The following is a 72089-nucleotide window of genomic DNA, read 5'->3' on the forward strand; positions in this document are numbered from 1 at the left end:
TTGCACTATTTGTCTTCTTTTCTTAGTACCTATTAATTTTCACTCGGCTTCTACTAATTTCTTCTTGGCTTGCACTAACTTCTTGGCAAGGCTTGGCAAACACTTTTCTTACTTGATATTCTTTCTATCTTAACTTGAGTAATCTTTCATTTCAGACTTTTAGTAGATAAACAATACACTATAGTATCAATGTCTTAATTGGTCTTAGTGCTCCTTTTATATACCAAATAACTTGACCTTTCTCTAGGTGCTTTTGTTATTTTATATTTTCAAATACTCTTCATCAATCAACTAAATGATAGCTTTTAGACTAAAAAGAAATTATCTCACTAGCAAGTAGTAGGTTTGACATCATTGACAAAATAATGATTGTACCATTACAGGTTCTTCACTTCAAAACAATCTCTTTTCAACAATCTCCCTCTTTGGCATTGATGGAAAACCAATACCAATAATAATACCAAAAAGAAAATAATATCTTTAAAATTTCTCCCTCTATCAATATATATTGTTCCTCTATATAGAATAATGTAAGCTTTTTCAATCTCCTTAAATGTAGCTCACTTATATCTTCCTCTTTCTTATATCTCCCTCATTAGAGTATCTCTCCCTCTTTAATAACAATACCAAAGACTTGTCATCTTTTTATGCAAATATAATCAATTCAGGTTCTCCCTCTGTAGCCTTGCATGTGACTGTAAGTCTTCTAATTCAGCTCCTTCATTATTTTAGGCCACTCCTAAAGTAAGATCCACTGCATCAAGTTGTAAGATACAACATTCATCTCAGTTGATGTAGAGTACTACTCATGCTTCTTAAGTAGCTTTGGATAGGGGTATCAAGGGTATCACCCCTAGTTTACCTCTAAGATATGCATGTGCATCCTTAGGTGAAGCTTTTGTGAATATATTAGTTATCTGATCTTTTGTATTCACATATTCCATCCTCACTTCTTTTTCTTGAACCTACTCTCTCAAGTAATGATACTTAATTGCAATGTGCTTAGTCTTGGTGTGCATCACACAGTTCTTTGATATGTTTATAGAACTTCTATTATCATAATAAAGTACCATAGGTTCAGTGATTTACTCCTTCATACCTCTGAGTTGTTTTTTGTTCCATACCACATTTGTACAATTTACTGTAGCAACCACATATTCAGCTTCAATAGTAGATTAAGATATACAATTTTGTTTCTTACTAGTCTAGGTGACTAATCTCTTTCCCAAGAAAAATACTCCACTGCTTGTGCTCTTTTAGTCATCAATGTTTCTAGCCCAATCAGCATTTGTATAAGCTCTTAACTCAAATTTGTCATTTTTCTTGTAGTATAGACCATAGTCATATGTTCCTTTCGGATATCTCATAATTCTCTTAATAGACATCAAATGATTCTCCTTAGGATTTTCACAAAATCTTGCAACAATCCCAATAGCTAATGCAATGTCAGGTCTACTATGTACAACATATTGCAATTTTTCAATCATAGAACTATACAATGTTTGATTCACATCAGTAGAATAATCATTCTTTAAAATTTTATGTCATGTTACCATAGGAATGCTAACTAGTTTTGAATCTTCTAAACTAAAAGTTTTCAATATTTCCTTCACCTACTTAGACTGAGTGATGTATATACCATATTCCATCTAATATACTTACAAACCAACAAAGAACTTGATCTCTCCAAACATAGACATCTCAAATTCTTTCTTCATTTCATTTCCAAATGCCTTAAATAATGCATTTTGATCTCCAAATATGATATCATCAACAAAAATTTCAGCTAGAAAAATACCTTTACCTCCTTCTATCTTCAAGTGTAGATTGTTTTTATCATCATTATTCTCAAAACCAATCTTTGCAAGATAATTGTGAAGTCTTTCATACCATGCTCTTGGGGCTTTCTTTAAACCATATAAATCTTTGTGTACTCTACATACCATGTTCTTGTTGTTTGGATCAAAAAATCCTTTAGGTTGTTCTATGTAAACCTCTTCTTCTAGTATACCATTCAGAAATGATGACTTCACATCCATTTGATCAACTTTGAAAGCTTTTGTACGCAGACTAAGAAAGAAGAGTTCTTACTCCTTCCAATCTTGCAACTGGGGAAAATGTTTCTCCATAGTCAATTCCTTCTTCTTGTGCATACCCCTTACAAACTAATTTTTCCTTATTCCTTGTGACTTCACCATTCTCATCTAACTTATTTCTGTACACCCACTTGATTCCAATCACATTCTTGTTCTCTAGTCTAGGTACTAGAGTTCATGTTTTGTTCTTCTCAATCTGATCAATATCTTCTTTCATGGATTTACTCCAGTCATAATTCTCTAAGGCATCTTTTAGTATCTTAGGCTCATGCATGCTCAACAAAAATGTACCACTTCTCAATCTATTCCTTATCATTGGTCTAGCTTCTTTATCTCCAATAATTTGTTTAGCAGGGTGATGTCTTCTGACATACTTTAACAATCTTGGTTTTGTTTATCTTTCTTCAATGGGTCTATCAACTTCAGAATCACTATGTACTTCTCTATTATGTAGATCAACATTCCTTTCATGCACAATTATCTCAGAATTAGAATGTACCTCAATTTATGTCTACAACTCAGCTCCTAAATGTAACTTGGTTCTTAAATGTAACTTGACATTCATTGTATGTGACTTGGCAGTCACTAATACTTGCTATTGATTTAAAATTTGGTTTATAGAAACTTCATTAGCAAGCATACCTTCATAAAAGTATATAAAATATGTGTACTTTACATGTTCCTTCATAGGTTTAGCTTCATGTAGCTTTGTATATTCATCAAACTTCACATTTGCACTTTCCACAACTTTGTTAGTATTAGTACTCAAACACTTATAAGCTTTACTTCTTGTGGAATAGCTAAGGAATATACCTTCTTCACTTTTAGCATCTAATTTACCATTCCTAAAATCTTTAAGAATATAGCACTTGCTTCCAAATAACTTAAAATACTTTACCTTGGGTTAGTATCCATACCATAGTTCAAAAAGTGTTGAATGGGTACCTTTCTTGACTTGTACGCAGTTCAAGGTATAGACAGTTGTACTTATAGCTTCTCTCCAATATTTCAAAGTAACATTCTTCTCCATTATAAGTGTTCTAGCATAGTCTATTATAGATTTGTTCCTCCTTTCAGCAATCCCATTTTGTGGAGGCATCCTAGGTCCACAATTTTGTCTATTGATTCATCTATCATTACAGAATATCTCAAACTCATTTGATGTAAATTCTCCACCTCTGTCAGACCTTAGACATTTCCTATCTCCTTTTCAACTCTGGCTAAGTGCCACTTAAACATTTGGAAAGCATCAAATTTATGTTTCAAAAACATAATTGTCAACTTCCTAGAATAATCATCAACAAATAGGATAATGTACTTGTCACCTTTGTAGCTTTGCATATTAATTGGTCCACACAAATCAATATGAACTAATTCCATAATTTCTTTAGAGGTGTGACTCTTACTTTTAAAACTAGAATTTTTCATCTTTCCTAACTGACAGTGTTTGCAAATCATATTGTCAAGTTTCTTCAGTTTAGGAAAACCTCTAACTCTTTTCGTGTTACTGATACCGACTAAGTTATCAAAGTTAACATGACATAACCTCTTGTTCCATAGCCACACATCATCCATTCTACAAAAAGACAAGTAGCATTATTTATGTTAAGATAAAATAGACTACCTCTAGCCTGATCACCTTTTCATAATAGTTTCCCATCAATGTCATAGATATTTTCTCTCTTGTTCTCAAACTCAACTTTGCAACCTAAACTAATCAGTTGTGACACACTCAACAATTTATAGTTAAGTCCTTCTACATAATAAGCATTGTCACACATGAAATTTTATGTCAATTTGATTGATCCTTTACCTTTATCAGACAGGGTGCATCATTACCAAATCTCACACTATTTCCATTGTAATAATCAAGGGTAATGAACTTATTTTTATCTCCAGCCATGTGATGTGAACACCCACTATCAATGATATATCTATCACTCTTTGTTCACATAGGATACTAGTGCACTTGCCTCATCCTTCATTAAAACATACACCACTTCATCATCATGGTCATCAGATCCATCTTTGGTTTCCTCTTCAACAATATCACAAGACTTCTTTCCTTTATCTTTATAATTTTTTTTGTCCTCATATCTTTTACTTCTATATTTTTTCTGAACATCTAGCAGTAATATGATCAATCTCATTACAATTAAACCACATGATAGGTAGCTTACCTTTAAATAGCCTCTGTGAAATCTCCTTGCCAGCAATGCTTCCTGTACATCCTCCTCATTTGTATCACTATCACTAGAAACATTTTTGACCTTTTTCTTTTTCTCTTTAGGTTCCTGTTAGCCAATTTTGCAACCCCCCCCCCCTCCCCCCCCCTTTTTATTTTCTTGACACTATCATCAAAATCTGATTAGAGATACCTTTCATGGCATCAAAATTTCTCAGATGGTCAAAGCCTACTAAACCTTAGCTTTTCATACTATATTTTGGTCATATGTTGATATTCATATTTTCATCTTGAGTTGAGATCTTACGATCAAGGGTTTAGCCTCCCGATCTCATGATCTTCTCTTATTGTGGTATCGCCAATTTATGTTTCTAAGGTTACACTCTTATGATTTCCTCATCTCTTAGCATCATAAGCATGTATTTTAAATAGTGTGATCTTATGATGGTCTCTTGTCATATGATCATAAGTATTGAACAGATTATTGCGGTGATGATGGAGTCACGATGTTACGACAAGTTGTCTATCACAAAATCAAAAAAGTTCAAGGGATGTCCTACAAAAATATGAAAAGATAGGTGTTGTCCTAGCATTGTGAGGTAATAGGGTCATAAGGGTAGGAAAGTGTTGAGTTATAAAGGGGCTACGATCTTACAACAAAGGATAGATTGCATGATCAAGAAGGTGATTTTTGGGGATTCCAAAGCTACGATAGTCAACAATTGTAAGATCATAGGGTCAGATGAGGGAGACTTTCAAAGCCATGACAGGAAGTGATCATAGCATCATAAGTGGGAAAATATGCCAAAAGAGCTTTAGTCTTCACGACCGTCAGATCTTGATCAGATCAACTCTTGGCGTATTTCTACATTTTTAAAATGCCTGAACTTTAGCCATTGTGGGAATATGAGCTATGGATAGTGGAATGGTGGGACCATCATAGGAATTAGCATCAATGAGAGGTCATATGATCTTATAATAAATTATGTTTGTGAGATCATGAGGCAAGAAAGAGACATGCCCGATGCTATGAAATATTGATGATTGTAAGACTAGCAGGGTTGCTATAGTTATAATGAGGACCCTTGATACTATGACAAGGGTTGACCATGCAGCCACTATGACCAAGAAGATAATTGTAATCATAGGATCGTAGAGAAAATTGTTAAGGTATCTAAAGCTACAATAAAAGGTTAACTAAAAGCCCATGATTTTCATGATTGTCAGATCTTATCAGATTAATGATAGGCATATGTGTGCTTTTCAAAGATGCACAAGCTTTAACCAAAGTGAGAATGTGAGTGCTCACCACATGGATTTGTGGGACCAGATTTAGTATATGGGGTTGAATGATGTGTTAGAAAAGGTGATAGATTGGCATGTTCTAATTGGCTAGAGGTGTTGACTCCACCAGGGGTTTTCAATTTTATAGTGACCGTCGATTAGATGAGGATCTAGGGTTGTCACTTTCCTAGAATTTGAAGATGCTCAGGGTTTAACTGAAGTGGGGAAATAACAATCTGCTACGTGTCATGGTGAGCCAGGTTCATGAAGAGTTCTTTTTTGCATCATCGCAAGTGTCAAGGATAATTCCATTGAATGAGGGTTAATTCTTCAATCAATGTACCCATTTCATCATAGCATCACAAGTGGAAATTTCAAGTTTGCAATCTCACAACATCCCTGTTGTCATGACATCATAGGGATCCAATGATAAATGGCAGGTTGAGGTTGCAATCTTTCAACAAAGAAGGGTCTCTAATGCTATGACAAGGCAGTTGTTTGTAGGATCAAGAAGGGGATGCAGAAAGGGTTGTGATGTCATGATAAAGGAAATGGATAGTCAATGATCATAAGATCGTAAAGGTCAAGATGATTGTGCTCGTGATATTATAAAGAAGTTTAAAGGGTTCCCTAACCATACAATAAGGTGATGATCATAACATCATAAGACTTAAGTCAAAATAAGAAAGGACTATCCACTTTATGAGCTAGAGAATATAAGAGGTGTCCTTGGCCAATTAAATTTCAAGAAAGGTACAGGGCGAAGGTTGAATAAAGTTAACCTAGTAATATATCTGATTTGGCATGTTAAGAACAAAGCAAGAAGCTCTTTAATGGTGAAAAGGTCCTAAACTATTTGTAGTCATTTTTTTGAGTGTTCTCCATGCCTATTCAATATAGTTTTCATTCTTCTACTGCCATATCGATCTATCTACCCAATCATGCAGTTATGGCCACTGTTTTTGTCTTCTTAGGGCACAGGTTAGTATGAAAGATATGATTTCCTACATTTGGATGTGTACCACGATCAGATCTTCCCTAGATTTGTAGTGATTTTTCTCTAAAATCATTGTTAGTAGTTAGATTTGGCTTTCAGTTGAAGTTATCTCATTTATGATTGAACTATAAAAGCAAGTTTTGTAAGCCTTCCAAGGATCGGTCTTTTCTCTAATTCTATAGCAGTAGTATTCTATACTCTACTACTATAATTTCTTTTTTCCTATGAATGAATATCTTTCTCTGATGTGCCTCATTCCCTCATTAATATAAGTGTAAAACCTTCTTGTCTTTGTTAGTGTATTGCATCCATTCTTCAATGTGCATGACAGTATCTATTTGGCCTTGAATGATATAGAGTGAAGTTCCTTTCTTTAACATCTCATTTGGTTTCTGATCGACATGTGATTGTTGAATTAAAGAAAAAGTTGAATCAGTGTATTTTGAGATTATATTGGTGAATAGTGCATTGTTAGGAAGAGATAAGACTAAATAGACTATTTTGGTGTATCATCTCTTTAGATTAGATTAGGTAGTTTAATTTCTATACATCTCCTTCTCCCTTTTCCTCTCAAGAGTAGTTAGGTACACCCTGATAGTAAGGAAGACAGCCTTCTCTAAATACTCAATCTCATTGTTCAAGTCCCAGAACTTGGAGATTGTTTTCATGTTTCACAAGGTTGCCTTTAGGTGAAAACTTTAGGCAAGGGTGCAAGCTTTAGTGACAACAGTTCCTTTAACGACAGTTTAGCTTGGAAAGAAAATTCAATATTTTTAGTTTTGAAATTATCAAAATTTGAGAGTTTAAAGGTAGTAAGCCTACCTGTCAAACCTTCAAGGGACAGATTGCTACCAGATATACATCTTAGTTCCTTTATGGCAGAAACTCTAATAACATAGATACGAAGTAGTGTTCTCAATACTTTGCTAATTACGGTCTCGTCATCAATGATACCTTTAGCTCCTCTAATAGCATTCAAAACATTTTTTATTCTAGTGCAATATTGAGCAATGTTTTCACCTTCTTACATTCTCATGTCATTGAACTTCCCTCTTAGACTTTCATATTTGGCTCTCAAAACATTTGTATCTCCTCCATAAATTGTTTGTATAGAATCCCTCATCTTTGCAATATCACAATCCTTGATGTCCTCAAAATTTGAGTCACCTAGGGCAAAGGAAATCTCCAACATTTCTTGATTGTGTTCTTTCTTCTTTTTCAGATCATCAGTAGTTAGGGCTCCAACAGGATCAACATGCATAGTGGTGATAGTAGATTGTGCATAGTCTCCAAGACCTCCTAGGTGTAGCTTCATCAAACTTTACCATGCAAGAATTTTTTCCTTGTTTAGTTTGGGCACCTTCTTTTTATACATCTTGATCTTTAGCTCTTAGTACCTTCAAACTATTTCCCCTCAAGCACTATTGCTCTGATACCAATTGTTGGAATTCTTTAGAATAACTAAGAGGGGGGTGAATCAGTTATCCGAGGTCCAAATGCATTAAAAAAACTTTTTAGTACTAATCATATCCATATCCATAAAATCTCAATGTGCATGCATCCATTAGATCATACAATACTTTAACTTTGTAGGTTATTGTCTTAGGTCAAAATAACTTTGTAGAAATGTAAACATGAAATACTATAAGAAAATTCACACAATTTAACAAAAGAATTTTACGTGGAAACCCAATTTGGAAAAAACCACCAATAACATGCTACTAATTCTCACTCTTCTAAAGTGATGCCCTATGAAAGGCCAACCTTGTTAAAGGTTACAATACACACTTTTAAATGTGACCTGGTTAAAGGATTCTAATCACTTTGTTTGGAATGAGCCTTGTTAGAGGACGTTAGAACTTTCCATTGGAATGTCACCCAGTTAAAGGATTTACAAATGACTATTAGGTCAACCTTAATTCAAAGGATTTTATCCACACTAGTACAGTTATTAGAAAGTAATAGTAGGACTTGATCTAAAAAAAACTTACAACCCACTTGCAAATTACAGATCTTTGTTTTAGTACTCCATTTTTCTTTGCTTTCAGACTCTTCATCTCTGATAGCTTGTTCACCCTTCAAGCATTCATCTCCTTAAACCTTCTTACTTTGTATGCCAACTTCAGTCTCTTCTATTCCACCACTAGATGAACCAATACCCTAGACTCCTTGTCTTCCTTAGGTTCTCACACATGACAAACTCTTCTTCTGATCAGCTAGCTCTATAAATAGATAATTTAGATCTTTTGCCTCTTAACACAATCATCCATTTTAGGGTTCGGTAGGATTAGGTAGGATTCAATGGATCAACCCACTTTTCCATTTTGTTTCTCTAGAAGCTTCCTCTACAATCTTCCTTGAGTTTGCCTCAAAATGGTTTATGTTTAATTCTATGCCACTAGCTCATCATAGTCATCTTCCACATGCTTCACATAATTCAAGAAATCAAATTAGTCAGCTTAGATTTGTCAAATCTTTGATTTAACATTGTTTGTTGTCACTTGGCATCTATATTGTTCTGTCACTCGGCCAACACTAGTTCACTCAAAAAACACTAAAGTTTACTGATGCTCAGCACTAACTAAACTTTACTCGACATATACTAGCATTCACTCAGCTTGCATTGTTTCTATTCTTTTCTCGGCGCCTATTGATTTTCACTTGACTTCTACTCATTTCTACTTGGCTTGCACTGACTACTTGGCAAGGCTTGGCAAACACTTTGCTTACTTGATATTCTTTCAGTCTTAACTTGAGTAATCTTTCATTTTAGACTTTTAGTAGATAAACAATACACTATAGTGTCAATGTCTTACTTGGTCTTAGTGTTCCTTTTATATACCAAATAACTCAACCTTTCTCTAGGTGCTTTTGTTATCTCCTCTTTTTAAATTCTCTTCATCAATCAACTAAATGATAACTTTCAAACCAAAAAGAAATTGTCTCACCAACAAGTAGTAGGTTTGACATCATTGACAAAATAATGATTGTTCCATTATAGGTTCTTCACTTCAAAACAATCTCTTTTCAACATCCTGGTAATCCGTGGCCTTTACAGATTGAAAGGAGATGGAAATGGTTTTTTTTTTGGAATAATTATAGCTGATTTCTCTCATCAAGTAGTTAGCTAGTCTAGGTAGCCATCAGTTAAATTTCTTTTAAGGGGTATTGTTTTTTCAGGCTTCCTTTCAATTGTAAAGCTTCAGAAGGAATTCCAGATTATTATGTTTTGCCCAATCATGTATTATTTTTTCTTCTGTGCTCTATCTCATTGATATTAACATAATCCCTTTAAACTGAATGATAAATATCCAGCAAGAAAGGGGCTATTATTTTAATGAAGTATCTTCAAGAATTTAGTAGTCTCTTTCCAATTTGGGGATGTTTCTGGTTAGATTTTTCAGAGGATCTTTATGGGTATACAATTTTTGATGCTTTATCATTACCCAGAGGGGCCTTAATGGATCAATAGTCTCTCTATCTTAGATTGGGGTGAAGGGCCTTGGAATTTTTCGATGAAAATCCTTCTAATATTTTTTCATATGATTTTAGTATGTTGGAATTCAACACTACCATATCTATCCTTTTTTTAATGATCTTCTAAACGCTTTTTAATTCTATGCTAACGGTCTGATGTAATAATTAATCTGTCTGTTGGAGTGTTTGATTATTGCAGATGGATACTTTTTCATATTATGATCTCGGACTATCCTTCTCCAGGCTTCATGAATTATCTCCACTTCTTGTTCTCAATCCTTTTTGGATAGTTATCAATTTAATTATTTTTTTAAACTCATGTAATAGGGGGTACCCCCCCTAACTTTCTTTGTAAAAGAGGGAGTTCCCTCTTCAAGTCCCAAGTTGGACAACTGCACAGAATCTGGACTTTGATCCCAATCTATACTAGGGGATTTCTTCACCCATTCTTTTTCCCTTGGTTCCTGCACTTGAATGGGGTCTTGTAAAATTGTACATATTTGTGATATAAATATAATAGGCATTTTCCTTTTATTGATCAAAAAAATATATGGCTCCTCCATCTTCTTTATTTAAATAAATTTTATTTATTTAATCCCTCTACATGGTTAATGTTCTTCTCAACCTATTTGGATTAAATTTATTTTAATTTAAATTTAATCATATTCACTAATTCTTGTCTCCGCCTTGATCCTCTTATTAATCTTGATTAAAGTACATTTTATCTTATCTTATCCTTAACCATTTACACAATCACATTTTCCAAGGTAACCACCTCTCCATTTGTTTTCTCCTCCATACATTTCAAATTCTTTTATTTACTCTGTGAAAGTGAAATCTTTGAATTTTTCATATATTTTACTCTTAATCATAGCCACGCATTATTTTTTTCCTCTTAATCTTAGCTTAATCTTCTTTTTTCTCCATCCTTGCCACTTTTTTTTTGCCTCTTAATCTTAGCCCTTCATTATTTTGTCCCTTAATCTCAACCACTCATTTCTTTAAAAAAATTTATAAAAATAATTATCCCCTTCATTTGTAGGCTAATCAATAATAGTTGGCATTTCCCATACTCTGAGCACTTAGTACACAAGAATTCAAGCAATAGCATCTTTGTACTTATTGAGCAATCATTTGGCATGATGCTAACTGCAAAAATTCTCATGAATCTCTCTCTTGAAAAGATGATTAATGACCAACCCCATGGTTTTGGATGATTGTTTTTCAACCCACTAGGTAGCTCAATCGAAGATAAATGTGAATGTCTACAAGGAAGCCTTTGCTGGTATCTGTCAATTCTATACAACTTTGAAGAAACAAAACCACAAAATTAACTTATTTTTGGATTTTTCTATTTTATGATGAATGCAACTTCTAATCAATGCAACTATATGAATTCCTATTTAACCACATGTTTGAAAAGAAAATAATGAAGATATAGTAATGAGAGATTAAAGAAAATTACTAAAAGGGAAATTCCTAATGGACATAATTCAAAGCAACAACACGTCTACAAGTTAAATTATCAAAAGGAATTGATAGGAAACCAATAAAATTAGGAGCAATGCTTCCTCATCTCCACTGATGCAATCATTAATGGGAACTTTAATGAAAATAAAAGATGTTTCACAACTCATTAAATCATGGAGCCAAGGAAAGTGCATGCACAAGAGACAAAACGCTATGCAAGAACAATAGTGATCGTTTCTCCAATTCATTAGAACATAAGGAAAACACTAGAACTAAAAGATCACAAAATTATCATAACACAATAAAACCACTGGCTCCATTACTATTCATGATCACAAATTCATAATAACATAACACACTCTAGCAAGATTTACTACACTCAGAACGAGAGCACCAATAGCATTTATTATTGCATCAAAATATCAGCCTGGAGTACATATTACGTCCATGTATTTATAAGTAACCCTCTCCTTATTTTGTGTTAAGAGTGAGAGCTCTTCTAATGCAAATAGTATGCTAAAAACTAATAAAATAAAGATAATTATATACAAATTGACTCTCTAAATGGTGTTAAGTAGGTCTCCACCCTTGTTTATATCAATAAATGGGTGCATGAGCCTTTACATGACTTAAAATAATTAAAGAAGAAGAAGATAAGAAGAGAGAAGTCATAAGATGGTCTGGGAGTCATTGGAGCTTCAAAAAATGCAAGCTTGGCCTTCTCTAGGTATTTCTAGGAGTTAAATTGTTGTCAAAATGCACTTTTGGTGCATGAAATGCTCAATAATAGCAAACCGCAGTTAACTATCAATGCCATTGCAACTAATAAAAACTATTGGCTCACCTTAATGTTTGGTGCACCTTATAAAAAGTGCACCTATGTGTTTTTTGCACCTTCATAGTAATGCACATTTAGGTGGCAGGGCCAAAATTGACAAAAAATTTCTAAGAGTCAAATTTTTAATTTCCAGCATTTGGGTTTTGTGACCCTTCCACTAAAACGATGTCTAGATGTTTCATTTTGAAATTTTGAATTGTGGTGGTGATATCCTCAATGCTTTGAAAATCCAAAGACTCATAATTAGTGTGTACTTAGCGATAGTTATTGATTTTCTACCAGATTTCAACAAAATCTTCTAGCTTGGAATATGACTCCTTATGTGCCTCCTCAATCCTGAATACATGTCAAACATCTTTAGAAGATACTATTTTAAAAAATACATAGAGTTTTTGTACGACTATTTCAACTGAGGCTAGTTGAATTCTCGAGTCATCTCCAAAAAATTTCAATTTGGTAGCACTATAATACTTATTTGTCTCTAAAAACTGTTCCAAAGCCTTGGCTTTCATTTCATGAAAATCTTTGTAGATTCCCATCATAACATTATTTCCAACGGCTATCTTCTCAATCCAATCATCTATCTTATCTAACTCTTCTACCAAATAGACATCTAGTAGCATCTAATATATTTGACCCTTAATGGTCCTTAGTGCTCTTAAATCATCAGTCAAAGTGGCCACCTCGTCCATCAATCCAAAATCTTGTTCCACTACTATAAGTAGTCTATCAGCATTCTTTTGAATATTGTGCAATAGGTTCATAGTGCCTTCAATTATTTGTACACCTCTATCCTCAAAAGTGTGGCATCATCTCTAACACGCATCCAAAAATGATCTTTTGGGTGTCAAGTCCAGAGCTCATTTTTTGAGAACAAATGCTAGGGTGACCTCAGGATGGTTGGGGTTTTATGGACCACTACCTCCTTTACATACTACCAAAGTAGATCATTTTGCTTTCTCAATTCCAAAATCTTAGCTGCATTTTCATCCAAGTGGCGAAACACTTGTTTAAGGCCCATTGTAGTCAAAACTTTGGTGGTGTCTCGGGTAGCCTTCCCCAACACTACTTCTTGCATATGGTAGTCCTTGGGGGAAATGTCTTAAATATGTGCATGGGGAGGAGGAATAGCTATGTGTTCTATCAAGTCACTACTATGATTCTCATCATGAAAGCTAGCTACTTTGGATCACCCTAAATAAGTGTTGGTGTCTTCACTACCTTTGCCAATGCCTGCAACCCCTCAACATTTGTATACTCCACATACCTTTGTTGATGAGTCAATACCTCTCACTTAAGCCATGTTGGAGTAGTACCCATGGGAGACATGCAATGGCCTAAAGATGAGGCCATTTTAGAGACTAGCCTTTTGCCCCTATCACTTCTTCCTATGATCTTTTCTTCCCTTGATGGCTCAACTAACAAAGTGGTTGTTATTTTCCTCAAAGGAGCAATTACTAATCCTTCTATGAGTGCTCTCTCTCTCTCTCTCTCTCTCTCTCTCTCTCTCTCTCTCTCTCTCTCTCTCTCTCTCTCTCTCTCTCTCTCTCTCTCTCTCTCTCTCTCTCGCTAGTAATTTCCCCTCCTCTGAAACCCCATTAGTGTCTAACTATTGAAACTTATCTCCGACAGTTGTTTGATTGTCTAATCTAGTGATTAGTGGTGGCATAGGGGTAGTTTCCTCCTCTAGTGGAGGAGGAGATGAAGATGCATTTCCTAATGGGAAAAGTGGTATACCCACTGGTCCTTGCGACAATGGAGGAAATTGATTCCAATCTTCACCTAGAGATTCTCTCTGTGGCATTTCCCTTATCACTCTACCCTCCAAATGCATCCCATTTGGCATAAAATTAAATTCTAAGAGGTCAAAGACATTAGATCCATATCCTTATGTAGACTTTGTCCATTGCTCTTGGTCGATGGACTCTTCTAGGTGGATCAGTTATTCTAGAATGGAAGAAGGCGTCTAGGTTGTACTCCTCTATCTTTCCTCTTCTGCAAGCGCTAGCCGACCAGGTTCTATTAAATGGGAGATATTTGATCTTGTCCCCTTGCTCTTCCTCTTGTACCTTAGGTATGGTCTCCTAGATTCAAGGAGATGAGGTTCTCTTCTTCTTCTTTAGCTTCCTCCTCTCCCCTATTATCATTGCCTTGGTTCTAGCCCTCTTGGGTACTAATGCAGAGGCTTTTATTTGGCTTAGGGTTTCTGTAGGTGGAACTTGAGATTCTCCCCCTAAACCAATGCTTCTTCCCTCTAAGCCTCTTCTAGTTTGGCTCCCTCTTCTTGTACTTCTTTCTTTTCTTCCCCTTAAACTTATCACTATGGAAGTAGTCCACTTCCTGCTCATGCTTGTAAATTGTCTTTGGTCATATTGGGAACTTTTCTTGGTAAGTCACAACAGTGAATTTGGTACCTTTTCCTTTCTTGGACCTAGTCCTAACCTGTAGTGTGGGTGCATTAAGAACTAGCTCCAAGTGAAAATGATTCCTTACCCAATCTCTAGTCAGTTGAATGACATGCCTAGCCTTATGTTGTATATCCTTGTTCTCTTCTCAACCAATCTCAGCATTCATTATAGGCATTTCAAAGATCTTGTCCCTATTGTATAATGGGTCTAGCACATTAGGACTATCTTTATTTCAAATCTTCAAAGGAGTATGCATATTGAGGGCTCTTTTTGCGAGTTTTAGACCCATCCTACAATACTTCCTAATCTAAACATCATAGTCATCTACACAGTTCATCCATTGATCTTCAATAGGGACATTAAGTATGAACCGCTTCCCTACAAGATGTTGGATCATCCCAATGTTGTCAATGTAGGGGTGAGCTACTAGGTATCATCCAAGGGATATTGATCTCATCCTAGCTCATATGTGGCTATATCTTGCTTCTATTTGACATCAAAAGCTCTAATGATAATGGACCATACCCATGTCTTCTTGTGTTTCTTTCTGACCCTATCACAAGTTGAGGCTAATTGCCTAGCTATCTCCAGTAATATCAATCTATCTGACAAATAGCGTGGAAGCTTCTTTGGACACATGAGGGTCCCTTCCACCCAAATATATGTGACTATGTTAAACTAAATGAAGTAAGCACCCACTTGTACTACTCGGGCAACAACCTCTACAGATAATCTCTTTGCAGTCCCCTTTAATGAATCAAATTATAGCAAATATGAAGCCATCATTCACAAGATTGTACTCTGGGATCTTAAATGGAAGCTTCTTTTGTACCAACTAAGGGTACACTATATATGGTCAGGGATTGGCTTCCTATATGCTTCCTATTTTTACCAGCCCTAGATAATCAGTTAGCCTAGCTACTAGAAGGTAGAACACATAGGAAGTCATGTAGTTCAATGAGGGTCAGACTTTACTGAAATGAGTTATTCATCTAGGTTATTGTTGATGATGGTGGCCTAGTCAATTGGTAGCCCCCTCCTCTTGATGGTTTCAATGAAATTAACCATCCAAGTTTCAAGATGGCTGGCCCCAAGGAGTCACATGACTCTACTCAGGAGTACTATACTATAGCCAATATCATCTATCATATACCTCCGGGTCATTACAACATTTCTAGCTCTTATGTTAGTAGGGGTTGGTCAATAAGGTACTTTTCTTGCACTATGCATTTTGCCTCTTATTCGTGATCCATGTACCACCTATCTGCTATGTCATGTGTTTTTTTTTTGGAATTGGTCTATAGGTGGTAGGAGGAAAACCTTCTCTATACTATTAAATTGAATGTCCAAAACCACCTCCCTTGTGACATTTCTTACAACCTTCTCTTCTAGCATGTAATGATAGTTGAGTGTCATGATCAACTCTAAAGATTGGATAGACACATATGGGAAGTCACATTCATTCACTCGCTTAAGATTAGTGCTAAGATCATCTCTGACCTCTCCCTATGTTTGTTGCACAAAACTGGGAATGTATTCCAATCAATATGTCTCATTTTTGTATCCCAAACTTATGAATGCTTATCCACAAATTATGATTTCCTTGGTGCACCTTGGAACTTGAAGGTGACTGGTTTGGGTGCTATCTTTGCCACCATAGATGATGATGTCATTTAACTTGCATGAAAGATACATGTTAGTATACCCATGTTGGAAGATTAAAAGAAACTAATCAATGACCTGGCCAGCAAAAACTGGCAAAAGAATAGCGAAAACTGACAAACTTGACCAAAAGGGCTAGAAAGCACACGTGCACATTGTGCACCAAGAACACCTACGCATGTGTGCATGGTATCACAACCATTTGGTTCCTTCACAAGTGCAAATTGTGCATTAGAGCATGTATGGTGCCTCAATGAGTACTTATTTATGCACATGGTGTGCACACATCACATAATGCGCACCATTATGGGGTGTACGTGTGTGCATGTGCGCAACAAGAGTTACTTTAAGTACTTGGTGGAAACTAAGGATGAGTTGCGATGATGCAGATGTTTGAAGGTGCGAAGGTGCAACATTAGGGTCTTCAAGATGCGGAATGAGCATAATGTGAGGGGGTGATCCTATATTTATATATGCCTGGGGGAGCGACAGTGTGCATAGCACACCTCAAAGGGTGTGCATGTGCACATATGTGCCTCTCTAGAGTTATGCATCACGGAGAACATAGCCTACCCCTCATGGGTGAGCATGTGCGCACCATTTCTTCGCATTTTCAATATTTAATTCTATGGTTCCTCGGCTTCTTTCGGTGTCGACCAACTAGACATCCTAGAGTAACCTAGACCAAGAGGGAAACCCATCCACCGAGGTGCCTGACAAGGTTCCTTGTTCTAGAGAATGGTATCCCTTTCCCTAAAAACGAAGAGGGGGTTCCCCATTTTGACTCAAAATGGGGTGTGTTGTAAAGCCACAACGGTACTTCAATTCCATAACATAGTTATTACATACTTATTCTTAAGATTACATTTCAATTCTTGCATGATAGCTTAGATTTGGTTCATATCTTAGTTTTCATCTTGCTTTTCCATTCTTAGTTATCTTACATGTATATTTAATCTAAAAAATTTGCATCATCTCACTTGTGCGTTATCTTTTCCATAGACCTTGCAGTTGCATTCATCATTGTGAGATTGAAGGCATGTTCCTCATACTTGTTTCCAAAGCCCTCACTTTGCATATTGGAGTCTTTACATTTGTTTGTATATCATTTTGTTGGGAGAGCATATCCAAAATAATTTTGAAGAGCATATCAAACAAGGTTACTAGGTACCCTTATTTTAGCTCATAGAGGTTGTAGTAAAAATTGCTTTTTTCTTGCAATTGAAATGGATAACATCTAATACGGTTTCCTTTGTTATTTTTGTATTTTCATTTGTATAAATTTGGTCCATGTTTTTACTACATACAATAAGGCATCATCGAATGCCATATACCCATGTTGATATCCTTCACTAAAACCCTTTTTTTTTTCCAAATCCAAATCAACTCAACCAAAGGCTTATAGGATCTCAAAATAACTTGATGAACTTGACTCAACTACAATCCAACACCCAAACAACTAGTTTTCTCTCAAAACCCAAACTAGATACTCAACAAGCCTAATCCCTCATCTAGGTCTCCCAAACTAAATTTTTCCATTGTATTCAAACTTTTCCCAAAAAAACCCACAAGAAAATTGATTGTTTTAGATACCCTTTCAAATGTTGCACAATATATCAAAAAATTGGCTATGACTCATGGATTGACCAGACCAAACATACAAATTTATTATTGTCTAAGGCCTAATTAAGCCACTTTCGCAAATAAAGTACTCTCCAAACTTATAATATAGACTTATCACTTTGCAAACTATTGTATTTTGATCCCAAACAACATATTTGGCACTTATTTGGTTAGACACAACCTTTTAATTGGTTGACCCGCAAACCCTCCTATTTAGACCCTCAAAACTAGGGCTCTCTTAGATCCACCTTCCCAATAACGATACAAAAGGAATAGTTCTTCAAACTTTTGCTCTGCTTCACTTGCGATGTGAGAGTGGCCTTCCCACTAGAAGGCCTAGCCTTCCTACTAAGTGAATTGTCTTCTATTGTATTGTCAACCCCTATTGTGTTGCTTTTATGTTGTTGATGGCATATAAGTTTTGCACTTTGATATCTTTGGGTTTGATCAATTAGGCCAATTTAATTTATAAAAACAACAATGAAGTTTCTTTTGTTTTATTTTATGTAATTATTTTTTTAATTTTTCACAACCTGTCTTTAAACTCAATATAAGAAATACATTCTTACCTAATTTTTCACTTACAAAATCCTTACCTAGGGAATCATTTCCTTACAATTTTCAATTATAAATTAGAAGTAATTTAGTGTATAAAAGAAGTTTGTCTCAACATTTTACATTGTTAATGAGAACCTACATGTGCTAAGATTTCTTTAATTCTAGACCAAATATTTGACACATTTATCATTCCAAAATATTTTGAGAATAACTATTTCATTAAATTTGTATACAAGTTTGCATACATAAATTTAAATGTTGAATGCGTCTATTTTAATCTCTACATATTAAAATGGAACCTGGTTTAGTGACTAGCAAAAACAATGTAACCAATATAAAGTTCAACACCTATATTTCACTCCATGAATCCAAATTCCATCTCTTCGTTGTTGTACTCTACTTCTTTGCTTGCCCTTCCACAAGCCTCGTTTACCTTTGTCCAAATTCAATCCGAAGACATGCAACTAACAAAAATGAAAAGTTAGTTTATAGGTATGGATGCGGCATTTAACATATGAAAATATAATTAGGTAATAACTCAAAAACTTAAATGTGCTGATGGTTCATAAAACAAGTCAGAATTTAGCAAATTTCATTGCTAAATTGAAATCAACCCATCAATCCCTCTCACAACTAACCTAAAAAAGAAAAAAATGTGGCATTGATATCATCTCACTTCTAAAATTACATGGGACAAGAACTAGACTAACTTAATAGTTCTATATAAAACATTATGTTACAAGCTAGGACTGCAATAGTGCCAAAACATTGACCTATGAATGCCTGACACAAGCACTAGACTTATAGAACACAAGAGGTAATCAAGCCATGTCACAAAGCCTAAAGGGGAATGTTGGCAATTAGTACTACAATCTCCCCCTTGGTATTACCCGAGGAGATTTGAACTTGTGTTCAAGCTTTGATACAACTTGTTACAAGTTAGGGTCCCAAAAATACTTGAGCAAAGCAAATCGAAATACTCAAAGCAAAGAAAATTGCAACACAAACCAAATTGAAATACTTGAGAAAGCAAATTGCAACACGAACCAGAACCATTGAACACTCAACATAATAACATAGTACATATCCAATAGTAAAGTTAAAAAATTGGAATTCAAATAGAAATTCAAGCATCAATCCCACCAGCAACATGGTTGTGAAATGGCCAAGGAGATGGTACTTGAGTACTCCAAGTACCTATTACAGGGATGTTTCAGGGAGTGCGAGTCCCTGAGTTCCACTAGTGTAGACTAATGCCAAGCCTAGAGAAAAAGCCAATGCTTGACCATCCCAAGAATAGAGCTCAACCTCCTAAAGTGTATCCTTGCATTGTATCTTTCAAAAATAAAATTCTCATCAATACTACAATTAATCAGTACTACAATTAATCACAAGTAATCACATTGACATAGATACAAGAAAAGAAAAATTAAAAAGCAGGATGAACTAAGAATTCACATTGTTGGGTTTCAGTCCTGCACTAAGTTTCTTTAAATGTTTGCTCCCCAAATGCCTTTTCCTTGGTGGAGTCTGCAGCTTGAATGTTCCACAAAGTTTCTTGACGGGGGAAATAGGAACTTGCGGAAGGTTTTTGGAGTTGGGGACCAAGGACCTAATTTCACGGAAGGCAAGGGGATGGCAGCGGAGTGTTGGTGGAGGTGGTAGTAGTACTAATATGCAAATTGAGTGAATTGAAATCATCTAGGCGAAAAATGCAAGTGCCCAATGAATGAAAAATTGATTTTCGAATGAAAATTTGATATTTTGATTTTCGAATGAAATTTTGATTTTTGAAGCTAAAGATTGCAATTAGTATGTAATGGCATACGTCATATGGCAAGCGACTAGGGAATCCCTTGCAGAGGTGGCCAAGGTGGTGGTTCTTTGGGGGGACGTGTCCTTCAAGTCCTAGAGTCTCTAAACATCCTTTACGACAGACAAATCTTACTAGGAGGACGTGTCCCTGAGAAATACAAGTTGGGACCACTTGCTCCACTGGAAATCAAAAGAACTCAACCCATTATTGTAACCACTATTTATGCAGTACTGTTACGTGTAGGCACATATAAAGGGAGATTATTTAATGGTGTCCCATCTCATGGTATGGGCACAAGATTGTCCTCGGATTGGCTCCAATCAAAAAGAAAATTCTCACTTGGAGGCATTGGATCTATGGAAATCCCACATAAAAAAAATAAAAGTGTTTAGGATGTGCAATTGATCCAGGGTGAGGGCAAATGAATGTTCGAGTCATCAGGGACAATCCTTTTGTTGAGCTGATCTGGTATTGATACTTTTCTATCAACATAGTGATGAAACAATACGATTTACCCCCACCAATACAAAGACTAAAACTCTTCAGTACTGATTGCGTAAGAGAAAAGAAGAAAATACTTCGCGATTGTTCCAGATGACCACAGTCAGATGCTGAGACTCGCATAAATAGTTGATTGTAAATGGGTATCTAAGCACGTCTTGTACAATCATATTGTAGAAAATAGAGTGCACCCAGTAGCAAGCACCATTAACTAATGTATTCGGCAATTGTAGATTGATTATCCATGGAATGGCTATAATAGGAACATGCAGATAGTTAAGTCGATTGTCATAATACATAAAGTGGCACACAAATACAATAATCGGATTAGGTTTAAGAATACATTAATTTTGGGTCGCTCTCAACATTCATAAATACTTTCAGTTAGCTTATATGAAAAAGCTAACATTCATAAATACTTTCAATTAACTGACACGAAAAACCTACAGTGTGAAAAATGTGAACTGTAAAATCTGTTTAATCAGGCTCCCCAGCCATGTATTCTCTGTACGTCTTCCTACTTTTAATTTTTCAGTCTAATTCCATGAATGTGTCTTTTTAAGTTATGTGTCATTTTTATGATTGATGCCTGAATTATAAAAAAAATTAGGTATCGAAAACAGCAGACTTTGTTGGCCAAAAGGCCATATTCCAATTCTGTAGAGGTGGAGTTGTCAAGAACAAGTTATCTGTCCAGTCCAATATCTGCTCATCTGAGGCTACAATTGTCTGGCTGTGGCCTTCAAGCTCTTCTATTTTGCAGTTGAACTTTTCACTCAACAGTAATTGAAGGAATTCCCTTCATTCTTTGCATCAGACTGAGGAATTCCATGATTGGTACCTTGTCATAATGACAGGCATATTTTCTTAGCAAGGGAATCAATTATGCAAAATGTATGCACGCACAAACCACGTGATTTGTTTTTAAATTGCCACATACAAATGCAGCAAACACATATAGACAAGTAACATGAAATATTTACAGAATGCCACATAACCACCAAAAATCTGAGAAACAAAACATTAAAGAACGTCTTAAATTCACGCTTTAAACCCCGGAGTAATTAAGACAGATCAATATGCAAAAAAGAAAGTGGGTAGAAATTAGATTTCAAAAATTACAAACTTTTAACATTACTCTCCACCTATGTATGGTAGAGACTCGTAATCATTATAAATCTAGAACATAAAAGTAAGGAGCACAAATATACACTTATCAACAGAAGAATTTATTTTTGCATAGGTAACCACAAATAAATAGAGGTATAAGTGTAACACCTATCCATGATAGAATTCCCATCTTAAAGAATAATGACTTTTTATGACTACTCAAAGCTGCCAATGATCATATTTACCTGAATGTCAGTGGACACATCATTTTCCGTTAATATTTTTTAATCTACTAATAGGCATTTCCTAGTCTCCATGAAATCTTGTTTTACATACTCTTCCTGATTTGAGTAAATTTAGTTGGGTGCTTGAAACCAGGATTTTTTAACCTTCGCATTTTCACGAAAGCCCGGGAAGTGGATGTTGAAAAAAATATTGGAAAGCAATTGGCAGCAGCACGTGAGTCACAAAAAACATTTTGTTGGCTACCTCAAAAGAATTCTCACCACTAAGCAGCTTTCTACAAATTCCCATTGTCCACTTTCGTAACTTCATTGTCATTAATCAACTAAATCATCATATCCCACAGGTATGCGGATTCTATCTTTGACAGGTAATTTCACTTTCTCTGAAAGTATGGTCTGTGGACGACACTCATCCCTGCAACGTTTTCCATAGGTTTTGTTGCTGGCTCTTATGCCATTGATCCATGCCTTAACCATAGGATCTTGAAATGAATCTTCTTGCCGACCATTCTCAGATTGCAGGACCCTGCATGGTTCAGAGAAATGTCTTTGGATACTCTCAGTGACTTGATTCTTACTATTTCTGCCCAGATTATCTGTATCTATTCTGTGTCGCTTGCTATCTTGCCCACCCACTTCTCGGCCGTACCGTTTACTATTTTCTTTTCTAAGTTCCTTCTGCAGCATAAGAAAAGTAGCTCGTAAATGATTGTAAATTGGCAAATAGGTATTTATCTAGTAAAAAACACCCAAATCTTTTTATCTTTTAAACAAGTCGGAAAAATAAACTTCAACATATATTTTCAATGTAAAAATGTTTCTCGTAAATCAGATAACTCGAGAGCCCTGAAAAAGTAATCAAGCCTACTTTCCATTTTGCAATTTACAAATACAATGTGACTTCAAACACACAAATACTACTTGTACAATGAAAAATATTCGATTTCAAGCCTATTTCCCATTTTCAATTTACAGATACAGCTTGCCTTTAAGAAGAAAAAGGCTCTCCAGAAGCCCTTTGTAAGAGGAGGGACTGAACAAAGTTTCAGAATGGTTGTTCTTATAATTTGTCTTTGTTATAGAAAAGTGGACTAGCATTGAGAGTAACTTTGTATGGTTTAAAAGGTGAGACATCTTGCAGGCAGTTGATCTCACCCATGGGGACTAGTCTCGTCCTAGCTTGCATTGGCCACTGGTCATCGTTGGACTAGTTGGGCTAGGTCGCAGGGACACCCCATGTTTAAAAAAACCTTTGTATGGTTTAAATCAAAAGCACATTTTCTATTGCAATTTTCTCCTTTTCAAGTCTATTAACATACCTCGAAGTCCTTGCCTTTCAGCATTATTTCCTTATATGCTTCTGGCTCTTGCAATTTCAAGATATTCCAGAGGATGCCTCCAGGTGTACGGCGACGCTTACCGTCGGCTGTCATTTGTCCTCCATGACACTCGACAGTAAATGCCTGCAAAAAACACACATTCAACTCAAGGATATCAGGTACAAAAACAAAAGGTTTTATGTCAAGAACTGTACTCTTTCTTAAATTAATGTAACGACCCTGTTATTTCTTCTTCAATTACTCGCACAAGCTCGTGGATCATGATCCTGTGGGAAAATGTTTGTGGGAGGTCAATAAATAGAGAATGATTAACCATGTCACCATCTAAAAGAATATATTTTCAAGAGAACTGAATCAGAACTATGCTTATCAAAATCAATCAATCCTATTGCAAAACATATCCACTCTTTCCCATATTCTTTGTATCTTACAATAAGGCAGGTAGAAAATCATAGTTCAAATAAAGAAGAACAAGTTGAACTGGTGTCATAGTTTCATCTTTTACAATTCCCTAGCTAATAGATATATTACATTTCTACTATTACTATTAAATTATGGTTTTTACTATCATGTTTTTCATCTATTTAAGTTCCTCTTCTAATAGAATTTTATATTTCTACTATTACTGTTAAAGAACAGTAATTTCTATATTATAGAAGTCAAAAGAATAAATGGCACTTAATATTATTAGAAGCTGCTATCATGGTTAATAGATTTAGTACATGTCATGCTCAATTTTTTAATATTTTCAGCAATCACCTACCATTCTGTTTGCCATATTTTACAGAGATAGCGCAAGGTTTCAATATCTGAGGTCCACTGTATGGAACAATCTGTACAAAAGCTGATGCCTTGGCAAAAAGTTCAGGGTGTAAAAATTGAGTTTTCGTGCATTTCTGAATTGTTAGAATAGAGATGTTTATCTGGAAGAGTCCTTTTGGTGGAACAAAAGTTTCAAATAAGCATTTCAAGACAGATTTTAAAAGGTACATGATAGTACGCCATAGATTTAACAAATTCCATTACCTTTAAAAACTGTGGCAATTAGTGAAAAAATAAAATAAAAACGGATTGTTTTTCCATTGAACTGTCATATCTTAAAAAACGGAGAAACCTTGCAATGTATGTTGTTGTGTTTCAAGTTCACACAATAGGATAGGATATTTTATATTGTGCAGATTAAAAATGTTGTAAAGTGTGGATAGGGTACTTTATTCACGAGTTAGGATAGGGTACTTTATATATTGAGCAACATCAAAATGCTCTAAAGCTGTAGCAATCATGTTATCACTAACCTTCAGTTTCCCAATCAAATGATAAGGTGCCTGTAATCACTAACTCCTACACATGTTATTTGACTCAAACTCAGGATTATGATAGGAGACTATATTTGTATCACTCACCTCATGACACATAACATCATGTGTGCTATCATCATCGCACACATTGACAACCAAGATGCTGTTATTAGGTACCTCGACGAATGTCTCATCTGAATAAGAAGAAGCTGCTGCTATATCACTCTTCTCACATTCTTCTACTCTTGTGTAACTGCAAGTCCATGTAAGTCATGATCCTAGGACCTATCATCAACAAATGACATCTCTGAAGTATTTGCTAAGGTCTGATGTGACAAATCAGATTCGTTGTAGCATAAGTTGTCCTCATAAATAACATCAGTAGTACCCAAATCACGAGTACCAACCTCATACACCTGTATCTCATGTTGTTGCAAGCATGACTAACTATTGTCATGAAAATCACAATCATTATGGAATATACATCATATAACTTACTTCTAACACTTAAAACCTGAGTGTCAATACTACAGAGCTTCATGCAACCATCTCCTACACATGGATAGGTCGCTATTTCCCACATAGGCTCACCATTATGACTATTGTCATTAAAAGCATACTCTGTATAAGTAATATTTTCATTACTACTTGTTGGTTCCCAAAACCATAGATTGGAAATCCAAGAGCTTTGCCAATTCTCTAATAGGATTACTCAATCAGTTTTGGCCAACGAACGAGAATAAACTCAATGATTTAATTCCCCCGCACTTCAGGCTTCGCTACACCTAGGCGGGTAAGCCTTCCTTAAACCCTTAGGACTTGGTTCAAAGGTTTTTTTATAGCGAATTTAAACTTTATGAATTCTTAAATTGGCAATATTTTTAAAACTAGTTCAAAATAAAATTATATGAATGCTTTAATATGATTGAATATTTATGTAATAACTGAGTTGATGCTTGTAAGAAGAAGATACAAAAAAGAAATGTTGACTTCAACCATAAATCTAATAATTGTATTTCAATGATTCCAAAGACCAATGCCTTGTTTAGTCGGGCAATAGAGTTAACACAATGAAAGTTCTTATGTACAACTTTATGAGACAATATACTTTTAACATATCATTAATTATTCTTGTGCTCTAGAAGGTAAATCACCTTATGCAATTCGATGGTAGTCCAAAAGGACTCTAACTTCTTTGGTGGGAAGCCCAATCAGACACTAATGAGGAAACACATATATTTGACACTATCCCGGATTATCAAGCAAAGAATGCTATGACAAATCTAATAGAGGAGCATTGCGGAAATAATCCAATAATAGTCTTATTGATTAAAAAGGACAAATCCAAATTATAATTTATTTCTTTGCCTTAAATAAATACAAGCAAGCAACTCTTTTTCATCATTAAATATAATATTTATTAACTCACAATAAAATATAATTATCCATATATCTCCTTACAAAAAATCTGAATATCTCTTTTATACACTTGACGACTTCAAAATAGTTCTTAGTTGTGTTTTCTGGGTAGATTGTGTTACAATTTTTGCATCAACGTTTCGGATCACACTCTATGATCCATCATCAGGATGAGAGAGCTGAAGGAAAAAAAGTGGAAAGATTGCAGACCCAATGAGGATAAAAAAGTGGGGAAAGGAAGGGGGGTAGGTGCACCACAATCGAGAATAGTTTGAGGTTCAACAATAAGGTAAAAGAGGGAAGGAGAACCCAAAGAGAATAGACAAAAATATCCAACCACATGAGAGAAAACAACAAGAAGAAATAATGATAGATTTACTAATAAAAACCAACGTGAAAGATATAAATATATCAAATGAGGGTAACCCGAAAGGTGAATAGGAAGGCTGGAAACAAAATAATAACACAATAATAAATGAATATATACAAATATGCATGATATTTATTATTACATAAAATAATACTAGTGATATATATATATATATATATATATATATATATATATATATATATATATATATATGATACTAACCAATGAAATGGTAAAGAAATTATAAATAAAATAATAACCAAATAATATAATTAAAATTATTATTATATAATAATGGTCATTATTATATAATAATAATCAATATTATATAATAATGATGAAAATAATAGTAATAGAATAAAAAAGACACGAGAATGGGACCACAAGACAATAACGACATGGATAAAACGGTAAACCTAAAAGCGCTTTAGTGTGCTTTTGTGTGTCTAACAAGGACACATGTGAAATTTTGACATATATATATATAATGAAATAAAATGAAAATAAATTAGTAAATGAATAAATAACTAAAGAAAATTGAAGATGAAAATATGAAAAACAAAAGATAAAATAAAAACTATATATATAAGACTAAGCGAAAACTGGAACAAAGAATTGGGTGGGGGGGCGCAAGAGCAAGAGAGGGAGAGCAGAGGTTGACGATAGAGAGAGAGAGAGAGAGAGAGGGGGGGAAACCAACAAAGGTGACACAAATAATAACTAAGAATAACACATTAAAGAGCGAAAGAAGGAAAGGGAACTGAAAATAACTGAGGGTGTAATATTAGTAATAATAATGGAAAAAATAATAAGAAATATTATATAATAATAAGAAATATTATATAATAATAATCATTATTATATAATAATAGTCATTATTATATAATAATAGAGATAAAATACTAGAAATGAAAAATGAAATAAATAAATAAAGATACCAAAATGGTTCCACTGAACGAAGAAGAGGATAAAAATAAAAGTGCTGAAGTGTGCTCGTGTGTGTATGTATATGCATGTGTGTGTGTGTGTCTCTAACAAGGACAACTGTGTAAACAACAAAGAATGAAATATAATAAATAAATAAATGTGTGTGTGTGTATAATAACATGAAAAAAAAATTTTAAAAATAATAAATTTTTTTTTTTTAAAAAAACAAACTAAAAAATACAAAAATAAATATAAATAAATAAATAAATAAAAATAAAAGAATAAATAACTAAGTAAAACTAGAAAAGAAAATAAGAAAATCTATAAATAAACACTCTATATATATATATATATAAACAAGAAAAATGAAAATAAAAATAAATAAAAGAAAAGAAAAGAAAAAATAACTAAATAAAACTGGAAAAGACAATAAGAAAATCTATAAATAAAAGCTATATATATATATATATAAAACCCCGAGAAAGTGTAAAACTAAAACGATGAAAAAAGGGAGGTAAGGTCAAGCGAGGGAGAGCTAAGGGAGACGAGAGAGAGAGAGATAGAGAGAGAGACCATCAGGGGTGGCAAGAAAAGTTTCTGATAGATGGTAACAGGGGTTGCCATGAATGGCTAAGAAATAACCCTTCATATTGATTAAGATTCCACGCGTGGTTGCCAATTTCAATGGCCTCTTTGATTTTTCGCCTAAAGAAATTATCTTCTTGGCATAAGACTTGTGCCTTCTCTAGGCAAATGTGGTGTTTGGTGGTTGAGGAGTGCTCAGCTAGGGCTGACTTGGCAACTCTATTTTGTTGTATGTCAGCCCCGTGTTCTTTTAATCGAGTTTTGATAGCGCGCCCCGTTTCTCCCATATAGGGAACAACACATGAACATTCAATCTTGTAGACTCCAGATTGCAAAAGGGTATCTTTTGAGTCTTTCAAAGAGCAAATACGATGTTTGATCAACGAGAAGGGTTTGAACGTACTACAAATGCCTTTATTGGCAAGAATTTTGGCAATCTTGTGGGAGATACCATTGATGAAGGGCAGCGAGACCCTGTGTGAGTGAGAGATTTTGGGGGGTTTGGATTGAGAAAGTAGAAAGATTTTGGAGTCTTTGATAGCCTTTGTAATTTGCCTGCTTGAGTACCCATTCGAAGATGTAGCGCAGATGTGAGAGCTCAAGTTCTAGGTGTTTATCATCGCAAATATGAAAGGCTCTTAGGATGAGCATCTTAAGAACACCAAATTTTTGACTAGGGTGGTGGTGTGAAGACGAATGGAGGTACAAATCTATGTGGGTGGATTTTCGGAAGACACGACGGCCTATGTATCCATCAGGATTCTTGATGAGTAAGATGTCCAAAAAAGGGAGTTGGTTGTCTGCCTCAATCTCTAACGTGAAGGAAATGCAAGGAGAGATACTATTGAGATGGGTGAGGAAGTCTTGGAGTTTGTCCAGGCCATGGAGCCAACACATGTTTGTGTCGTCTACATATCTTTTCCACCATCTAGGTTTGAGGGGAAAAGAATGGAGTGCGATTTCTTCAAAATGTTCCATGTACAGGTTTGCAATGATGGGAGAAAGTGGCGAGCCCATGGCAAAACCATCTACTTGCTTGTAGATAATGTCTTGGAATGAGAAAAAAGTGGATCTGAGGCATAATTAGACTAATGTTGCAATTTCTTCGTTAGTCTTCTGCTTGACAATCTCCAAGGAATCTTGGATAGGAACTTTAGTAAAGAGGAAGACAACATCAAAACTCACAAGGAGGTCATAATCAGCAAGCGTTTTATCCTTGATGAACAAAATGGGATGACTCCTTGATAGAAGAAAGAGAGTTGCCGACTAATGGCGAAAAAAGTTTAGCAAGGAATGAGGCAAGAGGATAAGTAGGGGATCCAATGGTGTCAACAATAGATCTGAGAGGAACCCCTGTTTTATGAATTTTTGGAACACCATAAATACAGGGATCCAATGGTGTCAACAATGGGTCTGAGAGGAACCCCTGTTTTATGAATTTTTGGAACACCATAACTACGGGGGGTTATTTCTTTAGAAGTGATGAGACGCTTTTTGGTCTCACTGTCGAATGACGAGCAAGATATTGCTGTCTTGACCTTCTTAGAAATTTTGGAGCAAGGGTTGCACGGTAGGATTTTATAAGTGCTACTATCCGAAAGGAGGAGCAGCATTTCAAAATAGTTGATGTCCTTCTCTTTGTATTTGCATTCTATGTTTATAGGCTAACAAGGAGAAGTGAAACTAATTTCAAATGATACACCGCTTCATATAGCGTGAGCATTACGATTACAAACTAAAGGATATAATTGAATGTTAGTTTGTAATTAACACACTGCTTCATATAGTTGAGCATTTGTCGAACTCGGCTTCAAGTTTCCGCCTAGCACCTTCAACAACAATTATAACCATATCCCCATAGTATCCCAGGCGTGTTTCAATGAAATCCTCGACGGCCTATTCTGGGTCAGTTGCAAGACACCTGGAATTCTATCATGAAGCCCAGAAATCCATCGTTCATCGCTATGATCGATATATGACTCTACGCTATGCTGGAGTTGCTCTTTATCATCGCACTAATATATTTCTATGCTGGGCTACAAATTTCATTGCTCTTATTTCATTCATCTAAAACTGATGACAGAGGTAATGTTTATATCCCCCGTTTGAAGGAAAATCTATCAGGCACATCATCTTGTGCAAACTTCACAGCTTTCCGTCACAGTCTTGCAGTCCACCGTGTTGGGGTAGTGCTTGGAATGATAATCATAATAACGCTTTTGCTTCAGTAGTTCCAGCATCGCCATCTTGCCCAATTTGCTATGAAGATTTGGATGTCAAAGACTTCAATTTTGTTCCTATAATTGTGGAATTTTATCTCTGCAATCATGTTTCTGGAAGACTCTCTCTGGATCTAAAACTAGTTTCAACTCTATGGATGAACGTCTCGCCGCACTTATAGGGAAATTCTTGAATTGCCTTCTGTGTTGTATATTCTTCTTTCAGAAGATTGTCAACAACACTTCTTGCGCGCTTATCCAGTACTTACTCCACAACAAATCTTCCTTTAATTCCTCTCAATCAAAAATAGTAATTTGCTACATAACAAAACTTTGTTCATCTTTGTTCTGCACTAATTCTGATTTGATTTCTCCGCACAGTAATTTGCATTATCCACACCATGCTTGACACCCCAGTACTGAGTTTTATGACCTGTATACTGTGCTTTCCAGATATATTATCTTTTCCTCCTTACGGTTCAGAACATTTTACATATACTCATGGCAACTATATACATATATATGTTTTTTGTTCCAGGTCTCTTCAAGATGTCTTTCTCTCATATTTTCTAAGTTGTTTGATTCAAATAAGTAATTCGCATCCGAGTAAACTTAATGTCATCGATGCCACTTTCTCACCACATACATCACATATTATGATGACCTTGACTTCTAGTGCTTTTCCACAAATGGATGTCCTGGGGCTCCATCACTACCAACTAATATAAGGATCTCGTTAATAGTGGCTATCCTCTCGTCAACGTTTTCTCAGTCACTAGCTCATGTCTCGTGTAAATGTTGGACTCAATGCAACTGTCCTCGGGCAAGTCTATCATAACCACATGCTCCCGAGAAGAGCCTCCAACATCACATGTACAAGGACTAGTAGCTGCCCCACTAACAAAAGGCTCCACCACATGATGGTTGCTAGTTGCTGAAGCTACAGTTATACATTCCTCTTGATTCTCCTCCTGTTCTCTCTGTGGGCAAGACTTTTTAAAAATCGAAGACATATATACCTTGCACGTTTGTCTATGGTTGTCAAGTGCAAAGCAATTCATTCATTCTTTTTCTGATTTGTCTAGGCTTTTTCTTCCCATCAATACATTTGTTTGCTTCCTAAGATTAGCCATGCTATTCAACTAGTTTCCCTATTTACTATTTTTCCTGTATTTATCCATAACTGAAATATAGTTAGAGTGTCGGTCACTCATATATCAAACGCACAAACTCAAGATTTCCAACCCCATAGGATGGTAGGAAACCACTCTGATGCCACTATAAGAACCCCAACTAGTTTTAACTTTAATTCCGGTGGTTCGACATTTTGTCACACACTTAGGATACACCCAAAACAAGCCCTCACAAGAGAATGTTATTTGTATAATTGAATCGCAGCCCTACTAGAAATGTCCACGCTGATTAGCTGAGACAATAAAAGTTCCAATGTGGCTGCCCTTAACTTGATGCAATTCAAAACTTAATGAATAGAATTCCAAGACGTCCCAATACCAAACCGGCTTCAGCAAATTCGTTCAACCTTCAGCATGAATCGATCCAATTCTCAGTCTAAATCACTGCAGCTGTAGAAACATAATTCATTTGCATAAATTACCAACCCAATGTACACAAGTCTAATAGAAATTTACAATTTCTCCAGCTATCAATTTTTCAAACCCTAATCAGCATTAATTCACCAAAAAAAAATCACAAGCAAATAGAATGAATAAATCAAAGCTAGAGACTTGCTTTTAAAACAATTGAAGTCAAAATCTTCAACACACCAACATCTAATAACTTTTTTCCATACACTTTTCACTGAACTGCAGACCTTGCTTTTTGGTTGCATAATTGAATTTTGAAATATAATTACTTCATGTACCTTTTAATGAATACCTTGGCATCGACTACCATGAATTAATTAAATAAATGGCCTTTTCCAATGATTACTCAACTCTTAAGTGAAATTATAAAGTTAAATGTGATCAAATGCAATTTCCTAAAATAGAAAGAGTCCTCTCAATCATCACCAGATTTACCATAAATAGTAAGCGCATGAATATAAGCCCAAACGATGTCCAATCTGAACCAAACAAAGACCAAAGTGGAACATATTGAATTGTGAAGAAGACAAGACCCTCCCATAACCGAGTCTTTGCCTCACAAGACCCTCTATGCACAATAATCAGCTTGCAAGGATCATAATAATAGGCTAAAACAAAGTCCAATCTAAGCCAAACGAAATCCAAACTGGAACTTACTAAATTGTGAAGAAGACAAGACCCTCCCATAAACGAGTCTCTACCTCAAAAGACCCTCTTATCCACAATAATTAGCCTACAAGGATCACAATAATAGTATAATCCCTCAAACTCTGATGCTAGCAAAAATAGGGACATAACATGTTGCTGATAATATGTCGAATTTGCTCTAATTGTCATTATTATGTCTTGCACGGTGAATTGTAGTGATAAGTTTGCATTATTGCATGGTAGTCCATATTTCCTCGCTTAGCTTAGGCTTTCATTTCATGTTGTTTAGAAGTAGTTCAGTTGGATGAAAGAATTGTTAATGTTTACTAGCTTGTTTCGAATATAAACTAGACCAACAGCCTCTTACTAATGGTAAGAGTGTCTTGCATGGTGAGCTAATGAATGCACTTAAATTGATATTCAATCTTTAGTTTGCATCCATTGATGGGATTGAAGAGGGTAGATATTGATTTGAAACCATTTGAGTAGACCTTTAGAAGCTTGCACTAGGTGGGTGGTCTTGTTGATTAATTTACATCTCCTAGAGTCCAACTCTATTCATGATTCTTTGCATCATAGTTTAAGTTAAATTGGACAAGTCAAAAGCCAAATTTATATTTTCATTGCACATTGTGAAGCTAAATCTTTAGAAGTGCAAGCAATTGATACCCATTGAATGAAGTGTAAGTCTCATAAGTAATTACCAGCAATCACATTATTTCAACTGAGTAAGTCTCCACAATAGAGAGAATCTTGAAGTCATTTCATGATCTTGCTTTGCAATCTTACCATTAGAAATGACCTTATATCGAGAGAGGATTGAATGTTTGGTATTTCACCTAAAAACATTGAGTATTTGACTTTGCATGTTGTAATGGAATTAAACTCAAGTACTTTATACAGCACGAGAGAATCTCAGAATTTTCAAGTTATACTTAATTATTCACTTAATTGTCTAATGAAATATTTATAAGACTAACTTAGCGCAATATTTCATTAGAAAGGTGTTACAAATATGCTTCAAGATGGACACCCAGGCATGGGGCCTTTCTGCGCACTCGATTTTTATTTATTCTTCAAGAGGGTCTTTGTGTGGGGAAAACATATTATTAATTTTGTATTCTTGTTATTTAATGTTTTCCTTTGAAAGATTTATTAAAAGGATTGAGAACTCATTTAAGGGGTTGGCCATAAAATTATATTTGCTTCTGCATATGGAGAGAACTTGGGTTCTTTTCAAATTTTCTTCAAGCTGAAAAATCCTCATGAGATTGCAATTTACCGGGTATCAAGATTTGAGTTGTTCTTACAGTTGGGTATGAAGATTAGGAGAACCAAGCACTGCCTTTATTCTGCTATTTCTAGCCTCTTCTGATTGAGTTAGCTCTGGAAAGAGAGTTGTTGGTTTTTTAGGTGCTGTACCATAGTCATAAGAAAATCCTCAAGAAATATGACATGGGAACCAAAAAAGGAAAGCACTTATGTTTGAGGGTCTACTGTATGGTATTTCGAGGCGCCTTGATCATAAATGTTTCTAAGCCTTTGTATGGTGGATAAGTCAGTTTATGTGAGATTCTATGCAACTTAGTCTTGATGTCCAATGCACAGCAGCAGTAATTACTAATACTTTTCAGACCTATCCTGATCCGCCTATCATTTCATACTTGCTAAGATTCCTTTTTATATTTGACAGCATGTGACAAAAAAAGTTCCAAGTGTCGTAGTAGTTTATCGCGTTTGATATATCACTTCTACTACTAGTGGGTTTTATATGTGCTCATTGATTTATGTACTCACCTTACTGAACAAGTGGAATTGTTGCATTTCTCACCCCTCTGAATAAGTGAGGAGTTTGTATTTTTCTTACCCACTGAATAAACTAAGTGTCCTATTTGCTTACCACACGGAAGAAGTGTATGCTTTGTTACTCTACACTCTATTGAATAAGTGTGAACTGTCTTTCTTTTCAGTATTGCATTAGGACTATTAAAGAAGTGAGAATTGGCCAGCTTGCCACCTAATATTAACATTTCCTTTTCAGTTCTAATATTTGTTTATTGAAAGGACAATGCATTGCACATCACTTTCAATTGATAATAGAATACTTTGTATCAAAAAGAAATTAGTGGCGGTTATTGTAACGGATACTGGAGATTGCGATGCTAGTGCCAATGGGCATATGTCTAGCATGAAGTGATAAATTGTGCCACTGCAAGACAATCAGGGAAAATCTTTTGAACATTAGCAATACAATTTCCTCGGTATCATTTCGGTCCTTTGATTCCTGATATACAACAGCATATTTTTTTTGCATTTAAATCTAGCATCTGTTGAACACTTACAACTGTAAATTGTGATTCCTGCAGTGCCATGACATACTGTCCATGCTTTGACCGAAGGAAAAATGAGGGCATGTATTTATCATATAGAATATTTAACATGTAAGGCTTTCCTGCATTGTTTAGGAGAAGGGAACCATTTTTGCATTGTTTAAGGGTTTTCCTGCATGACTGAAAGAGAATCAGAAAATCTATTATACCTGTTTCAAACTTGTAACATACTACAATAGGACAGTACTGGAAATAAAGCATTGTGAAAGTTACCCTCTACATGTTAAAATAATTCAAGTGAATAACAAAACAGTAGTGCGTGCGGAAAGGACAACTTGAGCCCACTGAATAATTTCAAGAAAAAACAACCAGTAGCAATATAATAAAAATATTAATGGAGGAAAAGCTACCCCATCACAAAAAAATAGGTAGTAGAATTTTGGACATATTCACAAGTAGGATTAACTCCAATACTCTGACATGTTAAATTCACCCAACAATACTCGCATGAAATTCACCTTCAAAAAATTAACATTGGCTTCCTCATATAAAGAAGCACCAAATCACCCCAGGTAAGAGCAATTGAATTGCGTAGTGGTGTTTGGAAGCTTGAAGGCATCCTTATGATGGCTTAATGTTCTTCCTCCATTATCTATCACAAAACATTCTTCAAATATGATAGGAGGCATAAAATCCAAAATTAAAAAAATAAAAATAAAGAGATATATACATTTAGGTGGATGCACCTGTGTAACAGCAGAACGCTATACCTTTTTATAGACACCCTCATTTTGTTTTCTCTGTATAAATGTTCTAACTAAAATGCATTTGACATTGGCTAGTCAGTATATCACAGAGCAAGGGACAAAATGCCAAGTGAAAGAACTACAAACAGACAAAAAATAATATGTATTTGTCGCAAAAGACAGCTAAAAATTCCTTTAGAGAAAGTAGAGTTTCCTCATTCGCTCACTTCTGCAGGGTGCATAACATGTCACAAGTTTAAACTAGTGGTAGTTTGTTGATATGTATAATCACCCAATATAAATAAAGCACTCAAACATTGACTAGCAAAGAGCTGTGTCTTGTCTATAGAAAATAGCAAATACTAATAACGTAAATTTAATCAACACGGACAATGCTACTTATCATAACCTCAAGCAAACGACATCTTAGAAAAGTGCAATTCAACTCAGAAATGTCTCACCTCTTCTATAAAATCTTTTACAACAGAAACACCAAGCTTCCTAATAGCTTCCCAAACAAGATAGGACTTTGGCTCTTTTAGCCGCCGACATGTGTCAATGACAAATCTGTTAAACCACCATCAAATAACCTATCAATTCAGTGTAAATAGTATAGAATTGAACAAAGAAACGACTTCTATAAAAAGAGTTCAAGCACCTGTTAATGTTGCCAATGGTATTGGCATTGTTTCTGGTTTTCCTGCACTTCTTATCATGAGGTCCGCCCTTATTATCGTGAACCGAACTGCCTATGGATATCTCTGAGCTGTCATCTGCAAATAGATAAAGAAAGATATTATAAAGATATCAAGAAAAAGAATTTCATGACAACGAAAACATCTTCACTTCAAAAATTATGAACCACCAAATATTTAATACAACAAAAATCAAAGATTATTGTCATTCCCTTGAAATAGAATGCAGACATAAATCTTTGGCCTTAATGGACTCTCGGACCAAGGATAGCTATAATTTTTTATGGCACACAATCTAGTTGATTAAATTTTAATTTGAGTAGTAGTCAAGATGCAAGGTCCTTTTGTGAGGTTTCTTCTGGTGACATTTTTCATACAGGGCTTAATCTGCTTTTCAAGGCTCAAGCACTTCTTTGAAACGCGTAATAATGGCCTTAAGGGCAACAACACTCCAGTGTCTGCATCTCTGTTTTTCTGTGTGGAGGGAACCGGGACCTTGTGGGAGGTGGCAGGGGATGGGAGCAGGCAGGGTGAGCAGGCTATCTTTGTATCCCCCTTGTTAGCTGATGTAATTTTCCTGTTAGCTGATCTAACTATTTGTTTTCTAAAGAAATATTAAATGAATTTCTCAAAAACTAAATTTATAAGAAAAAATAAAAACATAGCTCATATGAGTAGTGGAGTTGGCTTGGGCTGTGGGTTTGGTCTCCATTGATCTTTGAGCCCAAGCTTATCCGATGCACATTTTTTTTGTGGGCTATTGTGTGCATCCCCAACGATTAGTATCACCCTAGCTCACCCCTTCCTAAACCCCAACTTTGCAGCATGTAGGACCAAGGTAAGTAGAGCTGGGTGGTGGACTGGATTGTGGAGATACCCCTCGTGCGACAAAAATTAATCACCTCAGAAATAGTCTTCACCAATGATTAGCGATTAGCCCTCCCAATGTTTAAATAATAGGCCATTTTCCAATCTAAATAAGATGAAACCGTGTTTATTCATTAGAGCAAAGAGAGCAGATGATGAAATATAAATGTTTGACTGATAGTCCAGACTCCAGACTATCTGAGTCAAGTATAGAAACGAAACGAAACTTATTCCACTTCAGCGGTGATACTTATTTGAATACCTAGTAGAATATCACATCAAGTAGAGTGGAGGAATAACAGTTCATGTCAAACATGGATTAAAAAAGAAAAGCTTTGCTAACTAAAAACAGGTACTTTCACTGCCATATCATCGAAAAGCTCCCGAAAACTTGTATTATTTGAGTCGTCTTGAAAAAAATAAAATAAGTTCCTTTGAAGTACCAACATATCACAACGACCATTGAGCTTATCTATACATAAAAGAAACCTTGGACTTACTTGCGTGATCTTTCACAAACTTAGCATACATAGGATTTTCTTCAAGAGAAGATAACATATCTTGGTATTCTATTCTATTAACATATCATGGTATTACAAGTTGATACTTTTCTCTCTGTACTAGTTTAAATTATAATGTAAATGAAAAATTTTCATCAATCAAAAAAATCATGAACATGACAAGTTATCTCTTCAAATGACTGAGTTATTTTTGTGGATTGCATAGGTCTATGAAGCCAAACTATTTGGGAGAATAGTTTTGTACAATAACATATGGAATATGGAATGTTTTTGAACAATTATGGATATTTAAAGTAATCCAAATTGTGTAAGAATTCTTGATGTTGTGCATTGTATTTGGATGGGAAGGTGTAGTGTTAGTTCTCTATATCAAAAATATTCATATTAATGTTTATAATTTTCTATGATGTATGACTATTGCCAATGAGCTATGGCCCTATTCCTCATTGGTAATATGATAAATCATTCTATTTAACTATTATTATTCTATGTTCCTTCTAGGAGTACTATAGATTAGATCCTACTTGCATGTTTAACAAATTATACCACACCCATACAAATCTATGGTGCAAATAATAAGGCATTAGATACTCCCAAGATCCCAATAATAATTCCAGAAACTACTAACAGGACAACATAAGGTTGCCTAAATTAAAACTTGATTATGAAGACCACAAAAAAATTGCAGCCAAAATATCACGAGCTTCAAACACAGATTCTTAGAAACCAAGCCATGGTAATTCTCAAATTCATTGGAAATAAGTGATTTAAAATGTTCATGGAAAGAATTATAACTCAGATTTTTCTTGGAATGATAGTCCCATGAAACATTGAAAAGCAGGGAGCAGGATAATTAAAATTCTATCCCTAAAGAATTTAAGCAGTCATATTTTGGCAGGCAGCGGGGGCTGCAGGGGCAGACTCAGGGAAACTGATAGGGAGGAAGGGACTTCTAGCATGTACTCAAAATTTATAAGTTACACAATTTCAAAGTGGTAAACTCTACATATATGTAAAATATACCTCAAGAAAAATGGTAAAGGTGGGATATTTCACGTTTCCTGGGACCGCGTTGTTGCAGATGATCGTTAAAACGTTCCCATTGGCACTTGCAGAAATAACTACAGTGCCCCCACCCTAAGAGACCACTGACTAATAATGTGGCCCGAGTTCTAATCTTCTTCGCTGCAATGCTAACTTGCAACTCTAAAAGGGGATTGGAAAACCAATGGCTCAAACTAAGGGATACAGTTCAACGTGACCGTGGTGTATTAGATACATTTGAGTGCAACAACACACTAGTTTAGTTAGCATCCTCCAATCTCATTCTCTCTACCTTAAAAACAGCTCATTGATTTAACCACCATATAACAAATGAAAACAGACAGAAACATTGTAACTTTTTTCCAAGGTAAATTGAAATTAATCACGGGATGGGGCACTTAGGGTAACGGTACAGGTATAGGTACGTCTATTTTTCATAATAGAGATGGGGTACTTGTGTATGTCAAACTTTATTTTTAATTATACTATTATATTGATAGAAAATCTGAAATTATGAGTTATGACAATGGTTTTTCAAGACAAGAACTGTGATAAAGTTTGCAAATGTAATGTAATGTTTTCAGTTTCACATTTGTTATATTTTTGTAATAATAATATGTGATAAATGATTAGATGCATAACAGAGAAGATAGACTTTAAACATGAACAAGAAGATCATAAATCATATGACAATGACATATTACAAATGAGGAACTTCTGACTTGATCAGTGATAAAGTTTATTGTTAATCAAAATTGTATCAAAGTTTTAAACTGATTAGTAATTGAATTAAGCTTGATAAACAACAAACTGACACGCAAACAAAAACTGAAGAAAAAAAAGCAGAAATCTTAATCAAGGTTCTGAGCCATGATGATCTCCACCGAGTACCCGATACTTAAGATATGTATATTCAGTACTTCAGTACATAGGTACGAATACCAGAGGTGTGGGTAAGTACATAGGTACGAATACCAGAGGTGTGGGTAAGAGTGCCCATGCAACCTTGAAATTAATATAGGCCAACAGAAGGATATGTAATAGTAGCACAAAGAGAGCGACCCAAGGTAAATTCCCTTACACATTTGAGTGCAACATACATTTACAAATCCTCAGAACAGGGTTCAAGCTTTATCCACGCCAATTTAAAAGCAGCTTGTTAATCCAGCCAATAGTTATCCAAAAAAAATGTTAGCATTCATAATTTTGTTTCCCAAAAGAATTGAAAGTCGTGTAGCCGAAGGACATGACATGTAACAGTAGCAAGTGAGAACATAACTCAAGTTCAAATGACATCACTGTAGCAAGACGGGCAATAACTGACGTTAGTTATGTGGCCAGGTTGTGGAGTAACGGTAAGTATCTAGGGCATAACCCAAGTTAAAAAAAATTAGGTATCGCATAAAAAGCCTTCGCTTATACAGAAAACAAATACAAGAGAAAAGATGACCCAGAATGGTATCTAGCCGAACTGTGGTGTAACCACAACCAGGTCAACTCCACCATGATCCATGCTCACAAATTGTTCAGAAGCAGAGACCATTTTGCCTAAGAAGGCTACTCGCAACTTTACCCAAAATTTACCAATAAATAAAGATACAGCAGACATAAAGAGTTGAGAAATATAAAACTCAACAAAAGAAAAAATAGATTAAGGTTATTTGAACACCTGGTAAATTTTCCTTAAGATCAAATGGCCGAATACGACTTAGCTTTCCATCCTTCATATGATCGTCTTCATAAGCATCCAACATTTCAACGTCTGAGATAAAACTCGCATTGCCTAAAGAGTCGTCTTCATAAATGGCTTCCAATACGCTCTCTGTGTCCATATCTTAAATCGTTAGAAATTGGGGTTTTTGAGAAGGATATTGTCCCAATCTGGGATACACTCGAGGACGAATGAATGAAAGATTTTCAATGTAGAATATAATGAATCTGGTTTCAAACAGAATGGCTGTATACAATCCGAACAAGAAACCAAATTGAAGGTCGAATACATTAAATTCTTTTTATATAGGCGGTTTAATTATAAGGGAAGAATCAATTTATGTAAAGATTAAGACGTTTGAACATGGCGGGAAAAAAAAACTGAATACATATTAAATAGAAAATGTTCAAATAAGAAGTCCATGTTTGTAGGGTTGGGGGAGTAGCGGAAATTGATTTCCATTTGCCAGGACGAATATATATTATTATTGAAACTAATTTAAAATATATATATTAATACTGACTTTAACTTCAAATTAGTTTTGTTGACATTTTAAGTTCAAATATTGTGTAAATTTTTAAGAGATTTTAATACATCTTATCTTGATGTTTTAGTGAAAGAATTTAAAATATGAATATAGTTTTAGTAAATTTGAAAAAGAAATGTTTTTTAAAGTGTAAAATGATTGTATTATTTGTTTTTTTTTTTTTAATGTATTTTTTTCAATAAGCTTTTATTACAACATATAAATATAACTCATTATTGAACAATTAAATTTGTAAAAATGTATTTGATGATTCTTGATAAAGGTTTCATTACCATTTAGTATGCTTTGAAAGAAAAACTGTGATGCAAGTTAGAACATATATACTTTCGTAGGTTAAATTTAAGATTTTGGTGTAATTAAATATTCATCTAAATACACTTTATTTAATAGTACTTAGGATTGTAGATAACATGATAGTTTGCATATGAGACACATAGGAAGATGCACATTTAATTGTGTATGGTGTATGAAAATGATACTTTAAGTGGTAATGGTTGCTATCACATTCCCCTATATGTATTGTCTCCACCTTTAGTGCACTTATCACTTTATCATCATCTACATTGTTGCATATGTTTGCACAACTTCATCACATAATGGAGGATGATCCACCTTTGGTAGACATGCGATTTCACCTTATATAGGTGATAAGTTGTCGTGTTCTCATCTTGTCTTGCCTATATAAGTAGCCATGTCTACCATCTACTTGATTTAGTTGATTGAATTTATTACGTCATTGATGATAATACAATTTACTCTTGGCCATATTGTTCTCTTTTATTTATTTGATATTTATTGGTGTCTAGATCTTGGGTTGTTGCTATATGAATCCTTACATGGTATCAAAGCTTTTTGAGAGCCATTGTGTAGTCTTTCTAGAGAGATTTTGGTTCATTTGAAGCTTGAGATATTGTTATACTTTTAGAAGCATGTTAGGCCATATTGGAGCTCATCATTATGGTTGAGAAGCTATTTTAGTCAGTTTGACTATAGTTTTTCATATTAGGGAAAAGTTGTTCTTGGGACTAAAAAAATTAGGCAGGTAGGTTGTACAACCTCCCTGTCCAATGATAGGATCATATTGAAATACATATTTTTTGTTCATGGTTTTTTAATTTCATAGATATTTACTTCTAAAAGTTTATCATATATATAGATATTTACTTCTAAAAGTTTATCATTCATATTCATGTGTGTGTGTGTGTGTGTGAGGGGGGGGGGCGGTTGTGCACATCATCATCATCATCATCACCATCATCATGTGTAACATGATTAGATGAGATATTTGGTTGGATCATTCATATATTGTCATTGTTGGAAACTAGATGATCTACATGTCAAAAATCAATTAAATCAACAATTGGATTAATTAGCTATCTAAACTGGTTTAGTATAGATTGTACCAGGTAAAGTGAGATAGTTATAGTAAATTAGATGTACAATAATTATTTTGATGAGTTGTAATGGATGGCTTACAAGATATATCTATTATATATGTTTGAAGATGTTTGTGAAATAATATTTATTGGGCATTCACTAGAACGCAAGATTTCATAAGGTTTGCATGTCATTATGTGAAGAACAATTAACCATCAATGTTTACTTGTAAAGATTTGATAAACTAGTAAGGATTGTGATGTTTTTTGAAAATTCAAAGAGGTTAGGAATGGTTGTGCCAACATAGAAGCACAAAATTCAAGGTTATTGTGCTCTCTCATGAAATTCAAATTACTTGAAGTTGACTAAGGGTAACACATTTAGGGTTACTCCACCAACTTAAGAAAAGTATAAATATGATTAAAAGATCGATGGGATGTGTAAGTTAATGTGATCTTTAATGTTGCTCGAATGTAGTTAAGTGGGTCAAAATAAAGCTAGAGTAGAGCGGTGATCAAGAGCATACAGGATTTGTCATGCATGGGGTGCAAAATTCATATTAGTCACACATTGATTTTAACATGTTGACAAGAGAAATCCTCAGACAAAGTCACTCTTGATCTGGTGTAGGATCCTAATAGGTTTGAAGGGAAAACCCTCTAACACTTGGTGACTCACAAAAGGATTTCTAAAATCCCTTAATTGGGTAGATCATAATCGATCTCATTATAAAGTTCCCAACATGGCTAAAAACTCTTAACTTAGTTCGACCCTTTACTAGGTGGATGTACATGCAATAGTGAAGATTTGTGGTTTTTCCTTTAAAACAAGGATTTCCATGCAAAAATTACTTGTGTCGAGTGTTTGATGTGTGGATGTTTAATTACTTTGCTGCTGTAATATTATTTGCTTTTCATGTTATATCTTGTTGAAGTTTTTGGTGAAATTATCTAAGATTCATCCCCCCTCCCCCACTCTTAGTGTCTTTTGATATTAATAATTGGTATTAGAGTCAAGTTATGTTGAGGAAGCCTAACAACTTGGAGAGGATCCTTCAACGAGACATAGATTTTGCAAGACATATGAGGGTTCTTGATGAATAACTTGTTGAAGTAAATGAAGCCCTAAAGACTTGTCAAGCAAGAGAATAAACAACTACTAAAAGACAAAAGTAATATCCAAAGGGAATTTGAATCATTATCTATCAAGATGGGTCAAGAAAAAGAAGCAAGAAAAGCTATAAAATAAGCTAATAAAATGGTTGAGGAAATCCCTCTAGGCCAAGGTCGATGAAATCTTCAAATAAACAAGAGGTTGGTACTTTACATGAACATCTCCATGAAACTAATGAGTAAATGTAGGAACTAAGAGGTGAACTTAACATTGTGAAAATGAGCAATGAAAGTTTGGGCAAAGAGAATGAAAGATTGCAAAATGAACTAGATGTTGCAAACAAGTTACTAGAGAAATCCAATGAAATTTATATGAAGCTAGATGAGAAACTTAGGGTTACATGAATGTGTTAGGATTAACCACGTACATAACTAACAATTACATGCGAATATAACCAATATAAAAAATATAAAAAATAAAAAATCGCACAGAAGAGAACTTGAGACACAAAGATTTAACATGGTTCACTTGATCTTGGGTTACATCCATCAACAACAAGTCCAATATTTTTATTATCCAATGATTATAATGTATGATCCCTTACAGCTCAATATCGTTGCAAGAAGCTACATTATCATCATACATTATGAAATCCCTAACCCTAAGCCATTTTATATGAGCTTTTTGTTGCTTACTGAATTAGGGCTAGAATAAGTTGTCCAATCAAAAAATAGTAGTCGACACCTTTTACAATCATAAAATCATTTGAGTCTTTGGGGGCAGTACCCCCAAAATACCCCATAGGGGTGTTTCCCCTCTACCCCACCATGTACTGCGACAAGGAGCACACTCAGAGATCTATCCTAGAACCCCGGAAGGGGCATTGTCCCCAACCCCCATAGTAATAATATGGGGGGAAATTGCACCGAATAAAGTGAGAGAAATTAACCTTCGAGTCTGATTAGTCTCCACATGACAACATAATGTATGGTGAGACTCGTTGTCTTAGGTATATTGATTTAAGTTAGAGAATCTTCTAGATTTAAGAAGCCTAAACAAGATGAAAAGTTTCAAACAAAGGTGATCAAGAAAAGTCATGGTATCAATACCTAAAAACATATTTGTTTTAATTGTCATTAGGTAGGACATACTACAAATGTGTGTTGAAACAAACCAAGTACTTGTTGAGCAGTTCTTTTGCACAATGTCAATGACATAAATTCTTTGTGAATATTTCTCTTGTAAAGCTGATCAAATTAACCAACTCAAAGGTTCGAGATAATTTTCTTTCAACCTGCTAAGTAGCGCAATTGAAGATAAATGTGAATGTTCACAAGGAGGTCTTTGCTAGTATCTTTAAATCTGCAAAAAACTTCAGAAGAAATGCAACCACAAACCAATATATTTTTGTATTTTCCAGATTTTAAAGATGAATGCAAATTCTAACAATGCAACTATATGAGTTCATATTCTAACCACATGTTGCAAAAGCAAATAACAGAGTTAGTGTAACAAGAGAGTAAATTATTGAAAATGAAGTTCGTAATTGACATAAGTCAAAGAAACAATGCTTTTGCGAATTAATTTTTTGAAAGGATCAAATAATAAACCAATGAAATTAGGAGCAGTGCATCCTCAACTCCACCAATGCAATCAACAAAGGAAATGATAAAAATTGCATGATGTTTCACAACTCATCAAATTATGGAGCCACGAAAAGTTTGTGCACATGAGACAAATTGCTCTGGAAGAACTCGAAGGTGATCCTTTCTCCAATTTGTCACAAAAGAGGAATTTGTTAGTAAATGACAAACACCAAAACTAGAAAATGATATGAGCATTAAAACACAATAAGATTATTGGCTCCATCATTGTTTATGAGCATAAAATTCATAAAGGAAACACACATTCCAATAAGAAATACTAATGTAGATCTTGATATAAGATTGTTTTGAAGTGAAGAACCTGTAATGGAACAATCATTATTTTGTCAATGATGTCAAACCTACTACTTGCTAGTGAGACAATTGCTTTTTGGTCTAAAATCTACCATTTAGTTGATTGATGAAGAGGATTTGAGAAGAGGAGATAAAAATAGCACCTAGAGAAAGGTTGAGTTATTTGGTATGTAAAAGAAGCACTAAGACCAAGTAAGACATTGATACTATAGTTTATTGTTTATCTACTTAAAGTCTAAAATGAAAGGTTACTCAAGTTAAGACTAGAGGAAGATCAAGTATAAAAAGTGTTTGTTGAGCCTTACCAAGCAATCAGTGCAAGCTAAGCAAAATTTAGTGGAAGCCAAGTGAAAAATAAGCCTTGCTGAGCAAAGATGAAAAATAGTGCAAGTTGAGTGATTATCAATATATGCTGAGTAAAGTTTAGTTGATGTTGAGCATCGATAAACTTTAGTGTTTGCTAAGTAAACTAGTGTTGGCAAAGTGAAAGAATAGTATAGAAGCCAAGTGACAACATATTAATGTCGAGTGCCAATAAATATGTTAAATTGAAGATTTGACAAATCTGAGTCAACATTTTTATTTTTTTGAATTGTGTGAAGCATGTGGAAGATAATTATGATAAGCTAGTGGCATAGAATTCAAGGTAAACCACTTGAGGTGAATTCAAGGAAGATTGTAGAAGAAGTTTTTAGAGGAACCAAATGGAAAAGTGGGTAGAATCATTGTATCTTACCTAACCCTAAAATGGATGATTGAGGTTAAGCGGCAAAAGATCAAAATTCTCTATTTATAGAGATAGTTGATCAGAAAAAAAAGGTTGTCATTTTTAAGAACCTAAGGAATACAAGGAGTCTAGGGTATTGCTTCATTTAGTGGTCAAACATAAGTGACTGCAGTTGGCATGCAAAGCAAGAAGGCTTAAGAGTATGGATTCTTAAAGAGTGAACAATCTGTCAGAGCTAAAGTGTGTGAATGCCAAGAAGAATGGAGGACTGAAACAAAGATCTATAATCTGCAAGTGAGTTGTAATTTGTTACTAGATCAAGCATTATTGTTATTTTCTAATCACTGTATCAGTCTAGGGTAAATCCTTTGGATTAAGGTTGACCTAATAGTCATTTGTAAATCCTTTAATCGAGTGACATTCTGATGGAATGGTCCAAATTCATCTAATAAGGCTCACTCCTAATAGGGTGATTGAAATCCTTTAACTAGGCCACATTTAATAGTGTGTATTGTAACCTTTAATAGGGTTGGTCTTTCATAGGGCATCACTTTAAAGGAGTGAGAATGAGTAGCATGTTACTAATGGTTTTTCCCAAATTGGGTTTCTGCATAAAATCCTTGTGTCAAATTGTGTGAATATTCTTATGTTGTTTCATGTTTACATTTCTGCAAAGTTGTTTTGACCTAAGACAATAACCTACAAAGTTTTAAGTACAAGGTTTTATGGATATGACTCTACTAAGCATTGAAAAGTTTTAATTGTACATATGAACCTTTGATAACTGGTTCACTCCCCCTCTTAGTTATTCTAAAGAATTCCAACAATTGGTATTAGCGTGCCATAGTGCTTAAGAGGACTAGTTTGAAGGTACTAGAAGCAAAAGATCAAGATGTCTAAAAGAGAGGTACTTGTTAACCAAAATTGTCTCTCACCAAAAAATTGAATTTTAATGCCAAAGTCCACCTAACGGTCACTTTCCATATTTAAATATTCAAATGCTATGGAATACGAGATAAATAAATGAAATAAACTTTATTGTATTTCCTATTTTCCTAAGTTTACTTTTTGGCTTCTGCAACTTTTTGGATTGTCAGATCTTGCATAGATCCATGGTAGGTGTGTTCCTGCATTATGAAATTGCTCAAACTTTAAGCAATGTAGGCAAGCACCTCACTGCCCACATGGCATGTGGGTCTATTTTCTCTTTATGGGTTGTAGAAAAGGAAAAGCTATCAGTCAATTTGGCATTTTTATTAGTCGTTGCTTTCCTGCATTCTGTGTTTTGTTAGAATTTCTAACAATGCTGGAAAGCAAATTTTCGCCATGTGGATTCGTGGGTCTAGCTTCTTCAGTGGGCCACCACAAATAAGGTGGACAAGCTGTCAAAGCACGTTGGCATATAGAGGCAATTTGGTGTTATGTTATTGGTTGAAGGTATTGACATGGGTAGTTTGTTGGTTGCATGTTTCTAGGTTGTCCGATCTCAGATGGATCAACAATAGGCACTTCCCCATTTCCTGAAGATGCAATATGTTTAAACATTGCAGAGAAGTGACAATGTGACGTGTGCCATGTAGGACCTATTTCTAGTATGGGCTGCTAGGGTTGAAAAAACAGTTGCCAGATAAGTGTTGAGGTGGAATTTTGTTCCAATTGCTTCATTTTGATTCATCGAGGGCTGACGTGTTGGTGAGTTGGATGTTGGGTGTCTAGTGGGCCTGAAAGTTTTAAAAGCAAACACTACAATAACTGGGATCTTCCATGATCATTGATCTTGTCTAGATCAACGATTAATGCTTTCCTACATTTTGAAGTTGCGAAGATTTTAGACAATGCAGGAACACGCCTAATCCCCACATGTCCTTGTGGACCTAGTTTGAAAGAAAGACAGTGACAATTAAGGCTGACAATTATGTGGCATTCTGGTTAAGTTTAAAAGGTGGTGCAATTATGATGGATAAGACAGTCAAAATTATGAAGACCTTGCGAGGTGGAAAAAAGAAATAGAACTATTGGCCCATGTGGCTCATCTTAGTTGCAGGGTTTTGTTTGACCTGTTGACCTCACTGATTTGTAAAACCAAAATGAGAAAGATAGGGTTTGTTGCATGATCTGATCTTCATGATCAGTTCCAACCACTCTTCGATGAATGCCATGCCTAGTGAACAAAGGAAAACACTCCACCACCTTTGGTTTTATCCATCTACTTGGTTAGAGACTTAATGGTGCGATTTATGTCTTCTTAGGGCTCTATTTTTTGGCAAAATATTAGATTTCATTGCATCTGAATCTGTGCCAAGATTAGATTTTCTCCAGATCTATGTGATTGTTCTCTATAAGACTTAATGGCAATGGTTGTGGAGTAAATTTAGTTAGAAATTATCTCAGTCATGCCTGAGCTATAAAGGAAGATTTTGTAATCTTTGTAAGGGTCAACTCTTCTCTATTCTCTTGATATTGCTCTACAAGTTCATTGTAAATTCCCTTTGCCTCTGAACCTATATGACATTCTACTTTATCTCCTCTAGACATTGATGTATTGTACAAGACCTATTTGCCTCTCATTGGTGTATTGTGGATATCTGCAATCTTTCATGATTGTATCTTCTTTTGGCCTATGAATGATAAATAAGTGAATTCTCTTCTTCCTTATGTCATTTATTTGGATTTTTTGATCTGCATGTGATTGTTAGATTAAAATAAGTCTGGATGTGTATATCTTTCAGTGTCATGATGGTTCAAGTGTGCATGTATGGACAGAGATTGGTTTGAACACTCTATTTTGGTGCATCACCCCTTAGGTTAGAATAGGCAAATTTGCTTTCATGCATTCCTTCTCCCTTTTCCTCTCCAAGAGTAATTAGGTGCATCTTGATAGCAAAGGAAGCTGACCTTCTCTAGAGACTCAACCTCACAGTTCAAGTCCTATAGCTTGGAGGTTGTTTCCATGTTTCACAAGGTTGTCCTTAGGTAAAAACTTTGGACAAGGGTGCAAACTTTTGTGACAATAGTTTTTGGCATGCCCGGTGGGACAAAGAAGATTCAAATATATAAGTCTGTCGATTAGCTAGTTGATCTTGATCCATTGAGAAATTGGGTGTTTTTCTCAGTGTCAGCAACCTTTGGAGGCATTCAATCAAACACCATGGTGACTCTAATGTCTCTTCTAGTTTCATATAGACATAGTGTTGGTATGTAAAGATCACCCTTGATCTTTGTGATTTTCAAGTTTTCTATGAATTTGTAGTTTTTATGAAGCTTTAATCATGAACCCATTTCATAGAAATGGCTAATATTCCCCCCCATATCATGAAAATTTTAGTCCTCAACCCTCATATTGCCAATTCTAATCTTAGCCCCAAGCTAGTTATAACCAGTATGTTGAAGGTTATTCCTATTCCCTTACTTCTACTCCACCAGTCCCAACATCCTCATATGAGAAGCTTAAAGATATGATGTTGGAGTTTGAAAGGCAGATTGATTGCAAGTTTCAAGAGAGTAGTGGAAGGATAGACTAGAGGTTGCATGAACGAGATGAGCTATTGTTGGTTTGTGATAGGTGGCTTAATGAGATTGTAAGGCAACAAGAAATAGAAAGACAAGAGGAGGAGATGACATACCAGGCCTATCTCCAAGAAGAAGAAGAAGAAGAAGAAGAGAGGGAGAGACAAAGACATTTTGAGGTGAAGAAGAATTTTGCAAGGAAAGTTGTTGTAGCAAAAGAGGAGGAAATGAGGCTCTAATTAGCTCATTTTCAAGCCAAAGAAGCAGAGGCAACCCCTTCTCCAAAATATGTCATCCCAAGCTTCAAGAAGCCCCCTCCCTCACAAGAGCCTTTTGTTGTAACCCCTCCACCCCCTTGTAAAAGAAAGTTGGGTTGGTCATGACCCCCCTGGACCTATCACTATTTCTCTATTTCAAGATGGACCGGTTGTATGGACCCCTGATGGCCTAAATAAAAAATTTTGGGATAATGAAATGAAGCAAGCATAACCACATGGGGAGGAGTTGTAGCCTACTGAGGAAAGCAAGGAGGTAGCTATTGAGAAAAAGGAAGAGGAATCAATCCTCTTATTTGAAGAGCTTCCCTTATTTGTTGAAGAAGAAGAAGAAGACAACAAGGTTGTTCCTCCCCTTGAGGAACAAATCATGGTTTTTGAGCCCTTGCCAAAAAATGAGGATCTACTACAAACTGAGCAAGAAGAGAACCATTTGTTGTAGTAGACAGTCCTTCATGATGTGGAGGATGGAAAAGAGAGCCTCAAGGATAGCTCTGTCCTTGAGGAGGAATATGCTAACCTGCATGGGGTTGCCCCTCAACCTATGCATGTCCTTTGCAACTATAATGGAGGAGATCAATAATGAGGACGATCTTTTGGATGAGTTTGATGTTATCTTCTCTTCCATAGATGTTGAATCATGATCTCCTATATATGAGGAGCATGTTCCACAAAAACAACAAGTGGAAAGTCACACCATACCAGTAGATCCAAAGGAAGTGGTTCATGGGTAGCATGAACAAGATGTGAATTTTTTTTTACAACAATTTAGGAGGAGCCACTTCCAAATCAACAAGATACTACCATTGTAGAGCACAATCAAATGGTCAAGGATGACTCCTTTGCCCCTACACCAACAAGAAGATGCCCCATAAGGCACCTAGCTCTGCAAAAAATCAACAAGTTGCCCTCATTCATGCTTATACTTAAGCCTGAGGAGGAAGATCACAAAGAAGAGCAAGTATGTTTTGCTCCATAAAGCAACACCCTAGTGCTTGAAAGCTTCACTATTTTTAGCATTGGGAAGGAGGTGTTTCATGCAACAACATGTTTGTCATACTTGTTGTCAATGGGAAACATGTTTTAGCTGCTCTTTTGTATGAAAGAAGAAATCTATTGGTAAGGAAGGGCAACTGTTTTAGCAAACCAATCAATGGGCAACTATTTTAGCAAACCAATCAATGGGTTTGTTTAAACTTGCATATATGTAAACACTTGTACATAGTAGAGCATTTTTTTTTTTTTCCTATTTTCCAAGAAGTGCACAAGCATAGGTTGTCTCTCTATGGGATGGCCAGGTTTCTTTTGAAATTTTGAAGTTTTGAAGTTTTAGAGAGTTCTAGTTCCTGGTTTCAGCTACATTTTCTTGATTTGCAGTTAGAGGTAGGATTTTCAGTGTTTTGTTGTCATTGAGGTAGGGTTAGGGTTTCATAATGCACAAGATCCACATTTTTTATGACTCTATAGCCCAATGGATACTTCAAGCCATTGGTCTTATGCATAGCAAGCTTGCATCCCCTCTGAGTCTCCAGAACTATTAACCAAAATTGCTCCCACAAAAAAAATTAAATTTTAATGCCAAAGGCCACCTAACAGTCACTTTCCATACTTAAATATTCAAATGCCATGGGAATATGAGATAAATAAATGAAATAGACTTTATTATATTTCTTATTTTCTTAAGTTTACTTTTTGACTCCCATAACTTTTCGAACCATTAGATCTTGCATAGTTCCATAGCGAGTACTTTCTCACATTATGAAATTCCTCGAACTTTAAACAATGCGGGTGAGTGCCTCACTGCCATGTGACATGTGGGTTCATTTTCTCTTTGTGGGCTATAGAAAAGGAAAAGCTATCAGTCGAGTTGGCATTTTGGTTAGTCGTCACTTTCTTGTATTCTATGTTTTTTTAGAATTTATGACAATGCGAGAAAGCAACTTTTCGCCATGTGGATTCATGGGTCCAGCTTCTTTAATGGGCCACCATAGCCAAGGTGGACAAGCTGTCAGAGCATGTTGGCATATGGAGGTAGTTTGGTGTTACATCATTGGTTGAAGGTATTGACATGGACAATTTATTGGTTGCATGTTTTTGGGCCATCTGATCTTAGATGGATCAACGATAGGCGCTTCCTCGCTTCCTAAAGATGCAATATGTTTAAACATTGTGGAGAAGCGACAATGTGATGTGTGGCATGTACGACCTATTTCTAGTATGGGTTGCCAAGGTTGAAAAGATAGTTGCTAGATAAGTGCTAAGGTGGAATTTTGTTCCAATTGCTTCATTTTGATTTGTCGAGGGCTGACATGTTGGTGAGTTGGATGTTGGGTGTCTAGTTGGCCAAAAAAATTTAACAGCAAATGTCGTGATAAATGGGATCTTTCACAATCATTGATCTTGTAGAGATTGACAATTAGCGCTTTCCCACATTTTGGAGCTACAAAGATTTTACATAATGTAGGAATGTGCCTAATTGCCACGTGTCCTCTTAGACCCACTTTGAAAGAAAGGTAGTCACAGTTAAGGCTGACAATTACGTGGCATCGCGGATAAGTTGAAAAGGTGGCACAATTATGATGGATAAGACAGTCAAAATTATGAAGACCTTGCGAGGTGGAAAAAAGAAATAGAACTATTGGCCCATGTGGCTCATATTGGTTGCAAGGTTTTGTTTGACCTATTGACCTCACTGAGTTGTAAAGCCAGAAATGAGAAAGATAGGGTTTCTTGCATGATTTGATCTTCATGATCGATTCCAACCACTCTCTAGTGAATGCCATGCCTAGTGAACGAAGGAAAATACTCCACCATCTTTGATTTTATTCATCTACTTGGTCAGAGTGATTTAATGGCATCCTTTCTGTCTTCTCAGGGCTCTATTTTTTGGCAAAATATTAGATTTAATTGCATCTGAATCTGTGCCAAGATAAGATTTTCTCTAGATCTATGTGATTATTCTCTATAAGACTTAATGGCAGTGGTTGTGGAGTAAATTTAGTTAGAAAATATCTCACTTATGCCTGATCTATAAAGGCAGATTTTGTAATCTTTGTAAGGGGTGACTCTTCTCTATTTTCTTGATATTGCTCTGCAAGTTCATTGTAAATTCCCTTTTCCTTTGAACCTATATGACATTCTACTTTATCTCCTCCGGACATTGATGTATTATGCAAAACCTATTTGCCTCTCATCAGTGTATTGTGGATATCTACACTCTTGCACAACTGTATCTCCTTTTGGCCTATGAATGATATATAAGTGAATTCTCTTCTTCTTTGTGTCATTTATTTGGGTTTTATGATCTGTATGTGATTGTTAGATTAAAAAAAGTTTGGATGTGTATATCTTTTGGTGTCATGATGGTTGAAGTGTGTATGTATGGGTAGCTATTGGTTTGAACACTCTATTTTGGTGCATCACCCCTTAGAATAGGTAGATTTTCTTTCATGCATTCCTTCTCCCTTTTCCTCTCCAAGAGTAGTTAGGTGCATCGTGATAGAAAAGGAAGTCGACCTTCTTCAGAGACTTAACCTAATAGTTCAAGTCCCACAACTTGGAGGTTGTTTTCATGTTTCATAAGGTTGTCCTTAGGTAAAAACTTTGGACAAGGGTGCAAACTTTTGTGACAACAATACTCAAGCTCAATAAGGAGAACTTCCCTGCATAGCAAAGTTTGATGAAGGTACACCTAGGTGATCTTGGAGACCATGCACAATCTAACATTACCACCAAATATGTTAACCCTATTGGAGCCCAAACTGTTGATGACCTAAAAAAAAAAAAGAACATAATTAGGCAATGTTGGAGATTGTCTCTACCCTAAGTTATTATGAGTTCAATGACATCAATGGTTGTGATAGTGTAAAGAAGATGTGGGGTGCTCTTTACACCATCTAGAGATACAAATGTTTTGAGAGCCAAATCTAAAATTCTTAGTGGTATAGTGCTCTAGAATAAAATATGTTGTTAATGCTATAAAAGGAGCTAATGGTAAAATTGATGATGAGACTATATTAAGCAAAGTATTGAGAACATTGTTGCCCATCTATGCTATTAGAGTTTCTACCATACAAGAATTAAGACGTATACCAGGTTCTAATCTATCTCTTAAAGGTTTGGTAGGTAGGCTCACTGTCTTTGAACTCTCTAATTATGATAACTTCAAATCTGAGAATGTTGAATCTGCTTTCAAATCTAAATTGTCATTAAAACAACCTAAAGAGAAGAAGAAAAAGGTAAAATATGTTTCTAGTGATAGTGATACAAATGAGGAGGATGTAGAATAGCTTGAAGCACTGCTAGCAAGGAGATTTCATAGAGGCAAAAGAAAATTCAAAGGTAAGTTACCTATCATATGTTTTAATTGCAATGAAGTTGGTCATATTACTGCTAGATGCCTAGAAAAGAAGAACAATAGAAGTGGAGACAAATACAAAAGTAAAAGAGACGAGGACAAAAAACACTACAGAGATAAAGGAAAGAAATCTTGCTACATTGCTAGAGAGGAAACCAAAGACGAATTTGGCGACCATGACGATGAGTTGTGTATGTTGCAATTAAGGATGATTTTGATGAGGATGAGGCAACTGCAACAGTGTCTTATGTGAACAAGAGTGATAGATGGATCGTTGATAGTCGGTGTTCACATCACATGTCTAGAGATAAATTAAGTTCATTACCCTAAATTTATGTGATGGAAATAGTGTAAGGTTTGCTAATGATGCACCCTATCAAATTAAAGGAAAAGGATCTATCAAACTCATAGAAAATATCATGTGTGACAATGCTTACTATGTTGAAGGACTTAATTATAATTTTTTGAGTGTGTCACAACTAAATAGTTTAGGTTGCAGAGTTGAGTTTGAGAATAAGATAGAAAAGATCTATGACACTGATGGGAAACTAAATGGGAAAGGTGATCAGACTAGAGGTGATCTATTTCATCTTGATATGAATGATGCTACTTGTCTTGTTCACAAGAGGTTATGCCATGTTAATTTTGATAACTTAGTAAGTATCAATAACATGAAAAGAGTAAGAGATTTGCCTAAACTGAAGAAACTTGACAATATGATATGCAAACAATTTTAGTTAGGCAAGATGAAAAAAATTAGTTTTAAGAGTAAGACTCACACCTCTAAAGAAATTCTTGAGATTGTTCATACTGATTTGTGTGGACTAATTGATGTGCAAAGCTACAAAGGTGACAAGTACATTATCCTATTTGTTAACAATTATTCTAGGATGACGACAATTTTGTTTTTGAAATAGAAATATGATGCTTTCCAAATGTTTAAGTGGTACTTAGCTAGAGTTGAGAAGGACACAGGTAAAAGCTTGAAATGTTTGAGATCAGAAATAGGTTGAGAATTTACATCAAATGAGTTTGAGAGGTTTTGTAATGACAAAGGAATAAAAAGAGAAACTTTTGCACATAGGACCCCTCCACAAAATGAAATTATTGAAAGGAGAAACATATCTATAATGGACTATGTTAGGACACTCATGATGGAGAAGAATGTTGCTTTGAAATATTGGAGAGAGGTTGTAAGTACAACTGTCTATACCTTGAACTGTGTGCAAGTCAAGAAGAGTACCCATTCAAAACCTTTTGGATTATGGTATGTATTGGTGTTTTAAAATGTTATGTTTCAAAAATCCCAATGAGAACAACATACATCTAGGGGCAGTTACTTCCCATCTACAACATACCCATTTAGAAACCTGGGACAACTATAAGGCTATACCCTTCTTCTACTTCAGGCTCTGCAAAACCTACGTGGGTGTACTTCAGATTCATTTATATGGTACTAGTGTTCAAAGCATACACTTGAATCTAACAAAGAAGATAATACCTTTAATCTTCTAATGCTTATGTAGGAAATATAAACACATGAAATGGCTTGAATCATGACATATGAACTAGATATGCTAAGTGAGGGTAACACTCTTTAGCTCTTCAACATGAAAGGGAAAAGATTTGATAAATGATGTTGAATATTAGCATAAACCAGGTATGAACAATATAGACATGCATTCTCTAAGTTGACTAGTCCCTTATCCATTGGGCATTAACTAAGTCATAACCTACACATAGTACCCAAAATATACTCATATATTTAGATATCAGATCCATCTATCTACCTTGTAAATAGACATCTATCTTCAAAATGAAATTCATGCTTATCATATCCTCCCATGATGCCTACAATTTTGTCAATGTATATAAGTAATTTACTCAAGTCCTTGACCCAATAGCAAAACATACAATGGCATACAAATTCAAAGCCACGTTGCAACTGGACAATATGCACTTTATGCATAAATCAATAGAAAATTACAAACCCATGAAGATGGAGACAAATTTCATATTGAAACTTTTAATGAGGCTTTCTTATTAATTTGCTTGAAATCAATACATCATGGTATATGCCAAAACTTAGAATATACATAACAAATGACTATGTTAACTAGTTGCTTATAAGAAACTACAACATTTTTGTTAATAATAGAGAGAAATGTTGAAAAATGGTGGAATCACAGCTCTGGATCCAACCTTGTGGTATCACAGACTAACTGGAACTTGTCCAAGAAACTGGAACCACCACTTGAGAAAGAAAGAAAATAGAAAGATATAGGAGAGGAATGAAACCTCAGATATGATATGGAAGTGACATGTGTCCACTTGAATCTCCATCCCCTATTGCTAAAAAGTATCTCGTTTCTCTCTACAACCAAAATCTGAAAGGAATCTCATTATTGTGCTCCAACAAACTTAGAATATCTTTTCTAACTAATGAGAAAGTATTGTTTTGATAAAATATTAGATAAGCATATGAAATGATGATAAAATCATTCATTAAACTAATTTGGAGGTGAAAATACCATCACTATCGGTATCCTTACTGCCTTTGGTGTACACCCAATTCATCATTTTACCAAAAATCAAACTTGAGCTACCTTATCTAAATGTGGTTGAAAAATGAGTTCCTAGGATGAATCCTTGAATAACTCCAAAATATGGCTTCCTATACAAAAAAAAACTCCTAATATAGAAAGGTTCATTCAGAGACCTTTCCAATGGTATATAATAGTCCTATGCTCACTTATTGGAAACACCTAGAAGATCAGTTTGAAAATTCGGTTCCTGGCATGACTTGCAAGTTTGCATTATATTTTGCAAAAATTTAAAACCTTTTCTAAAGTTAAAACTTTAGAATATGACCTCTTTGATTTAAAATGGCCTTCTGCACTTATTTTTAGTGGTAAATCTTTAAAAAATAAACTTTATGCACTTTGGACTTTTCCCTCTAGATTTTCATTTGGGTCAAACTACTTTGACCAACCTGACACATGGCATGATGTGATTCCTTGGACCTCTACATCATCAACTTCCACCCAGTGCCATGTGGAAACCTTTGATTTGTCCATTGATTTGCAACTTGTCACTTGATACGTTGCCACATGGCAACTTCCCATTGGATCTCCTGCTACATGATCACCATGCCACGTCATCACCTGTAGGGTGCCCTACCATGTCATCACCATGTGGCATCCTCTAATTGACTGAAATACTCTATCATTTCCACCTAGGCTCACTACCACATGACAGCAAGGAACTTCCCTATATTCCTTAACAATTGATCAACTTCACAATGCAAGGAAGCATTAGCCATCCCATTTGACACGTGGCAACAACATCCTGTGAATCACTCCTATTCTTCACCATGTCACTATTGACTACCATGTGTCACAGTGATGCTTCCCAACATTCTTTAGTGACCTTTCATCTTTGAAATTTAGGGATGCGCCATCTGTTGGATCTTGCCATGTGTCAACATTTGGAGCATCCATCTTGAAACTTCCATGCAATCTGCTCTGCAATATCCATGTCATGTGTTGTATTGTGATTCATCAAACTAGTCCAATCATTCTGCCACATCATCTATCCATGCTGTTCAAAATTATGCTTGTTATTGTCACCATCTGGCTGTGAGCCCCAGATGCATTTGAGATAGCTTGTAAAAAAGCTTGTGGCTTTAAGACACATTGTAATAGAGTAGTTTAGTATTTTAAAATCTCAAAATACCCATATGTGGTGAATGTGGGATATCTATTTACACATTATAGTCCCTTATAAATGTACACACATATAGGAAATCACCATATGCTCACAGATCGGGTGTGAAAAATTCACTTAATCATAGTGCATCGACCGAGAGGAACAAGAAAAAGATGGGTTGGTTGGTGCCCTAACAAAACACTCACTAGCTGTGTTTTTATTAAGGTGCTCCCAACTTCCCTCCGCATAGCATGTGTGATGCTCACCAAGTCAATACTCATATACATCATTAGTAGTGTTTGAACCACCACTTCTTCACAATTCTACCTCTACAAACCATATCAAGGAACCCCATTCTCAATATTGCACTTGTTATTTTAATGTCAACCAACAAGATCTTACATTTGTCACATTTTGTTGTCATCTGCTACATGTCCATCACAAATATGGAGAACTATATCCATGGGATGCCCTTGTTCAGAGAAACATGATTCCCTTCCACATCATCCATGATGTCTCCATTACATTAGTTTAATGCCTCTTTAAATTTTTCATTTACACCATGATTTGTGGTAGCACTTGGGAAGAAAACAATAGTGGGGCTTGAAATTTGACTTGCGAAATCGGGAAGAGATCCCATATGATGTGCATACCAAAGTTTTTTTTAAAGGCTCAAAATTCATTAGAATCAACCCATTTCGTGTCCAAATTATGTAGATTTCCATTTAGCAATCAAATACATAGTGGTCTATGCTCTTTTCATACTTGTGAAAAAGAAGTCAATGTAATATCTTTATACCATCGCAATATTCCAAACTTGAACAACATGTAGGTGTCAAACAAACTTGGCTTCATGGGCTTGTACTAAACATGTTGCCTTGCCACCTACCCATCACAATAATCTTTTAAGATTTTTCATCTCTTTCCATGGAGGATGATGCAACTCCATATTTATATTTGGTGTGCAAGAAATCAATATGTCATTTATGCACAACTCACACATTACACTCTGCAAAATATAAAAGTGGTCTAACAATGTTAGTGCAGGCTTCTTCAGTGCACAAGAAAGTTGAAATTATTTTATTTCATTTATGATGGTAATTAAAGCCATTTGGGAGAGGATTTCAATGATAATTCTTAAAATTGGTAATTGAGGCTTCAACCACAATAACATTATACCTCTCAAAAGTGTGATGATTGTGGCACATAACTTCCTTCTTGAGGCTGAGTTCCATCTCAGTAATGAAACACTATGGTCTTTTTGATATGCTTAGATTCCACCTTTACTTTTATTTTTTATCTTTTCAACTTTGAATGATGTGCACCCATATTAAAATTCATAATTATTACAATCTTTACAACATCCTCAAGCATTTTCAATCCTTATAGTGCTTTATCAGTCTAATGTGATTAGTCAAGTCCTAAAGTGGATATGGCTAAAAAAAAAATTCTAATTAAAATACCTGAACTATCAGATTGATCCAATGAATTTACCCAATTGACTGAAATCAATTTGCATTGCTGATTCAACCCTTAAAACTTAATTTTAGTTTTTCCTACAAATTACCAATCTCGTGCCAAGAGGCCCTCTGACTAGACTTTAAAAATGACCAAAACACCTGACTGAGCCCTAAATTAGACACACTAATTCTTTGCTCCACATTTTCTTACCCTTTCAAATTTCATGTCATGACAACTTCAAGGTCAAAAGATATTGACCATCAAAGTTGCCCTCTCAAAACTGCCTGCAAGCAAACATGTTAGAAAACCATAAAACACATTTGATTTTGGCTTCAAAAATAGGCCAAACTAACACTTGAGGACTTGAAAAATGGGGCATTTATTCATAGTCACAAGGAGAGTATAAATATGTGATTTGGTCTCATGATGAATAATTGGGTGAATTTGGTGAATAGTCAAAGTGGGGTAGTCAGATTTGCAGAACTAGGAATAATGGCAAAACAATGATTTTTGCAAATGAAATGGACTTGGGAAAGTGTGCAGACGGATTCATCAAGATTTGCAAACTGGCACACTTAAAGAATTTTCAAGGTAGAGCACAGTGGTATAATCTATTTAGTTCAAACAATTATGAATTCAGAGTTATGACATCCTGAACATGGGTACTAATCAATTTGCATTTCTTGACACCAGTAAAACATCATAAATTACAATTGGAATTACATTTGACAACTGATCAAATAGATTCATCATAAGGTCAAATCTAAAACATAACAAGTCTTTGACCTCTAGAATTTAATATAAAAGGAAACTTCTCATTTTGGTCAACTAGGTCAAAGTTACAACTGGTCAAATAGGGCCTCCTAGAATTTTGAATAGTTTACATCAACATGACAACATTAAACAACTGACTTTGAGGGATTCAAAACCTAATCAAAAAATATCAAAACAACTTGAAAACTAAAACATAGGTTCTTTGATATGCATACTAAATACTCCCAAAGTGGAAAGTCATGAAACATCACTAGGTGTAAGATATTCAATTGCAAACTATGCCTTTTGTCGTTGCTTGACACTTTGGCAAAAATGCAAATTTGAACATTGCTCAAAGTGGAACTTCACAAAATGACTCACAATGGCATTTTATCTTGATGGGATGCATGGATATACTGAATGTGAAGTGTTAGAAATATTAAACACTTCATAGGCCTCAAAATATTAGATAGGTACACATGCATTAAATGCGCTTATATGGGCTCAAAATGACTCAAAAGTTTGAAATGGCACTCAAATCAAGAATCCAATTTTGAGTCCCAATAGTATGGATACTCACTCAATGTAAAATATTTTAAGGTATTTGGAAGAAAATGTTACATTCTTAAGGATTTCAAGAATGGAAAATTAGATGCTAAAAGTGAAGAAGATATATTCCTTGGCTATTCCACAAGAAGTAAAGCTTATAAGTGTTTAAATACTAACACTAACAAAGTTGTGGAAAGTGAAAAAGTGAAGTTTGATGAATATATAGAGGTACATGACAATAAAATTATGAAGGAACCTAAGGATTACAAATATTTTGTATGTATATTTTTATGAAGGTATACCTGCTGATGAAGATGTTGTAAACCAAGTTGCAAATCAACATCAAGTTTTAGTGATTGTTGAGTCACATACAATGAATGTCAAGTTACATTCAGGAATTGAGTTATAGTTAGGAACTAAGTTGTAGATAGAATTTGAGGCACATTCTAATTTTGAGATAAGTGTACATGAAAGAGATGTTGAGTTACCTAATAGAGAAGTACATAGTGATTCAAAAGTTGATAGACCTAATGGGGAAAGAAGAGAAAAACCAAGATTGTCAAAGTATGTCAAAATACATCACCCTTCTGAACAAATTATTGGAGATAAAGATACTATACAAATGACAAGAAACAAGTTGAGAAGTGATAAATGTTTATTGAGCATGCATGAGCCTAAGATAGTGAAAGATGTCTTAGAAAATGAGAGCTAAAGTAAAGCCATGCAAGAAGAGATTGAGAAGATTGAGAAGAACAAAACATGGACTCTAGTTCCCAGACCAGAGGACAAGAATGTGATTGGAACCAAGTGGGTGTATAGAAACAAGTTAGATAAAAATGATGAAGTCACAAGGAACAAGGCAAGATTAGTTTGCAAAGGGTATGCAAAAGAAGAATGAATTGACTATGGAGAAACATTTTCCCCTATTGCAAGATTAGGAGTAAGAACTCTACTTGCTTACTTTGCATACAAAGGTTTCAAAGTTTATCAAATGGATGTGAAGTCAATATTTCTAAATTGCATATTAGAAGAAGAGGTCTATATAGAAAAACCACAAGGATTTGTTGATGCTGACAATAAGAACATGGTATGTAGACTACAAAAAGCTTTATATGATTTAAAGCAAGTCCCAAGAGCATGGTATGAAAGGCTTCACAATTATCTCATGAATATTGGTTTTGAAAGGATTGATGATAACAACAATCTGTTCTTGAAGACATAAAGAGGTAAAGGTATTTTTCTAGCTGAAATTTTTGTGGATGATATCATATTTGGAGGTCAAGATGGATTATGTAAGGCATTTGTAAATGAAATGAAGAAAGAATTTGAGATGTCAATATTTGAACAGATCAAGTTCTTTGTTGGTTTGCAAGTATATCAGATGAAATATGGTATATACATCACCCAGTCTAAGTATGTGAAGGAAATATTGAAAACTTTTGGATTGGAAGTTTCCAAACTAGTTAGCACACCTATGGTGACATGACACAAGTTGTCAAAGAATGATGATTCAGTCGAGGTAAATCAAACATTGTACATGTCTATGATTGACAAGTTGTAGTATGTAGTGCATAGTAGATTTGACATTGCATTATTTGTTGGGATTATTGCAAGATTATTTGCTAATCCTAAAGAGAATCATTTGATGGTTGTTAAGAGAATTATGAGATATCTGAAAGGAATAGAAGAGTATGGTCTATACTACAAGAAAAATGAAAAGTTTGAGTTGAGAGCCTATACAACTGATTAGGTTTGAAACATTGATAATAGAAAGAGCACAAGTGGTGGAGCATTTTTCTTAGGAAAGAGATTGGTTAGTTGGAGTAGCAAGAAGAAAAATTGCATATCTCAATCTACTACTGAAGTTGAATATGTGGCTACTATAGTAAATTATACAAATATAGTATGGATAAAACAACTACTCAAAGGTATGAAGGAGGAAATCATTGAACCTATGGTACTTAATTCTGATAATACAAGTGCTATAAATCTATCAAAGAACTATGTGATGCACACAAAGACTAAGCACATTGCAATCAAGTATCATTACTTGAGAGAGTTAGTTCAAGACAAAAAAGTGAGGATAGAATATGTGAATATAAAAGAGCAAATAGTTGATATCTTCAGAAAAGCTTTACCTAAGGATGCTCATGAGTATCTAAGAGGTAAAATAGGGGCCACACCCCTATCCAAAGCTATTTAAGAAGCATAAGTAGTGCCCTATATCAACTGAAGCTGAATAGTGTATCTTACAACTTGATGCAATGGATCTTACTTTAGGAGCTGCCTAAACTAATGAAGAAGTTGAATTAGAAGATTTATAGTCACATAAAAGGTGATAGAGGGAGAATCTAGAATTGATTATATCTACATACAAAGATGACAAGTCTTTGGCATTATTATCAAAGAGGGAGATATAAGTTAAAGAAAAAATTACATCAACCTAGTAAGAGGGAGAAAGTATTGAGGGAGATATAAAAATAGGGCAGAGATAGATGGATACACCTGAATATCAAAAAGAGAGAGCAATATTCTATAAGAGGGAGCTATAAGTCAGAGGGAGAAGATATAGTAAAGGAACTTGTCAAAGCTCACAATACCCTACATAGAGGAAGGACATATGCTACACTTATAGAGGGAGAAATTTCAAAGATTTGTTTTCTTTTTGGTATTATTGTTATTATTAGTTTGCCATCAATGCCAGAGAGGGAGATTGTTGATATAAGATTGTTTTGAAATGAAGAATCTATAATGCAATAATCATTATTTTTTCAATGATGTTTAACTTGCTACCTACTGCTGAGATAATTGCTTTTGGTTTGAAATCTACCATTTAGTTGATTGATGAAGAGGATTTGAGAAGAGGAGATAACAATAACACCTAGAGAAAGGTTGAGTTATTTGGTATGTAAAAGAAGCACTAAGACCAAGTAAGACATTGATACTATAGTTTATTTTTTAATCTACTTAAAGTCTTAAATGAAAGATTACTCAAGTTAAGACTAGAAGAAGATCAAGTATGAAAAGTGTTTGTTGAGCCTTTCTAAGAAATTAGTGCGAGCCAAGTAGAAATTAGTGGAAGCCAAGTGAAAAATAAGCCTTGTTGGGCAAAGATGAAAAATAGTGGAAGCCGAGTGATTATTATTAGATGTTGAGTAAAGATATCGAGCATTAGTAAACTTTAGTGTTTGTCGACTAAACTAGTGTTGGCTAAGTGAAAGAATAGTACAGAAGTCGAGTGATAGCATATTGATATCGAGTGCCAGTAAATATGTTAATTCAAAGATTTGATGAATCTAAGATGATTATTTTATTTTCTTGAACTGTGTGAAGCATGTGGAAGATAATTATGATGAGCTAGTGGCATAGAATTCAAGTTAAACTATTTTGAGATGAATTAAAGGAAGATTGTAGAAGTTTCTAGAGGAACCAAATCAAAAAGTGGGTAGATTCATTGTATCCTACCTAATCCTACCTAACCCTAAAATGAATGATTGAGGTTAAGCAACAAAATATCTAAATTCTCTATTTATAGAGATAGCTAGTCAAAAACAAAGGTTGTCATGTTCGAGGACCTAAGGAAGATAAGGAGTCTTGGGTATTGCTTTATTCAGTGGCTGAATAGAAGTGACTGCAATTGGCATACAAAGAAAGAAGGCTTAAGAGTATAGATTCTTGAAGGGTGAAAAATCTATCAGAGCTAAAGTGTATGAATGCCAAGCAGAACGAAGGTCTAAAATAGAGATCTATAATCTACAAGTGAGTTGTAATTTGTTATCAGATTAAGCCTTACAATTCCTTTCTAATCATTGTATTTGTTTAGGGTAAATCCTTTGGATTAAGGTTAACCTAATAATCATTTGTAAATCCTTTAACTAGGTGACATTCTAATGGAATGGTCTTAATTCCTCTAACAAGGCTCACTCCTAACAGGGTGACTAAAATCCTTTAACCAGGTCACATTTAACAGTGGATATTGTAACCTTTAATAGGGTTGGCCTCTTATAGGGCATCATTTTAGAAGAGTGAGAACTAGTATCATGTTACTGGTGGTTTTTCCCATATTGGATTTCCATGTAAAATCCTTGTGTCAAATTGTGTGAATGTTCTTATGTTGTTTCATGTTTACATTTCTGCAAAGTTGTTTTGACTTAGGATAGTAACCTACAAAGTTTAAGTATTTTATGATCTAATGGAGATCATATAATTAAATTGTCACCAAAATGCATTTTCAATACATGAAATGCTCAAAAAATAAAGTTGGCCACAGTTAACTATCGATGCCACCACAACTAATCCAAAACTATCACTACACCTGTGCACCTTACAAAATCCTGCACCTTCAACTAGTGCACATACATGCATCTTTAGAGGTGGTAGGACCAAAACAAGAAAAAAATTGTTATCCTAAAATTTTAATTTCTAGCATTTGGGTTCCTAATCCTTCTACCAAAAAAATGCATGGATGTGTCACTTTGAACTTTTGTACAATGGAAGTGATCTCTTGATTATGTGACAAGTCTAGGGACTCATACTTGGTTCTCACTTGTCGGCGATATTTGCTGAGGTCTTATTTAATTCTTGCAAAATCATCTAGCTTGGAGTCTAACCCTTTTGGTGCCTCCTTAGTCCTAAAAATGGGTCTGACATCATCTTTAGAGGATGATCTTTCAAATAGTGCTCAAAATTGTTGCACAACTACTTCAAGTGAGCACAATTGTATCTTAGAGTCATCTCAAAAAATCTCCAAGCTAGTTTCAATATAATATTTATTAGCTTCCAAAAATTTATTGAGGTCCCTCTTCTTTACATCCTGAATATCTTCATACAATGAGATCATAACCCTATTACCATTTACTATCTTTTCCATCCAATCATCCACTTTATCCAACTCCTCCAGTGAATATATATCTAATAACATTTGGTATCTTTGACCCTTAATGGTCTTCAATGCCTCCAAGTTGTTGGTCCAAGTGGTTATTTTGTCCATCAACCCAAAATCTTGGTCCACCACTATAACCAACCTTTCAACATTCCTTTGGATATTGTGCAACAAGTTCATGTTTCCTTTAATTACTTGTACCCCTATATCCTCAAAATTGTGACACTATTTCTTACACATGTCAAAAAATGAATTGTTATGTTCAATGGTCAGAGCTCATTTGTCGAGGGCAGCTGCTAAAGTGATCTCAGGATGATTAGGGTCCAACTAACCCACTACCTCCTTCACATACTCCCGCAATAGGTCGTTTTGTTTCCTTAGATCCAAAATCTCTATTTCATCTTGTTCCAAGTGTTGGAACACTTTCTTGAGGCATGTATTAGTCAAACCTTTGGTCATATCTCAAGTGGTATTCCCTAATACTACCTCTATCTGATAATCCTTGGGGGTGATGTCCTCTATATCTATGTGAGAAGGGGGAACAACAATATGAGCCTATTAGATCATCACTCTAGTTCCTCATGAAGAAGGTCAATTGCTTAGGACCATCCTAAACAAGTGTTGGTGTTCTTACTACCTTTGTCAAAGCTTCCAATCCTTTAGCCTCTACATACTCCATATAACTCCTTTGACAAATTAATACATCTCATTTCAACCATATTGGAGTGGCGTCCATAGGAGACATATATTATCTTGATGAAAAATTCATCTCTAAAGCTGGTCTTTTGTCCCTAGCACTCCTCTCTTAGGTCTTCTCTACTTGTGGTGGCTATGTTGTTGTGGTCCTTGGAGAAGAGGATCCTAACTCTACCATAGGTGGCATTCTCTCTCTCTCTCTCTCTGCCCTCCACAATTTTCCCCTCTTCTAAGACCTCATCTATGTGCATTTACACAAAGTCATCACCTCCTATTGTATGGCTTTTAGATTCAATGATTGGAAACATTAATGGGTGGGTTCATATTCTGATGGAGGAGGAGGTATGCTCATGGGTCCTTGTAGGAGAAGAGGCAATTCCTTCCAATCTCCACCCCCAATGATTCTTTATGTGGATTATCCCTTATTGCGCCTCCCTCTAAATGAGTCCTCGTGGACATAAAATCAAACTCTAAGAGATCAAAGACATCAAATCCATCTCCCTCTATGGACTTAGTTTACCTCTCCTATTCTTGGTTTTTAGAGTCTTCAACTTGAATTGGTTGCCCTTTGGTGTCTAGGGGCATTTGTGTCCCACTCATCCTTCTTTTCTCTTCCATGGCCCTCACTGATTGGGTCCTCTTATTCAAAGGAAGATACTCAATATCTTCTCCTTTCTCTTCCTCCTCCACCTTGAATAGCATTTCTAGAATCTAAGGAGATAGAGTGCTCTTCTTCTTTGATTTCTTCCTTTTTACTTCCACCACCACTATTTTAGTCCTAACCTTCTTTGACATTGATGGAGATGCCTCTATTTGTGCTATGGCTTCTTTAGGTTGAACCTCTTTTGGTTGGGCTTCTTCTTCCTAAGTAGGGGTGATGATCCCACTCAATTTCATAGGTGGCTATACTTGCTTTTGCTTCACCTCAAAAGCCCCAATGATGAATGCATTTTTGATACATGAAATGCTCAAAAAATGGAGCTAGCAGTTAACTATCAGTGCCATCACAACTTATCCAAAACTGTCGGTGCACCTTCACACTAGTGCACCTACGCACCTTTCGAGGTGATAGAACCAAAATAGGAAAACAATTGTCATTCCAAAATTTAATTTCCAGCATCTATGGTTTCTGATCCTTCTACCAAAAAAATACATGGATGTGTTGCTTTGAACTTTTTTATGATGGCAATGTTCTCTTGAGTATCCAACAAGTCTATGGACTCATACTTGGTTCTTACTTCTCGATGGTTTGCTAACCTCTTACCTAATTCCTACAAAATCTTCTAGCTTGGAGTCTAATTCTTTTAGTGCCTCTTCAATCCTGAAAATGCGCTTGACGTCATCTTGAGAGGATGATCTTTCAAATAGTGCTCAAAATTATTGTACAACTACTTCAAATGAGCACAATTGCATCCTAGAGTCATCTCAAAAAATCTCTAAGCTAGTTGCACTATAATATTTATTTTCTTGTAAAAATTAATCAAGGGCCCTCTTCTTCACATCATGAATATTTTCATACAATGAGATTATAACCCTATTACCATCTGCTATCTTTTACATCCAATCATCCACTTTATCCAACTCCTCTACTAAATATATATCTAATAGCATTTGGTATCTTTGACCCTTAATGGTCTTCAACACCCCCAAGTCGTTGGTCTAAGTGCTTATTTTGTCCATCAGCCCAAAATCTTGGTCCACTACTGTAACTAACCTTTCAACATTCATCTAGATATGGTGCAACAAGTTCATATTTCCTTTAATTATCTATACCCCTATATCCTCAAAATTGTGATACTATTTCTTACATGTGTCAAAACATGAATCATTATGTTCAATGGTTAGAGCTCATTTTTCAAGGGCATCCACTAAAGTGACCTTAGGATGATCAAGGTCGAACAGACCCACTACCTCCTTCACATACTCCCACAATAGGTTATTTTGTTTCCTTAGTTCCAAAATCTTTGTCTCATCTTGTTCCAAGTGTTGGAACACTTTCTTGAGGCCTGTGGTAATCAAAACTTTGGTCGTATCTTAAGTGGTCTTCCCTAACACTACCTCCATTTGATAATCCTTGGGGATGATGTCCTCTATATCTATTTGAGGAGGGGGAACAACAATATGAGATATCAGATCATCACTCTAGTTCCCTAGTTGCTTAGGACCACTCTAAACAAGTGTTGGTGTTTTTACTACCTTTGTCAAAGCCTCTAATCCTTCAACCTCTATATACTCCTTATACCTCCTTTGACGAGTTAATGCATCTCATTTAAACCATACTAGAGAAGTGCCCATAGGAGAAATATATTGTCTTGATGACAAAGTCATCTCTGAAGTTGGCCTTTTATCCCTAGCACTCCTCTCCAAGGTCTTCTCTAGTTGTGGTGACTATGTTGTTGGGATAGTTATTATGGTCCTTGGAGGAGAGAATCCTAACTCTACCATAGGTGGCATTCTCTCTCTCTCTCTCTCTCTCTCTCTCTCTCTCTCTCTCTCTCTCTCTCTCTCTCTCTCTCTCTCTCTCTCTCTCTCTCTCTCTCTCTCTCTCTCTCTCTCTCTCTCTCTCTCTCTCTCCCCCCCCCCCCCCCCCATAATTTTCCCCTCTTCTAAGACCTTATCCATGTGCATTTGAATGAAGTCATCCCCTCCTACCATATGGCTTTTAGATTCTATGATTGGCAACATCAATGTGGTTGCTTCATATTTTGGTGGAGGAGGAGGTATGCTCCTATGTCCTTGTAGGAGAGAAGGAATTTGGTTCCAATATTCACCCTATGATTCTCTATTTGGATTATCCCTTATCACCCCTACCTCAAAATGAGTCTCTATGGACATAAAATCAAACTCTAAGAGATCAAAGACATCGGAGCCATCTCCCTCCATAGACTCAGTTCACCCCTCCTGTTCTTGTTTTTTAGACTCTTCAACTTGAATTGGTTGTTCTTGGGTGTCTAGGGGCATTTATGTCATACTCATCCTTCTTTCCTCTTCCATGGCTCTCACTGATTGGGTCCTCTTATTCAGAGGGAGATACTCAATCTCTTTTCCTTGATCTTCCTCCTCTACATCAGGTATGGTTTATGGAATCTAAGGAGACAAAGTTCTCTTCTTCTTTAATTTCTTCCTTTTTTCTCCCACCACCTCTATTTTAGTCCTAACCTTCTTTGAAACTGATGGAGATGCCTCTATTTGTGCCAAGGCTTCTTCAAGTTGAGCCTCTTTTGGGTGGGCTTCTTCTTCCTAAGTATCCTTCTTCCTCTTCTCCCTTTCCCCTATCACTGTGGAAGTATGCCACTTCTCACTCATGTTTATATTGAGTCTCTAATCTTAATTGGAACTTCTCTTGGTATGTTGGAATGGTGATCTTAGTTCCCTTCCTCTTCTTGGGTCTCATAGGTTTTTGTAAGGTGGGTACATTAGGAACTGAATCCAAATAGAATGGCTTCTTAACCCAATCCTTCATTAGCTGAATGACATGCCTTACCCTATGTTGAATATCTTCATTCTCCTTATGACCAATCTCTACATTCATTATGGATTGCTCGAAGATATTTTCCCTATTGTACATGGGGTCCAACACACTAAGACTTCAAATTGACCACCTTCTCTACAAGTTGTAGACTCATCCTACAATAGTTCTTAATTTGAACATCATAGTCATCCATATAGTTCATCCATTTCTCTTCAATCACACAATCGAGTATGAACCATGTCCCCATGGGATATTGGACCATCCTAATGTTGTCAAAGTGGGGTGAAGTATTGGATAATAATCCAAGGGGTATTGATCTCATTCAATTTCATAGGTTTCTATATCTTTCTTTTGCTTCACCTTGAAAGCTCCAATAGTGATTGACCACACCTATGTCTTCTTGTGTTGCTTCCATACATTGTTATAGGCCAAGGTTGATTGCCTAGCTATCTCTTGTAATATTAATATATTCAATGGATAGTGAGGGAACTTCTTAGGTTGAATGAGAGTCCTAACTACTAGGATGTATTTGGGTGTATTGAACTAAATGTAGTATCCTCCCACCTGTAATATTCTAGAGGCCACTTCCATAGATATTCTATTCACATACCTTCTAGGAAATGGGTTATAGAAAAAGAGAGAGTATAATTTAGCACTCTATATTTTGGAATCCTGTTTGAAAGTTTCTTTCTTACCAGTTAAGGGTATACTATGTAAGGCCATGTATTAGCATCTTGCATACTCCCTCTTTTTACCAAACCTACAAATTTTGTTGGCCTTGTTGCTAGGAGGTATACAACATAAGAAGTCATCTAAAATTGGAGATCGATCTTTATGAAGATGAGCTAATCATCCAAGTTGTTGCTGATAATAGTGGCCCAGTGCATCTATAAGCCCCTCTTCTTGATAGTTTCTATAAAATTGACCATCCATATCCCTAGATGATATGTTGTCAAGAGTCCCATGATTATTCTCAAAAGGACTATAGAATATCCTATGACATTGATCATATATCCTCAAGTCATGTCCACCTTCCTAGCTCTTCTATTAGGAGGGGGTTGGGTGAGGAAGTACTTCTCTTGTACTAGTTATTTTGTGTCTTGTTCATGCTCCTTGTACCACTGATCAACTATGTCATAGGTTATCTTTTTGTATTGATTTGCAAGAGGTAGATGGAAGATCTTCTCTATGTTATCTGGTCAAATGTGACCTTCTCTATGTTATCTAGTGATGTTCTTAACAACCTTTTCCTCAGGAACATAGTGGCAGGCCAACTCCATAATCAATTTTGAGGATTGAATAAATACAAGGTGTGATGTTGCATTCACCAACGTACTCATAATCTAGGACAAGTTCATCTTTGATCTCTCTTGCAAATTGTTGCATGAGACTAGGAGTACATTCCAATATGTGTCCCAATTTTGTGTCATGAACTTCTGACTATTTTCCATGAATCAAGAATTCTTTGACATATCCTGAAAGTTGAATGCTATTGGCTTAGGTGACATTTTTCCAACATGGATGATGACAAAGATGCCATTTTAGCCTACACAAGAGGCAAATGTCAGTGTACCACTATCAGAAGATTGAAAAGACACTTACTAACTTAGCCAAATGGTGAAATGTGCTAAAAAGAAGAGGAGAGACTAAAGAAATTTCTCTTAAAAATAGATTTGGTACACCATCACACCTAATGCACCAGGCGCAGGGACTCACCAAGACTATGTGCAATGGTGTGCAAAATATGCAGTTAGGTGCAACATGACTTGGGACAAAGGGTGCTTATTGTGCACATGCCCCAAATGACACACATGATGCACATGTAGTAGTGTCCCTTATATGGGTCATTTTACCTTGGTATGGAGATCACAGTTGGCATAGATGTCATAGTGTGACGGTGCGATGCTCTTGAGATCAAAGAAGGTAAATGAATATTATGTGATGGGTTGGCTATTTATAGGTACAAGACTAAAAGTATGTGCCCAAAACACCTTCCCTATGTATGCTAGTACACCTATGTGCACCAAAAGATCAATAATGGGTCTAGCACACTTGGCACACTCTACAAGGGTGTGTATGTGTGCAAATTTGGCACTGAGAGGAAAAATCATCC

General features: G+C 35.3%; 1 protein-coding gene across 1 annotated transcript; it reads right to left on the reverse strand.

The window, feature by feature from the left end:
- Positions 1 to 22123: 22123 nt before the first annotated feature.
- LOC149546139 (uncharacterized) lies at positions 22124 to 40870 on the reverse strand. The gene is made up of 5 exons (XM_089791020.1): positions 40553 to 40870; positions 36415 to 36529; positions 36218 to 36323; positions 23590 to 23733; positions 22124 to 22948 (listed from the first exon to the last, which is right to left on the reverse strand). Exons 1-5 carry the CDS (start codon positions 40713 to 40715, stop codon positions 22586 to 22588), a joined length of 891 nt encoding a protein of 296 aa, XP_089647146.1. The 5' UTR covers positions 40716 to 40870; the 3' UTR covers positions 22124 to 22585.
- Between the last annotated feature and the right edge of the window lie 31219 nt (positions 40871 to 72089).

This window comes from Cupressus sempervirens, chromosome 7 (assembly GCF_028749045.1).
Source record: "Cupressus sempervirens isolate cs-2001-9-10 chromosome 7, ASM2874904v1, whole genome shotgun sequence".
In the NCBI taxonomy this organism is placed as follows: Eukaryota; Viridiplantae; Streptophyta; class Pinopsida; order Cupressales; family Cupressaceae; genus Cupressus; species Cupressus sempervirens.

Coding starts and splice junctions, on each gene's coding strand:
- LOC149546139 (XM_089791020.1), bottom strand. CDS start 40,715: ATGGACACAGAGAGCGTATTGGAAGCCATTTATGAAGACGACTCTTTA. Junction 36,530..40,552: donor TCTTAAGGAAAATTTACCAG/GTGTTCAAATAA, acceptor ATCTATTTGCAG/ATGACAGCTCAGAGATATCC. Junction 22,949..23,589: donor TGAAAGGCAAGGACTTCGAG/GTATGTTAATAG, acceptor CTTATGCTGCAG/AAGGAACTTAGAAAAGAAAA.